General features: G+C 35.9%; 2 long non-coding RNA genes and 1 pseudogene across 2 annotated transcripts; 2 read left to right on the top strand and 1 right to left on the bottom strand.

Annotated features, from left to right (window-relative positions):
* Positions 1-7,646: 7,646 nt before the first annotated feature.
* LOC127831413 (uncharacterized) lies at positions 7,647-10,336 on the top strand. Its single transcript, XR_008026415.1, has 2 exons — positions 7,647-8,334; positions 9,607-10,336. It is a non-coding gene; the product is annotated as an uncharacterized LOC127831413 (long non-coding RNA).
* Positions 10,337-34,868: 24,532 nt separating this feature from the next.
* LOC127868047 (uncharacterized) lies at positions 34,869-38,384 on the bottom strand. Its single transcript, XR_008043860.1, has 3 exons — positions 38,217-38,384; positions 37,056-37,184; positions 34,869-35,113 (listed from the first exon to the last, which is right to left on the bottom strand). It is a non-coding gene; the product is annotated as an uncharacterized LOC127868047 (long non-coding RNA).
* A 4,119-nt stretch (positions 38,385-42,503) lies between these two features.
* LOC127877205 (sodium- and chloride-dependent betaine transporter-like) lies at positions 42,504-53,539 on the top strand (annotated as a pseudogene).
* The last annotated feature ends 18,550 nt before the right edge of the window (positions 53,540-72,089 follow it).

Here is a 72,089-nt window from a genome sequence, read left to right as displayed (position 1 = left end):
TCTGTTGAAAAACATTGCCGCCTGGGGTCGGGGAATTTATCCTAATAAGGCTTTAGCAAAACCTTGTTTTAGCACTATAAATGTTACATTTATAGTTTACTCTTCATGAAAAATGGTCACAACATTTTTTCTTATGATATCTTGGGGATGCACTGAGCAGGTCAGTTTATTTGTATCTCAGGTGAGAGACTGGACCTTTAAGAAATCGAATACCACGTTCAAGTAGGTGTGAAGGAAACTTTATAGGTCGGTTCACGAATCGCAGTCCACAAGTATTGAACAAACTTGCATGCGCTATAAACATCATTAAAGTAAAGTAAAAATAAAGAAAAAACTGTTATTTTATATAATTCAATAACGGTCGAAAATCACAAACATTTATTAATCTACATCAATGCGTTATAAGTAAATTAACCGTTGCTAGCATAAAACTCTCACACAAGTGCCGTAATAAACCACCCTAATTTCACTTATTCCCTAATTTCTGACGAGAAAACATGGCAAATGCGCAACTTCACGTTGATTTCGTTACTAATAAGCACGGAGGGATGAGCATTGTGCTGGACGGTTTCCGATTTGTAATTAAAACGCAGACTAGGTGATCGCGTATATTGGACGTGTGCTGTGCGTGACTGTCCCTCTAGGGCAACTACGAGAGAAGGAATCCTCGTCCGAAACAACGGAAACCATACGCACGAGGGACATCAATTTGAAGAACCGTAGCCTCCGACAGGGTGTTGCAAAAGATACGAAAACGATGCAGAGAAGAAACGACACCAGTTCAAACAATCTACAAGGAAGAGGAAGAAACTGCGCTTCGATCCCGTGAGTGGAATGGAGACACCGCTTCGCTCGTCGTGATTTTACCGACATACGAAGGGTGTAAGACACAGTTGCACCGACAAAGAAGTATTACCAGACCCACACTCCCCTAAAACAGACCTGATAATTATCATCCTTGAGGGAGAATGGACACAGACGTCGACGGGTCAGCGATTCCTTCTGTTAGATGAGGGAGACGACCAGAGATTTATTGTATTCGCCACAGACTCGAATTTATAGAAGCTGTGTGCGGCGAGAATTGTATATGGTGACGAAACATTCTACACCTGCCCTGACCAATTCTACCAGCTCTACACCTGGCATACTTTCGTCGACGGCCACATGTACCCTGTCATGTTTGCCTTACTGCCAGGGCAGTAAGAGGCAGTTTACAGCCGGTTGTTCGAAGCTCTGGTGAGAGATTGCATGCAGCTAGGCCTGATGCTTTGAAAACCAGGAGAATTATTTATAGACCACGAGGAAGCGCCCAGAAATGCCGCCGTTCTCATTTTTCCAACAACAGATGTAAAGGTCTGCTTCTTTCACTTCGCGCTGTGAATTTGGAGTAAAGTTCAGTCGTGTGGACTTACTGAGGCATACATAACGGACGAGGATGTACACCGCCTGGTACGAAGAGCAGCCGTTCTTCCGCGTGTGCTTCTCGAGGCTGTGTATGATGTGTGGTTCTATGCCCTCACAGACGTACGCGACCTGGACCTCCCCGCAGCTGTTGAGGGCTTCACCGACTATGTCACCGAACAGTGGGTCGACTGTGACTGTTGTTTAGTACGCCGATGCTTGTTCATACTTTGTACATGTGAATTTATTGATTTCGGCGAATGTTAATATGAAAATGATATTAGGCTGAGTATTTTTAATATATTCATATTACACTTTCTATGGGTATTAAATCTATTAGTTGTTCGATTTAAAATGTTAATAAAGAAAATAAAAATGCATTGAGAAGCATTTTCGGTGTAAGTTATGTTTATGTAAGGAAATAAATAACGTAATACATACGAAAAACTATTAGATAAAAACTCCGTATTTAACCCATTTCGACAGAGACCGACTGCGCGTAGTGAAGAAAAAGTGGACTACAATAATATAATTTGACATATAACGAAAAAGCTATGTTAAAAAGTCATCAAAGTCGCATGTATGCACGATTGTTCCACCACCCTCGTCATCATTCCATCTTCGATAGAATTTATGGTAAGTGTTTGGACCTGCGTAATACGGTGAACCTGTAGCTGGATATATGCTTCAACTCATGGACCACCTCTTTTTATGCACAAAATGTGTTTTCGGGTTTTAATGGCAGCAATTTGACAGAAAGGCCACCGATATGCATCTACACCGTGTAACCGAGAAAGTCGATTGGTGTATTTTCATTTACCGTAAGTCTGTAGCAGCTCAGTTTTCTTGATTATTTTATTTTATCTTTTACTTCATATTGTGTTTTTATTGTGAATTTTAAGTTTTGTTTATCAAATTTAAGACTCTCACTTCCTGAAGATATGACTTCCTGCATATTTATTGAAATCTTAGTATTTTTAAAGGGGCCTTTTCACAGATTTTGGCATTTTTCAACTTATTAATTAAATGCTTTATATCGATAAATGTAAACATTGGATCGTAAAAGCTACAGTAAAAAATCAAGAATAAAATTAAAGAAAGGAAAAAAAACACTGCCCGGACCAGGTTTCGAACTAGTGACCCCTGGAGTCCTGCCAGAGTCCTGAAGTAAAAACGCTCTAGACTACTGAGCTATTCCGCCGAGTACACATGCCGGACGTATTTGATACCTTATATAAGCAATCTTCGTAGTTTTACAAAATTTAACGACAAAAACAGAACTCTCCAAATTATTCAATCGTTTCGCGTTGCAACGCTTTATAATTTTTAGGTTTTAAAATCGTCAAAAGATGCATATAATGGCTATATTAGACCATGGTAAATGTTCAGTATTACTGCTTCCTCACAAATATCATAACTAAAACGAAAATTTGCGAATCTGAAACAACTTTTTTCAATTTTGTCAATTTACCAAAGCGTGAAAAGATCCCTTTAAATGTCAGTGTTATCATTTTTTGTTTCCACACGTAATGGACGTTTAATTTTGAAAGGTATTATTATTTAAATGATTACCCATTTTTTCGTTTTGGTGTGTCTGGTTAGATGTTGACATCAATTTAGTACAGCTATTGCAAAATTTTGTCATATGCATTTATATATACACTTCTCTTGTGTGCGTTGTCTTATAGTTATTCAACACATCACTTACACGTTCGGTCGATCATAAAAAATATCACACATCAACACATACCGTTGAGAAATATAGTTATATACATGTAATGCTATATGTATTGTATTTTAACGTTATACATTGATAAACATTATTGTATAACAAACTTCAAATGTAAGACAGTTTAGCATGATTAAATTAAACCCCATGGTCGGTATATACAAGATCATACATAACAGCAATTAGAGTGCAATATACATTAAAGAAAATCAAATAAAACTAAAAACCAAACAAAAGTCGACCCACTTCATAACAAAATGTTACGATATTGTAGGTCAGTTCTATTATCAACAAGTTTGGCAACCATTTAGTATAAAAAGAGTCAGATTTTGTTTTGTAGAGATTCGGCTAGCATTTACATCGGATAAATAATACCACATTTATATAGCGCCCTTTTCATAAAATTTTGTGCGTTCAAAGGCGCTTTACAAAAAAGTCATTTGTATTATCTTCATTAGTATTATTGTAATTAAGGGACGGTGCTCTCATTGTAATTGTGAATCGCGGGGCAGGCCCGTAAGGGTTTGGCCGTTCGCCGAACTTTTAATTATTGGACTTCAATATTTACGATCTTGAGAGTTACTGAATGTATCTTATTAATTGGATATTGTGTGGACTTGTTTATTAGCAGAATAAAACATAAATGAACACTTCATCGTAATTGTGTATAAATTATCATCCTAACGCTGAATTATGTTACAGTATAATACAGCTATCGTATATCTTTGTTTTGTTTAATTATCGATGCCGAGTCTTTAGACCACCTTTACTCTGATGGTCATGGGTAACTCGTATTTTTATACAGATGAAATAAAATTTATAAAGATACACTAATGTTATTAAAAATTATGTCGTTGAACTATCAGTTAGATGTTAGAATATTTACTAAACACATGCCTGTATGCATATGTTTGACGTTATTGTAACCAGTGTCAGTGCTCATGAATCTTCCGAAAGTTAACAATAATAATTAACTTAAATAATACCATCGGTATTCTCCACCAATAGTCCAATCACTCTACACTTTAACCTCAAACAAATTGCAACAGAATTTCTGTGTGCGCAAATATGTTGATTAAAGCATTATATAAATAATATAAAAAGTCTAGAAAAAATCCATGTTGGGGAAAGTTGTAAAATTTATGATTTTTTAGTCATTTTAAATTATATTTTGTGACTAGTCTCGACTACCGTAGATCTACGCACGAATAACATCGTCTGCAGATGAACGATAGTGGGCTTCGATTATTTCTTAAAAGCCGGACAGTTGAATATAAGGATCAAAATTCGAATGAGAAAGGTAAGTCTAGCAATATATATTTTATTAAATAATTTATTTTTTAGCGCATGAACAGGCTTAAACGGTGCAGAATGTCTTTAAATCAAAATGTAATATGTTTTCGTGTTTTCCCATTGATGACAATCCAAAAACGTTTATAAAAGCATGTTTCGTCTCAAAACAGGAGCTTCAATGATCTACTTTGTGTTATTTGTTATATTTCGTCTTTAAATGTATTATATTCTGCTTTTGATTGCTTCAGCTATTACCAAAAATCGATTTCTAGCGGTGGCGAGAATTTGTTGAAAAATAAAAAACTACGGAAGCCTGTATCTGCCATAAAATCTATAAACGGATTTAAAAACCGAACGTTTAAATGGCCTGTTTAATGTATACATAATAATCGTCATGATTGCTTGTAAAATTTGCATAGACTTATATTTCAATATACTGCTTTGATTATAACATTAATGTATACATCATATACAGTTAAGTCCGGTAATCTTGCGCGTCCGGTAATCTTGCGCACTTCGCAGTTTCGAATCTCGCAGACGGCGAATGGTTTTCTTTAGTGATGAAGATGGAATTTCACATTTTTAAGAATTAACGGATTTAAAAGGTATGCATTCCATGCAAAATAAAATTTGATCATTACATTTAAACACCGGTTGCGCCATCCCTATACATCGTAAACACTGGCCTACTTACGATAAATTCGAAATGAATCACAAATTCCCTGCAGTCTTTAGCGTTTTCATACTTTTAATTAAGAATTCATAAATCCAACGTGTAATTTAGCATTCCATTGCACAATATCCGATCAGTCATGGTATTTTTGGCCATTGAAACTATATCGCATCAAACGACATAGTCATAATTTCCCGCCTTTCTATCAAACCAATTTGGTATGATCTCCGCATGCGCAATGCGCTGGCCTAGTTTTGATATTTTCTGTAAACTATGTATTAAGCATGATCGCTGTAAAATTTAACCTGTTTTGCATAAACATTTTTTCACGCATACCGGCCCTTTTTTATTTATTGTACACTATTACTAGTGACTATATTATTTGTTGACTTGTAGTGAACAAAAACTGCACTAGAAATCCACATTAAATTTCAATGTTTTTTTTACAAACTGATTTGTTTAATAGTTTTCTGGAATGTTTTTTTGTCAATAATTGGACACCATATGTCTTCAATTTTGCCTAAACGAGGTCATTACACCAAGTGCGCAAGATAACCGGACGCTGTAATAGTTTGAAAATGAGGTGAGTCATGTTTGTTTTGAAATCAAATCGGACATTTCTTCACTGAATTAATCAGATATTATTGTGTTAATAAACAGATAAACTTCTTATTTTCATTATAAATTTAGATATTATGTTGCCAATTTATAAAAGAACATGTTTTTAAACCAATTGAATCTTAACTTCGCAAGATTTCCGGACAGCATCGTACTACGTTGGTACTTGTAATCTTGCTTTTTAGTTTTTATCGTAATTATGTGTATAATCAAAGGAATATTTAATGATTGTGGTGTTCCGATGGTATGTGGTGCACGCGTTGATTGTGTAAAATTGTATTCCAATATTCCAGCAGGCTCGTGAAAAAACAAAGGCACTGAATCAGTTCGTGCGATAAAATCCATCATAACACCGTAGTCATCTAATAATCCTATTTTTGTACCTAGTTTCTAATCTGAAACAAATGCTGTTAGAATGATAGAATTCCCGTAGTTCATACACTTATTTTGTTTAAATAAAAAGTTTTACTGAATAACAAGTGGGATAAATAGAATAATAGATAAGTATTTTTTTGTTTTCTAAGCCTAGCATGATAAACCAGATCTATAATCAACACTAACCTATTATTATCTATATTAAACAAGAAATGAGTGTCGATCATTGGTGCTACCTCTATTTGAATCACTAGTAAAATTCTGAAACCTAACAACTGATTTTCGTCTATTAACATTTCAGATGGATCACCAAGGGAGGTGTTTTGAACTGTTAGATATCCAGTAAATACGAATGGGTAGCAGGACAAAAACTTGAATTTTAAAAAGGTAAGATTGGTCTATTAATCGGTATCGTAACTGCCTGCTTGATAGAAGCTGACAAGATGTTAGTGTGCCAAGTCAACAATCACTAAGTGGTATATGCCATTAAAGTTTATCAGTATATTTCATATTTAGTTCTATTTACACGAAATGCAAAGTCCATCTCGTTCAAAATAGAATTTTATAAATACACCATATAATTGTATGTTTGGTCAGAAAAGTTAGTTCTTTTACTTATAAAATAAAAATATAATTTCATGATGGATTCCTGTCGGATCTGTAAGCGGCAGTTTGACAACAATGCAAAGACCGTAAAACTAAGTGAGAAGGGCTGCCATGGAATCAATGATGCAAGTGAAAAAAAAAGACAGTTTGAGGGTTGAATCCGGACAGTTTGTCCATGTGGAGTGCAGAAAAACATATTGTAACCCAAACTATATTAAAAGAGACAATAGGGATGTACAAGAAAAACTCAATACTAGTCTCCCTTTCACTCCTTTGAGATCAAAGACTGATAAGTTTTCATACAAAGAACATTGTTTATAGTGTTGCCAATCTGTTATTGATAAAGGGAGAAAAAGAAAGTGTGATGTTTGGTCAGTAAGGACACTAGAACCTACTATTTTAAATATATGTTTACAGAGGAATGATGTTTGGTCAGATACAGTTCGGGCAAGGATAGAACAGGTCAATGACTTGCCTGCAGCGGATGCACTTTACCATCAAACATGCTCGTCTTATTTCAGAACAGGGAAAGATATCACAGAAGAATTTCAGGTGCAGCCATCCAGTGAAGGATTGGTCGACCAGAAGATACCGAAGCAAGTGACGCATTCTTAAAGGTGATGACATTTTTCAAAGATAGTGATGATGAGCAAGTGACAATTAAGCAACTGCAAGATCAAATGGTAAGCATTTGTGGCGACAAAGCATACAGTATTACCTATCTAAAATCCAAAATAATCAGCCACTTTGTTGAAGATGTGATAATCACTGAAATAAATCGGAAAGTAAATGTTGTGACCCTGAGCATGACTGCAACATCAATTCTGCATGATTTCTACCGCCAATGCAAATCTGAAAATACAGAGAATTAAAAGGTGAAATTCGATCAGAACAGCTGCAAAATTAATAAAAAGTGATATCAAATCCAAATTAGTCGATTAAACTTTTTATCCCTTCATTAGATATAGCTTCAAGTGAAGCCAACAAGAACTTCTTACCAGACAGTATTTACCTGTTGTTGCGTGAAGTGTTCAGCGAACGAGACGCAGATACTAAAATAAGCGCTATAGGCCAAGCAATTATGCAAGCCACTCGTCCTCGAATTTTGATAGCCCCTCTACAAATTGCACTGGGAGTGCAATTACATCACTTGACATCTTCAAAATAAATTGTGGAACTCTTGAACAGTTTGGGGTTCTGTGTCTCATACACAGAAGTACAGACATTCTATTCAAGTGCTGCTGTATCGGAAAGTGGCGATTTAAACAATAACACTATTTCGACAAATGAAAACTTTATACAGTATGTTGCCGACAATGTGGACACTAGATGGATACGGAACATTCCATTGGATGGGTCTGATTGCCTGCGTCACTCCAGATACAACCAGTCGGCAATTGTAACTTTCGACCAGCCTCTATATTGGAAAGCTATGACTGTGGTTACCAACGAATGCAACAATAGTCCTCTAAAAAGAATTTTGCTTCGACTTGATGGTTTTCATTGCACCATGAGTTTTCTAGGTTGCATTGGCCAGTTATGTCAGGCTCCGGTTTGAATGAATTGTTAGAAACAATATATGCCGAAAATACTATCCCACACATGGTCAGTGGAAAGGCAGTGTCGAGAGCAGTAAGGGGTCATTATATCCATTATTGTTTCTGCGACTTTTAAACCAAGTTTTACACCATTTGCAGTTATTATAGAATCAAAGATTTACTTATCAGTGTACGTAACATTATTTTATTATTAATATGTACAAAATAATCAAGTTTACAGATTTTGTAATAGTTGCATCGTTCAACGGCATAATATGATATTTGACCTTTTAAAAGTCAAGGTCAACCATTGTGACCCAAGGTCAATGCAATATTTATATATCTTTAAACAGTTAGGAAACTGTAGGTAAACTTATTTAAGAAAAGCTATGTATCTAATACTGTCTATATAGAAAATTCATAGGAATTAAAATGAAATTACTTTGTATAAGACTACCCCACCCACTCTTTATATAGAGATACAACACAAAGTTTGAATAAATATTTGTATAATTATGAAAATTCTGACAGATATATTCTTATCTCAAATTTAAAACAAATGTATGTGTGTAAAAGTCTATAGATCTATACAAGACGATGATTACATTGTTACATTCAACACTACTCAATAAAAGCTATGTGTTATCATATAGATTTACCCCACCCACTTTTCAATTTTTTATATAAAAAGGAGACAAATAGTGTGTTATAAAAGATAATATAGTTATTGTTACGTTTATTGTCATTAGTAGATTTAGATATAGCTATGTTAACAAGGATTTTTATGTAAAAATGATGGGTATTGAAATACATATAATTTATAAGGAGTTTCAAAGTAAAAAAATGAATACATTCATTAGCCTATATTTGGTCTCGTTTTTTGTAACTTTCCCCAGCTTAGAGTTTTCTAGACTTAATCTGGTATACTATATGCATTTATGATTTAAAAACACCAAAAACATTTTTTGTTGCAATTTGTTTGAGGTTTTGGGTGTATCTGAGCTAGAATGACTGGACTATGTCGAATACCGAAATATCCCAGAAGTATTTAAAGTAAAATCTTACCAATCTATGCAGAAAGTCAATCGACCAACATCCGATACTAGTAAATTATGACGGCCACACTTTTAATGTTCCCGTCAGCTGACTGACTGAGCCAGATCACAGACTATCATCCTCTTTGTTTTGCCTCCCCACACATCGCACATCATGCAGCCTCTTGACTGGACTATAGTTTTACTATCGCGAGTGTGCCAAGTATATGATGGAGAAATGAATATTGGTGTAACGGTGACAAAGTACCTGATGGCAAACATTTCGTGTAAAGCATCATGATATCTAAAGACCATGGTACACGCAATTTTTTTTTGCAGGATTCCGAAAAATGACATTTTTCGTTGCTCACCTGAGCGTGTTCAAGAGATAAGCTGTATCGAAGCGATGCCTTCCGAGAGACATTTCCTCTACTCAAAATCATAGAACTGAAATCCGGAGAAGCAGCGGTAGAAATGTTCCTCTTGTTTAAGGTTGAAATTAAGTTTACATGTAACATGCGTCTGTAAGGCCCCGAACCAACATAAAGCCCGATGCACACAACCTAAACAAGGGCAAAAGCTATTACAGCGATTACCGTTGAGCTACACGCATGAGGATAACGCGCCTCCATGTACCTCTTCAAAATGAACACATGCTACAACGAAATCTGCGAAAACGGACAAAGCTTACCGAAAGTGCCAGTCGGATCAACTTCTGAATTCTGTGCCTCACAAAAAGTCCACTAGCATAGCAAGATACGCATCACCCAGTGATTCGGAGACTGAATTCCAACTAGAACAATAGATATGTGACGTGTCTGCAGGAATACACTTAAACGACTCGCCATATTTAAAACTTCTCGCGTGGGGCGAGTGCGTTATGTGCAGCAACTGAGTAAACATTAAATTCTAAACACAAGAAAGAAACGTCAATTTCCTATACTCTCATTGTAAAGTTAGTTTTGCGACTAAACGGATATTGTTCGATTGCGTTTCCTTCAATTTTATGTTTTCTTTAATATAGGTTAAATTATGGTAATTGTAAAAGAAGATTAAATTTAAAACGATATGAATTAGTTATTTTCGATTCTTCCATCCGTTCTATCAGATAGAATATTATATTTAAAAAGAAATCGCCACCATCGTCAATACACAGTAACACATGCCACTGTGTCTAAGAAAACGGATATTTCAATACGTGAGTTTGAAAATTCCCCAATGGGAGCCCCATTTTGAACGAGGTCAAGCCAAAGCACGAATCCAATGAGAAACTTCTTCTGGATGGCACAGATCATTAACTTTCATATAAAGAGCTAAATATTTAGTAACAATGTAAACAAATACAGGTTTCTTTGGATTTAATATTTAAATAGTATTGATGATACAAAAGTTATACAATTCTAAAAATACTAGCGACATAAATAGATAAGGGGCTGGAAAGAACGAGAACAAAGCATATAAATAGGTCTTCAACCTCTTTTTTTCATGTTATTTCTTTAACATTTAATATGCAGTCAAACTATGCAAATACATTCCAATGGAATAAATATATAGCATTAAACGTTAAATCCTATGTTTCCTATGACTACTATTTCTGTGCGTTTTACTGGCGTCGGCGATGATTCTCGTAAGTGCCGTCAATACAAATTATGGCACCGTTTTCGGAAAGGGAGGCTTTGGAGCTGATGGTGTGCGATTCGGTGGCGGCGTTGGAGCTGATGGTGTGCGATTCGGTGGCGGAAGCAGAAGTGCTGGCGATGCCTCAGACGTATTTAGAAGGGGAAGTGGCAATAAATAGTCTTGGTTCAGGTATTTACATGCAATACAATCTACATATTTACAGAAACCTTTCTGTCGCATATATGATTGTTCCATGAAAATCTGATGTAGGCCACAAAAAAGAAGTCTTGTTTCCGGTTACCCAACCGACCCTGTTTTTTAACCGCCGACTCAAAAGTTGTTTTTTTCTGTTACAAAATCTGCATCCGAATGTTTATATGTCCGAAATTTACGCAACATGGAGTCGTTACTGAATTAAATTGAATTAAATGCGAATCGCGTATTAGATGGACATAATTATACGATTTTAATACCTTGATATGCGCACCTGTCTCTTACATTATTTTAACAAGTTGGCGGACAATACAAAACATAAATTGTGACAGACTCTCGACAAAAATGGCAAATAACGATCCAATAAACGACGGAGATCATACATTTAGAAGGGATTACTAAAATGCAAATTAATGCATGTGATAACGAACGATGCATACAACTTTTTTTAGATTCCAACAACTTATTTATTCAGGGCCCTCAATCTATTAAATCTGCCGCCGAAATTTGGCGGCAGTCCCCCACCTGAAAAGTATACTTTTTCCACTTTTGGGGGAAAACATTCCCCCTAAAAAAAACAAAAAACAACAACATTTTTTATTTTTTTTATAGAAAGATGTGTCTCATGATTATTATATCTCAATTCTAGTTCAATTTAATCTTTGCAAACATACTAAATTATGAAAAATGCAATGAATATAGTGCAAACATGTACACATGTAATAATGAGAGAGTAAGTAAAAAAATCCCCCCAAAAAGGGAAACGCCGCGAAAATTCCCCCTCCTAAGGGCTGCGGACCCCTTCCCCCAAAGTAGTGTGAGGGCGCTGTTATTAATAATCTACTCAGTGGATACAGTATATGTAACGGAAACGAGTGTTTGCAAATTGTTAGCGTTCAGTTTACTCGCAAAGTTAAAACATTTGACAAGATAATCGTTAGAAAATGGGATAGACACAAATGTTCATTTATATAATAATAGTGGATCTGTTTATAATCAGATTCATATGCATATATTGCTTTATTATGTTTGTCATGACAGATAGGAATGAAGAATTTCAGCGCCATGTTTTTAAGTGCCATTAGGTGCGGTGAGATTGAGGCGGTGGTGCCGGTGGTGCTCTGGGGTGCTGAGGTGCTCTGAGGTGCGGGTCAAGTCGATAGTGTCGAGGCCATTTTGTTAGGAGCGGGTCAAGTTGAAGTCAAGTCGATAATCCAGGTGTAAGGTTGTTTTCACCTGGTGCCTGTTATGCATATATTCGCTTAGGGATATGGTAATAAATTGGTGTTTATTGTTGTTATTTGAAATTAAAACGTAAAAGGTTGTATGTACATTTGAAAAAGCATTCATCCATCATTCGCTCAGAATTGGATCAGTTTTTATTGTTATGTGATTTAAAAGAAAGTGTTTTGTCGCTAGCTTCATTTTCTTGAAAATCATCATTCATAATATTCTTTTTCAAACATGGAGATTGAAGGACTGACATTAGATGCATCAGATCTGAAATATTACAACATACTTGATACGTTTGACGTTTGGCCTTTACAATTACTACCTAACAAATATCAGTTAACTGCTGCTGGATTTTATTATATTGGTAGAGGTGATATTGTACAATGTTTTTCGTGTTCACTAAGACTTAGTCAGTGGAAAACAGATGATAACGTTATTGAACAACACAAAATCAATTCACCACATTGTTTATATATACGCATGATTGCTCATACAAGTCAAGACAAGTCTGTATCTGTATCGTTGTGGAGCCCATGGCGGTCACGTCTGCATCCTGAAATATTTAAAATTTGAGTATTTGAGCGGGAACATAACTAGGATATAAATTGATACACAATGGTTACATTACATTCTACTCAGAACGATAGACAAGGAATCATGTCATCCCACTTTGAAACTAGCGGACAGATTACGTTGAATCACATTACTAAACCCGAAACATGTGTGACACTTATGAACTCTTACTTTGATTATATACGCAAAAGCATTGATAGAAGTTAAATGTAGTGTGCTAAAGAACAAATGTTATGGATGTTATATAGACCATCCGTCTCAATTACATCATGATTGTTTGATGCGTGATTTATGGGAAGACGACGAGCTTGTATACGATTTATATTTCGATGATATGGTAGAGGCAGTGAACGAAATGAACATTCTTCTTGCATAGGGAGATACGGTTCGAGGACTCAACCTAAGTAATTCTTTGATCGAACTGCATAAGAAAGTCATTTCGAGCAAGGACTGTTTACAGATGATGAAAACGGATTCATGGAAAAGAAAAATGCACAAAACGATTCAAACAATATTACACGTGGAAAGCCGTCTTTTATGCAGAAATAAAAGACGCATTAGTTTGAAAAAGTTGTCAGTGTCAATTTGAATTTGTGTGAGTAAGAATGGAACCACCAACAAAAGTTGATGAATCTGATGGGAAATTAATTTATGAGCAAGCCAAATCGGATCTGTTTGATGTAGAACATGGACTATTTGTACGTTCAAGGACTAGTAAATGTCATTTAACGGTAGTCAAATGGATTGGAACACTTTAAAGCGATATGTATCTTTGATTGATAATGTCATTGCTAATGAATAAATGTTGTATATTTATGTGTAGAATGTGTTACATTTTATTACATTGATGTTGTAGTATGTTATATGTGTGTGTGTTTTGATATAATATGATGCGAATAAAACTTAAATGTCAGATATTGCATTCGTTCGCTTTATTTAAAGAATGGTTTGTTATTAGGTTTACCATGCTACGTTTACTTTTAGAAATGGATGTATCGCAAAAGGAGGATATTCTTTCAAAATATTATTTTAATGCGAAAAACCCTGGAAATTATTTAGGAGGTGTAAAATTACATACATTATTAAACAGAAAATATCCGGGAGATATTTAGCATTCATTTTATACAGAAATGGCTTAACAAACAGGACCCATACGCGTTGCAGAAACAAATTAAACATAGATATAAAACGCCAAAAGTTCAAGTTGTTGGTTTAAATGATCAAGCAGATATCGATTTGATGTGTGTTGAAAATCTATCCAAGGATAATGATGGTTACAAGTTTATACTTATAGTAATTGACAATTTTTCACGTTTTTTATTAGTGAAACCGCTTTTAAATTAGAAAGCAACTACTGTGTTGACAGCTATAAACGATATATTAAAGAAAAGACGATTTAAGAAAATAAGATCAGATAAAGGGTCAGAATTTGTAAAGTCAGACTTTAACAATTTTATGAAAAAGAATGGAGTTTATTTTTTACAACACAGAATATATCAAAATCCAATTACGCGGAGAGAGTTATTCGTACATTGCGTAGTATGCTGTTTCGGTTTATGCGACAAAAGCGTGATTATAGATACATCGATAATTTACAGGACTTTGCAAAAAGTTATAATCAATCGCCTCATAGAAGTTTGAAGGGTTTATCCCCTAGTGCTATTAATAAAAACAACGAGATTGAATTTCAAAAATGTTCTTAAACCCAATGACAATAAAAACAAAGTCTCCGCGATATAAATTTCGTTTGGGTGATTTAGTAAGAATGAGCTTTGTGAAACATCCATTTCGACGTTCACATCAAGATCAATATACAACTAAAGTATTTAAAATAACGGAAAGAATGTTTAATCAAGGAATACCGCAATATAAAGTTATAGATTTTAATGACGAACCTATTTTAGGATACATGAATGAACATGAACTTATTTTAGTGGATAAAAATGAAGAAAGCTTGTGGTTAATTGAGCAAATTCTAAAAACAAGAACAATACAAGAGAAAAAACAGTATTGTGTCAAGTGGGAAGGATTTCCAAAGTCATTTAATCAATGGATCGATGCTAGTCAAGTACGAGAAAAATAAACATGGAACGATATGTTTATATAAGAAGTGATGAATGTAAATACATGTTTAATGTCATTTCACCCTACAATTTTAAAGTGCAGTTAAAATTACCATTGAGGTTTATTGGTAATTGGAAAGCGGCAGTGTGTGATTTATCGTTTACTAATAGTTCTAACATGAAAAACGTTGATCATGTGTTTATTTACTCAGATATTTGTGGGGAAAGTATTGTTTTTTGGAGAAGAACATTCCGTTTTACGAAGAATATATAAACCGCTTAATAATAATAAATGGTTATATATATATGATTTTCCATTTTATGTACCTTTAAAAAAGATGGAAATATATCAATTAAGTTTCAGTATTAAAACAGAAGACGGACAGTAAGCATCTTTTATAACATCACCCGTGCATATTGCTCTTCATTTTAAAGCATCATGAATTATCTAATTTATATGTGCCTAACCCACAGTCATGGATCAAGTACTATATGGAAAAAGGATAAATCATACCATCTCAATCGAAGGATGAGGTTTGTTCCGTAAATTTAAAAGCCTGTGTCGCCCGCGCAACAAACAGTTGATCAATCGAAGAGTGAACTAAAACGAGAGGATACAAAATCGTTAAATACAACAGAAATAAACGTTATAAAATCGAGAAATTTAATAAAAAAGAGCACAAAAACGCTACAAAAGAGAGGAAAAACGTTTTACAAAATCGAATACATTTATCAAAAAAGAGAGGAAAAACGTTACAAAATCGAAAAAAAATCTAAGAAGAGCAAAAGCGTTACAAAATGAAACAAAAACGTTAGAAAATTACAAAATCGCGCGAGAAACAGACTTCAATCTATATCATCTACAGAAAACGTTAAGAAAAGGATTGCAATCATCTATTATCGGTGATATTTTTGATAGATAAATATGTCGTATTTATCATCAAACAGCTTTAGTGAGGGGATACCAGAGAGTTTGCAATTATTTGATTTACCGCCAACCCAAGTTGCTATGGATAATGTTTACTATCAAGAGGTACGACCATCCTCGCAAGTGTCGGAAAATACTCTGATTGAGTTTCGAATCAGTGGACAAAATTCTATGGACTATTTAGAATTAAATGGAACCCAACTACATGTAAAACTTTGAGTATGTAAACCGGATGGAACTAACATTACCAGCAAGAAAGTAGGTCCCGTGAACATGCTTTTACAATCATTATTTTCTGCAAGCGAAGTAACATTGAAAAACAAAACCATAATAACATGCAACTAAAATCCTTATATCGCGTTAATTCGAACTCTAATGAATTATGATGCTACTGCTACCAATTCACAGCTTTTATCTCAACTTTTTATCAAAGATGACTCAGATCATCCTGATGGTTTTGATGCTGAAGGACGTAATAATGGACTATACTTACGTCAAAAATACATTGGCGCTTCCAAAACGTTAGATCTACAAGGACCTCTTTATCACGGTTTTAGTACCATTAATCGGTTCATATTAAACCATGTGGATGTGAAACTGAAATTAATTCGGAATTCACCAATAATTTGTTTAAATTCAGCAGATGATGCTCCTGTTTATAAAATAGAGATTCTTGATATATTATTACTTGCTAGAAAAGTGCGTGTGAATCCATCGTTGATCATCGCTCATGCTGAAGTGTTGAAGAACAGCACCGCCAAATACCCATTTATCATACCACCGCATTAATATCTGCCTGATATAACGTTGCCTGATATATTTTTTTATATCATGGTCAACAGGAAGTTCTTATATCAGTCAATGTTTGGAGTTTCGTGGGATTTTCAATAAAGTCAACAATTTTTATCAACATGAATCAGGTTCAACAAAACAAACAATTTGATACCAAGAACGTATATATTTTATTCTAGTTTAGTCATAAATCACAAAAACGTTTATTTTTTAAAAATCGCAACAGCCCGCACTGCATAAGTTAAATGACGTCGACAGTGGGGCAATAAATCTTAAATATCGATATAGCCATTGCACTTGCAAATATTGCACAGAAAGTCAAGACAAATGATAACTGTATGCTAATCCTCAACTATTTACACAAACGATTTAACACGCTTATGTCGATATTGACACTATCATCAAAATGTCAATTTCAATACACATCTCCAAAATGGCGTCTCCAAACTATTCGGTGAAGTGTGTTCTTAGATTAAATTTGTCGCCGCAGTCCATTCCTGATCTCCAATTCAAGACGTTTATAATTAAAGCGGTTGTACTATTCCCATTCGTAGTGCAAACAACTTTTTTTTCTCTATACGATGTTTAAAATAAGCTTTTATTCGTGTTGTCTTTTCGAACGACGTTTCTACATGTATGTCAACGTGTAAAAGCCGGATCAGCAAAATCAGCGGGAATCCGTACATATTCAATATAAAGAAATGGATTGTTTTGCAGATTTTAAGGAAAATGTGGTATAATAAACAGAAAAACAGGTTACTGTCTCGTCGTTTTGTAATATATCAGGCTCGGCACGAATAAAATAACGGCTCGGCAAGCCTCGCCGTTATATTATTTTAAGCCTCGCCTGATATATTTCAAAACGAGGGGACAGTAACCTGTTATTCTCTATATAACAGACTTGAATGTCGATCGCAGAGCATCGCTACTGGAAGTACATTGTTTACATGGGATAATTTATTTCATGGTCAACAACCAAGTCAGGTTGTTGAAGCATTCGTTAAATCTAGAGCACTTTCTGGTGACTATAAATCGAATCCGTTTCATTTCTTAAATTGTAATATACAGAGCATTTGTTTGTATGTAGACGGTGTACCCGTAGGTAGTATCCCATTACAGCTTAATTTCGATTCTACTCAAGGAAAGACGTTTATGAGAGCATATACAAATGTATTTACAGCAAATGGTACGTGGAACAATTTTTAAGGTGTTGATATCAGTAGAGAATACTTTGCTGCAAATGCTTCTACCTTATTTGCATTTCAAATAGAACCAATATTTTTAGAAAATGCATTATTTTTATCGCTTATGAAAACAGGACATGTAAGACGCGATGTACAGTTTAAACAAGCTCTTACTGAAACAGTTGTATTGTATATAGCGAATCACCAAAATGATGTTTTTCAATGTATACAATCACTATTTATCAGTGTTTTTAATTCATATGTAAATATGTATATGTTGTTTGTTTCATAGACATTTTGTATCAAGTATGTAAATAACATAAGAAAATCGATTGAACTCGTGGATTGTTTACGATATTTGAAACAATGGATTATATTTATTGTTAAGATAACATCTTAAGAGTAGTAGTAGTAGTAGTAGTAGTAGTAGTAGTAGTAGTAGTAGTAGTAGTAGTAGTAGAAGTAGTAGTAGTAGTAGTAGTAGTAGTAGTAGTAGTAGTAGTAGTAGTAGTAGTAGTAGTAGTACCTGTTTAATATTTAAACTTTTTTTCTTCATAAAAATAATAATGCGTTTTACCAGGGACCTATACAAACAAAGGGATGCGCAACCTCGCGATATCCCGATACAGGTAACAATATACTAAATCATTTTTGTGTTAAATGCTATACCCTCTAAAGAATGGAACGTCATTTATTTGAAGACACAATTCTCTGTATTGGCACTTGCCATGACTTTATTTTTGAATATTTCTGTGTGCATGTGGTAGGGAAAACATTGTTGTATACTACAAATTTAGTGTTTTGCTTATAGGTTGGAGACTACATGAGATTTTGACAGATGGCGGGAAACCCTCATCAACTGGAGATCAGCTGGTAAAAAGGTGGCCTTAAAACAGTGACCGTTGATTCGCACATACTGCATGACCTATCTTTTTTATTGTTTAAATCCATTCGGTTTGGCATGCTCTTTAAAAAAAGGTATGGTTATGGGGGTGTCTACGCGCAAAAGTTTTACTTTATTTTTTGTTGAAGTTGTCGGTTTTACATTGAATTTGTTAAGGAAATCTTTTGGTATATTGTGACCTACAGCACGCAAAATAAACCGGTGCGCGAGATTTGATAATCTCGATTGATTGGTCCCTGTGTAGCGATAATGCGGCTACACGATATCGATTGAAAGGTATTTCGCTTATTGAGCGGGTTACGCTTTTTCGGATTCAAATTATATTATGTTAAATAAACAAGTACCTATTCGTTCAATTGTTGCGTTCTTGATCTCAAAAAGTTTGTATAGGTCCCTGCGTAACTCGGCTACTAAAGGTTACAATTGAGTGTTAATTGCACTGGGAATGATCGCTCTTCAAATACATACAGAAATATATCGGGTTTGCACACAAAAAAGCACAAATACGTAATGTGCTTACAGTTCTTTTGGTATATTTAAAGTGCTGAATATTTGCGTGTATTGTCTTTTTTTTCTTCAATACTACCTTTATGTGATTAGTTTAATACTATGTGCTTGTTTCTAGTTTCATATTGCTTGAATGCTCATGGATTCTTAACACGTACAATATGCCTATTTATCTAAGGCTCAACATAATCTGAATTTATCTTGTTTTTTCTATAACCATCCACTTTTGACAAACATAGTAAAAAACTATACCAAATAAGTTCTCGCTTTTCAAATACATTCAAACATATATCGAGTTCGTAAAATAAAAGCGCTAAATCACGTAAAACGTTCTGCGCGCCTGTGGTTCCATACTGCTCGCTTTCCAAATACCCTCAAAATTATAACGAGTTTGCATAAAAAAGCGCCAAATCGAATACGCTTCCATAATATGGAATCGCATCTAATAAGTCACGCAGATCTCGCAGGTGAATTCACGCTCATTACACCGACAACAATAAACACCAATGTATTACCATATCCCTAAGCGAATATATGCATAACAGGCACCAGGTGAAAACCACCTTACACCTGGACTATCGACTTGACCTTAACTTGACCCGCTCCTAACAAAATGGTCTCGACACTATCGACTTGACCCACACCTCAGAGCACCTCAGAGCACCACCGGCACCACCGCCTCAAAAGGCGCCTCAACCTCACCGCACCTAATGGCACCTAAAAACATGGCGCTGAAATTCTTCATTCCTATCTACTATCAAGGTTTAATATATTAATTCAAGTAAGTTAAATACATCAATTACCATTAAATTTGCTTATTTATATTTTATGTTTTTCCTAACAACTGCCTCTGATGCGCTTAAATGTTTCTCTCAAAACCAGGTATCCACAGAATGGTTTTGCCCTCTATTGCATAATCTGCCCATTGCCCCTTTGCCCTCCTGGGAAAAACACCAGACATGTTTATAAAAAAAGTATTATAATAACTTTGTAGTTACTCTGCTTTTGAACAGTTATTTTTGTTAATGTTTTGTTTAATTGACATTTATTCTAGTCAACAAATGCTTTATTCAAAATGCAGTCTTTAGTTTTCAACTAATATTTATTTGTACAGTAATTTACAGATAAAGACAATCTGGATCAAACATCTTCGTGTTAAGAACTATATCTGAAAGTTTATAAAGTACAATGTCTTCATGCATTTCACACTGCTGCTGATTCCTGAAAATAACGACATTATCAGTGAGTTTAATATTAAATCAAGTGTTGTGGTAAGAAAAAAAAGCCTACCTACCGACCCACATTTTTTGGGGCATGTAACCAGAAACAAACCTATTTATTTATGGCCGTATCTATTTTGACATACGAATATCAATTAATAACACGTATTTGTTTACAGATGGCGTGTGTACGTGTGTAAACTGACGGTGAAAAACCATTGATTTAAACTGGAGCTCACGTGCTAAATACATTTATATGGATATGTATAACATTAAATAAATATGTAACGTATGCTGGAGGATTTATTTTACCAACAGCGTGCGTGTTTTGGGAACATTATGTTGCAGTGATTAAAAGAGACCTTTGGATGAAATTTTATTATGTTAAAAACTCGACTTGACTAAACACATAACAAGTGGTTTAATATTTAAAAAGTTGTTTAATATTTTAACACACATTACACTATTAGAAGTAATCAAAGGAAGTTGCTATGACGCCGGGGGCGATACTGGGATCATTACTTTACATGTCACTGCAAACGAGTATATATGTGACTTGCCCTTCAAGCTTCAAATGAATACATTTACAATCCTTTTTTCAACTTTGCAGGAATTTCAATATCGTTACGTTCGTTATAATAGTGATGTGCTATTTAAACTTAACATTCCACGTTGTCCAAAACACAATGCAAATTGGGTATTGTTTAAAGACAATCCTCCATAGAATTACAATGAGACCAGGCCCGTAGCCAGAGTTTTGAAAAGGGGGGTGCATTTTGGTGGCTTTTCATCTGAATTCAGAGACTGAAGTTATAGAGCATGTTTATCTGAAAAATCACATTCATTGACTATACTTAGTGACTGATCGACTTGGATATGATATAACATACATATATTTCCCACTTCCGTTTTTCAGTAACCACCTTTTTATCAGTCACGGAAATACATTATTTTATACCCGAAGCTAGTATGCGTGCACACACTTTGTTTACATATGCAACAACACATTGATAGAATATAAAATCAACAATAAGAATGGTATACAATATCATTATTTATTGGAATATTGATAACATTGGTGTATTTTACCATTCCGAAATTCTACCATTCCTAAATCAAGCAAATTAAAAGGAAAATGTGACATTTTTTCAAAACAACTGTTTGCTACTAAGGATAGTACCCTAGGCCTTCCTAGCATTGCTCTAAACGTGCTAATAGTATTTTGTACAACAAACACTGATTCACAAAACTGGGTCTCTAATATGTATCAATAGTAAACAGAAATAAAAGTGTTTTTACTGGTTACTTGTTTTTTTGAAATTATTTTTAACAAATAAATTATCATTTTCCGAACGAATTTGAGAATACAACAATTAAAGCTTCATAAAGACCCTTTAACCACAAACTACTGGTCCTATCGTCTCAAAGCCCTTACATATGTTGAAGATTTTTTTTATTTGCCCGTATGTTCAAGATCCGTCATATTTAACGTTCACGTCCACCTGATCATATATGTTATAACGTTTTAAATTTATTATAACAAATGTTGCAGAGTATGGCATATTTCCTAGTGTCAAGTTTGACACAATTAAAACATTGTGGGCAGTTCTGAATGTGGAGCAGAACAGATGACATCAGGTGTTGGTAAACTACAAAAAAGCTAGATTGCTTTGTAGAAATGATTTGTTTTCTTGCATTACAACAACAAAAAATTATTCTATTTTGAGCATAGCTGATATTTTTTGTCTTAAAACCCTTAAGGTGATCCGAATATGGTTGTATGGGGATATAACAATAAGACAACGCAGTCTGTCGAAAATGCTGTGTACAATCGTTAATTGTTATAAATCGTGGTATAATGCAAAATTATTAACCACTGACTCATTAGTCTTCGGCAATAGTCAACGGGTGTCTTTTGATTTTCGGAAGATGGTATAGAATTCCTTTAATAATAATCTGAAATGTTCTCTCTTTCCTGTCGGTAGCATATTGAATTCAACATTATTGTAACGTTTAAATACGAAGACTAACTGGATTCCTGGAAAAGATAAATAATCGTTTTTGCGTCGAATAAAGTTGGGTGCATCTTATAGTTCAAATATTTTTTACTCGTCAAAAACATTGGGTGCGAACGCATGTTCGCACCCATAGCACCCCCTGGCTACGGGTATGCTGAGATAAATCTTTAATACGAGACCCTTATTGATAGCGAATGACCTATGTCAAAAACAATCGGACACAAAACAAAACCTCTATACACAGTCAGAATGCCCCCCCCCCCCGGCCCCCAAACTACAAAAAAGCAACACACATACAATTAAAACATGTATTTGACTGAAACATTGCAGGTAAAAACGTTATTTGTAGTTTAAAGTAATGTCGCCATGCCGCAGTGGATATGATGTCCCCCTATCGAATGGAATGTAGCGGGTTCGATCACCACTGGGGCCGGGGGGAGCAATCTTTGTATCTCCCCGAAAGACTACAATTTCTGGTTCTACCAAAGAAATGGACTTAAGAGCGTTTCAAAAAGATAAATCGTACGATGTCATCGGACTTTAACAAATAGATTCTAACTTTTTTTGAATCGCGTTCTGAGAAAACTGGGCATAATGGATGTGCGTAAAGTTTCGTCCCAGATTAGCCTGTGCAGTCCGCACAGGCTAATCAGGGACGACACTTTCCGGCTTAATTGGATTTTTGCTAAGAAGAGACTTCATTTAAACGAAAAATGTCATAAAAGCGGAAAGTGTCGTCCCTGATTAGCAAATCTGGAACGACACTTTACGCACATGCATTATGCCCAGTTTTCTCAGAACATGACTCATTTGGAGTTCGGAACCTTATAACACATGATCTATCTGAGGTGCGATGGAATTAAATAATAACAAGTAACTTACTATCGTCTTTGATTAATTTTAGAGACACTGCTAAATTCGCTCACATGTTTTATATGCTATTTTATGCCATTCCCATGACTTTAAAATACTTACACGATTTAAGTCTATCGTACACACGAGTAAGTAAGTCGTGGGAAGAGGGTACCTAAAAATTAGCAACCAGGAACGGGTATTCATTTAGTGCAGGTTATATTTTCAAAAATTGTTTTATGATTTTCAACAAAAAATGATTTTTTTTATCAGAATAATTGTGTGACTTTAACGAGTGCCATTTCTCGTCCATTTATAAATCATAAAATAATGGATTATTTCAAATTATATTTCGAGTAGATATTAAGGAGTGTTATTCTCATTCAAACTTTGAACGAAATTCAATATTGATTCATTATTGATAATTTTGAGCTTGTAATTATGACACAAACGTTGCATCAGAAGAGCGATTGCGTGGTATTGATAAAACAGACGATTTAACCGTTAATTACGGTGGCATAGGGGAGACATTCACTCCTCTTTTTATCCCCGCCGATTTTTTTTCGGAGGGGATATGGTAATTGGTCCGTCCGTCTGTGCGTCCGTCCGAAACTTTGTCCAGAGCATAACTCTAAATCTACTGAAGGGATTTACTTGAAACTTAAAATATAAACAGATGGCAAGTAGGGAAAGTGCAGTGACTAAGAACTAACTCTATCTACCTTAGTTTTTGAATTATCTCCCTTTATTTAATTTCAAAGTAAATTTTTGTCCGGAGCATAACTCTTAATCTACTGAAGGGATTTACTTGAAACTATTATTATAACCAGATGACAAGTAAGAGAATTGCAATTGGCTAAGAACCATAACTCTATCTACTTTAGTTTTTGAATTTCCTCCCTTTTTTTAATTTGAAAGTAATTTTTGTCCGGAGCATAACTCTAAATCTACTGAATGGATTTACTTGAAACTTCAAATATAAACAGATGGCAAGTAGGAGAAGTGCAGTGACTAAGAACCATAAATATATATACCTTAGTTTTTGAATTATCTCCCTTTATTCAATTTCAAAGTAAATTTTTGTCCGTAGCTTAACTCTAAATCTACTGAACGGATTTACTTGAAACTAGAAATATAAACAGATGGCAACTAGGAGAAGTGCAGGTGAACGTGAACTATAACTCTATTTTTTATATTTTATTTATTTATAATTATAAATTATACTTAATTTAATTTCATAGTTAATATTTTAGCTTTTCAATTTTTTATATCTCCCTTTATCTAATTTTACAATAATATTTTAACTTGAACACTGAAGTATTCACTGTAAAATGAATAGATGAGTTAAAGGAAACATGCAGTGGTCAAGAACAGTAACTGTTTATAGTCTTCTTTTTTAATTACATTTTCCTCCCTTTCTTTCATTTCCATATATTTTATTCTCTACAGCATAACTCCAACACTATATAACTAATTGATCATTGAAATATAAATAGATGACACAGGTGCCATGTTTTACAAATATTATTCTACTCTCTAAAGCAAATGTTGTCTTACAAGCAAACACATTTCGGCGGGGATTTGGCACTACTGTGACAAGCTCTTGTTTTAGATTGCAATCCTCTTTTTTCTATCTCGTGGCCACGACTTACTATCTCTTGGCCAGTGGCCCACGAATTAGCTATGTCGTGGCCTCGAGTTACTCAGTCGAGGCCACGAGATACTAAATAAAAGAGGAGTGCGATGAAAAAAAGAGCGGTGCCTTAAACAAAAGAGAGAGAATTTTAGCTATTTAAGCTTCCCTTGAACACACATGAAATAACATTTTGCGGCGTCCAACGGATTGGCAAAACATACAGAAATAAAATAAGCAATGTAAGCATAAAATAAAAATTTTTTTTTTTGATTTGATAGAATATCGATTTTAATTCACGCCTGATCATAGTATCAATATATTTTCACGAGTGTCGCATTTTCTATGATCACTCGTGAATTAAAATCGATATTCCACCAAATCCAACAAATATCCTCTATGTATATGATGGAATTTTCCACGGTACAGGTATTTGAATTGACTGATATATTCAGTAATTAAGTATGAGTCATCGAGTCAAACCTCGAGTGCACGAGCAGTATTGTTAGAGGGAGAAGTCATAGTGTGCACGTAGACACGTTTAACAATTCTCAATGTCCTGCTGTTGTATACATTATTAGGGACAAACATGACAGCAATATTAATGTCAAACCTGAACTTCCTACAACCTTATTGTTAAAGCAGCGAATGCCAAAATTTACATTTAATTCTTGAACATTCTTGATTTTATCTTGCATTGAACTACATTTTGTTTTATTAATTAGAGGAAAAACTTATAAATACATGGGTAACAGAGCATTTTCATCTACAAAACAGTAATAAGCATATCAACAATACATTGCAATGATTAAGACTTTCACCATAATTATAAAAAAATATAATTTGTTTCGTCTGTTATATATGCAAGCGAACACGTAAACGTGCGATGTAGGAAGACATTAGTATATTAGTATGCCCTCCACCGGAAAGTATTATAGTGAAACACTCTTCCCTCAGTGTGTCAATCTCGCCGCATGTCCGCCTTTTCTCTACTTAAAAAAAGTTTCAGTCAAAATCGATTGAAACTTTTTTGAGTAATGACCAGCACAGTTAATACTATGCCATTGAGCTCGGCACAATTAAATACCAAGGTCAGTTACTTCAAAGTCACTGAAGAGAAAGTAAGAAAGAGTTCTTGCGCTCAGCGCTTAAAATGTTATCTTAAGTCCAGTTACATTTCATCTTTCTGTCTTCATTGGTAATGACATGATCGAGGGCACAATAAATTTAGGAAAGAGCCATAGCTCTGCAAATCTTGAAGAATTGTTGCAAGAAATGCATAAACATTAAGAGCGATTGCATGGTATTAAATAGCACCTTCATAATAACAGACGATTCAACCAACAATTGTTAATAATTAATCATGTATTCACTATTTGAGTTGTGTTCTTAAAAAACTGGGCATAATGCATGTGCGTACAGTGTCGTCCCAGATTAGCCTGTGCAGTCCGCACAGGCTTATCAGGGACGACACTTTCCGCTTTTATGACATTTTTCGTTTAAATGAAGTCTCGTCTTAGCAAAAATCCAATTTAGGCGGAAAGTACAGTCCCTGATTTACCTGTGCGGACTGGCTAATCTGGGACGACACTCTACGCACATGCATTAACAATATGCACATTTCTTAATATAGGAACAGAATGAGCAAATACAAATTTTATATGACATAACATATTTTACAGGAAACAACGGTCAATTACAGCATTCCAGAGAAGAGTGAAACCAAATATACAAGCAGAAACATATAATTTATGTTGTGTTAAATAAACTACATACACTATTCCGAGAATGTTAGCCCCCAACGAAGGCTAGTATTTGCGAAACCAATCATGGAGACAAAGAGACGGTGTGTCCCCCTATCAATCGGCTTGTCCAACACACGACATGAGCGCTGCAATGACGGCGGAGGCCGATCATCAACAGACAACAGTACATCTGAATGTGCGAATTAACATTATATATTCGATACGTTTCTAAGATGATCTGAATACATGATTTTTACGAGCAGGCAAGTAAGGCTTTGGTAATTTGGCCATTAAAATTACGACGAACACACAAGCATATACATGTTCATGATGATTACTATGCACTTAAATACAATCAATACATACATAAATCCAAATACAATACCACATTGATATGGGTTTAACATTTCTTAAACTACGCTTTTAATCCATTGTTACAACAATCAAGTAACAATAATATTACATGCAGTTTGTTATAAATCCCGTGGATACCAGTAATCGGCTTGGCGTGATGTTTAAAGTTGAATTGGAATTGATTTATTGGCAGTATGTCGCTCAACGGACATGAAAGTCATAAGGTTCATCCCTTGAGAAATGCATTTAAAAATTAAGTTTTAGATCAAAATTTACAAGAAAATGCTTTACTAATCGTTGTATAATTTAATCGTTTGACCGCACAGGTGGTTAGCGTGTGACTATGGTATTAATTAGTGAAAACATCATTTTAAATGATAAATAATCATATCATAACGGAAAATTAACTTTTATGAAAAAAATCACTATCAAATATATATATTACAAGGTATGCAACTCAAAATTACCCCAAAACAGGGTGCAACGCTTTGAACAGCCATATCTTCATCAATTGTGCAGCGGTTTTCACGATCTCGGTCATGCGAGTTGTGTATCGTTTTATTTCTTAAAAGTTGACCCAGCATTTGTAAAATATATAAATCCGACGTTATGCCCCGTGTAAAGCCAGTGTGTGTGCCATGCCGCATTGCATCTAAAATTCGAATATCAGCGTTTCTGCATCTGGACACCATTTTGACAATATATTTTAAGGGTCGCCGTGGCGTAGTGGATATGGTGTCCGCCCAGCTACCGGGAAGTCATGGGTTCGATCCTCTCTGTTGGAGCGTTCTTAAGATATGCCCCATAGAGACCAAGTACTGGTTCTAGTCCTAGGAAACCGACTCGAGAGCGCTTAAGGTGATGAACAGTTAACACTAAGGGTTGATATTACATGTTGAACAGTTAACACTAAGGGTTGATATTACGTGTTGAACATAAAATTAAAGTATGGTCATAATTAATTTGTCTTTATTTTGTTAAGCCATAGCAATGTCGAAATTGTGTTTGCTTTGTCACAACATCATCGTAATGCGCTAGTCGGCTCGAATTCAGAATCTGTTTGTCCGAGGCCTAGGCGCGAGAAACCGTAGATTGCCCGCTAAATTGAAAAAAAAAACATATGTAAAATGTAATTTGTAATACGCGGGTTATATTGATAAAGTTAAAACTGAAAACTGAATTAAGTGGAATTAGCAAATTGTTAAGGTGTAATCATTTTGACACTGAGCAGTCGAATTGGGGTGGTGCATTTTTTTCTCCTTTTAATTTTTTTTTTTCTTTTTTGTTGTTGAACAGGTCTCTTAAAATTGTTCCAATAAATGGACAGTGAGCATTGCTAAGTTATAATCGTTGAATAATATTAATCTATGTTTAATGGTTTTCGTCTTAATTTGCCAGTTTCTATGTCAAAATATTCAGGGCGTCTTATCTCTCCTTTGGTTAGTTTCAAGTAAAAACAGCTAGTCGCAGATTAAAGTTTCGTTTTAGATAAAGCAGTGCTTTATCATAAATTACATAAAGCACATTGATTAAAGCTTAAAAAATGTCCGCTGTTTCTTAATGCGCTTATTTAGTCAATTCTTTTATTTATTAAATCGGAATAAATCCGGATAACTTATGCATTCACTTATTTAATCCTTTGTTTGCAGTTTCCAATGACGCAAAACAACACAAAACAAATTTGTTTTTCAAAATCAACAACAGCATGACGTTGCGAAGTTCTTTCGTTGTCCGTGGTAACATGCCATGATGGGCTCCTATAAAAGAAAGCCTTTGTACAGGGTCCGCATAGTGCTCTAGCCGAACTCGTTTGTGGAGGACTTAAAACTTGCGAATCGGAAATCATCATGGCAAAGCTTGTTATGATTTTCGCTGTCTTGGTGGTGTGCATTGGTGAGTGATTTACCATCATTTACAGTTTTTAAGGGACTTGTTTACAAATGTCCGTATTAAACAAGAATCATTTAATGTATTTGCTGACAATATTCTATTAATTGCAGAATTTAGAAGTACTTGTTTTTCTATGGGAAAGTGTTTCACAAGGAATGCTTTAACCGTGATTTAAAACCATGACCGATGTGGGCAAAGTCGAACTCGCGACTGTACGGCAAGTTTAACATAAAAAGTTATAAATATAAATATATCATTTAGTCACATCAATATTATTATACACTTTTCCACCAACTTATCGATGAAAAGCGTTGCGGTAGCTTTGTTATGTTATCGACTTTAATTGATGATGTCACATGCATGATTTAATATATGTAATTCTTTCTTTATCATAAGTTTTATTTGGCTTGTTTTAATGTAATGTATGTTCTAGTTTTCTTATAAATAACTTTTTCGTGTGTTTAATGCACTTAGTTTTGTATTGTGTAATGTTATTATTGTGGTGAATGAAAGGCATTTTCTACAGTAACACCTTTACAGTAATTAGCAATATTATTATTTTAACCTTCTTATGCAAGTGGCTTACAACCGCTTTGAATGTTCTTGTAAACTTTACAAGGAAACAATGGCTATTTTCACAGTAATTAATACAATGAGTAACCTCTCTGAATCTATTCTATATACGCCCTACTCTGGGAACACGGGACTAAATGCATGCGCGTTAAGTGTCGTCCCAGATTATTGCGTTAAGTGTCGTCCCAGATTATTGCGTAAAGTGTCGTCTCAGATTATTAAAGGGTATTTTTGTTAAAGTGAAGTTCCTGTTTGGGCGGAAGTGTCGTCCCAGCTTAGCCTGTGAGAGACACTTCAGTACATGCAGTTAACTCCTATAAGCTAGGCTCATATAATATCTTTATAGCAAGTATGGATCTCTTTAATAGCACTTATGACTTGTTGACAGCAAGAACAACGATCTAATCAATTGACGACATTTGATATAAAACAACACATTCGAGGGCCAATCTCTTAAAACAGACATGCCATTATTCTACACAGTCCTTGTAGGTCTTTTACAATGAAGTTCACGTTTTCAGAATTGCTGAAATGGACTTGTTCACAGATTTTCGTATTTCAAAAAATGCAAAGAAATACAAGCACTGACCTCTTTACTTTAATTATATTAATGTGTTTTCAACATAATTAATTATAAAAGCAAGAGGAAAATACCTTTCCGGAGATGCGAACTCATTATCTTTGGCAAAATATCTTTCGCGCACACACTTTTCATCATCAGACTTTTTTTTTAAACACTTAAGATAGCAAAATATATATTTTCTAAATAATCGGGAAAGTCCTCTACATGCGTTTTATAAATTAAACTATGGTGATTGATAATTATCTTTCAACGAAGAATTTTTTTAGTCCGTTGTTTTATTTCGCGAATTTGAATATACTGTTATTTACAACATTAGTGTTGGAATCGATGGAGTTTTTTGTGTGAAAATTTTCATTTGGCTGATTTTCGAAAACGTCGCTTTACTGGTCAATTAAGGCCTGCCGCTTTGACAACGGCACAATCAAATCTTACGTCGCCTTTCTTTTTTTCAAAGGCTGGGTCCAATGGCTCAAAGTTAAATGAATGGACTCGTCAACCACCTGATATTGACATATTATCCGCGTCGTGCAGAAATTGGTTCTTCGCCATATACCGTCGCGCGTTCTGGTCAGCAGTAACCTAGTCCGCTATAAAGTAACGCAAGGCGTCGTGGTCTCATTAGCGAACAGGGTTGCTTCTGACCAGATTGCGGAAGTGCACAGGCTGGTCTTGAGATACTCCGGCGACATATAAGATAGAAACAATTTGGCACGACGCGGCTCATATAAACACAGGCTAGATCGTCACAATTCTTCCCATTAACAATTGGCAACATGCTATTATAAGTTTCTATCCAGCCGATGCAGCTGAGGTTTCACTTTGTTTACACATGCAGTTGAGCCTCGCTCTAGGAAAAAGGGGCCTAATTAATGTGCGTTAAGTGTTGTCCCAGAGTAGCCTATGCAGTCCACACAAGCTAATCAGGGACGACACTTCCCGCCTAGACTAGATTTTCGCTAAGAAGAGTTTCAATTGAAGCGAAAAATACGAGTACAACGAGAAGCATCGTCTCTGATTGGCCTGTGCGGACGACAGAGGCTTATCTCGGGCGACACTTTGCTCACATCAATTTATATTTCATTTGTATTTACAGCAGTCGGAACGGATGCCCTTAACTGCTACGCTTGCACGAGCGCAGCAAGCGGGAACTGCGCAGACCCCTTCAAATCTGACGGCATTGCCACAAGCTCTGTTGGCTGCACCGCTTGTTCCAAAGTCAAAGTTGAATGATGGTAAGTGGCGGTAGTGTCCAAATCTGTAGTAATCTGTTATCGATCAAACATATTCGCGTTAACCACATTTTTTCGCTGTCCGGATGCTTGCTATTTCAGCTGGTTATTTCTCATTTACGAAACTGTTGTGTTTGGTATATGTTTTAACAATTTTTTCATTTGAAGAAAATTAATAAAACTTTAAAGCGCATGTTACGCTTCGAATCGTGTGTTAGTATTTTTTTCTTCCGTTTATGCTTTTCTTTCTTTAGCGCTTCTGCTAATTAGCACAGACCACACACTAATAATTTAATTAGAATCAAATTTATATATTTTTTGTCCAACTGCTTTTATATTTTTACTCCGCTTCAGTGGTAACAAGAGCATGCGGACTCGGCTCAGACGGTTGCACTGAGCTCGAAGTTCTTGGCATCAAGACTACAACGTGCATCTGCTCATCGGACCTCTGCAACGCTGCCTACCACGTGACCGTTTCCCTGGCGATGATCTTGATGGGAATTTTTGCTACGCTACTTTAAATCGTCTTATAAAAACTGATCGGTCAAATAATTAAAATAACCGTAATTTGTGAAATTCAACATAAACTATAAATCGATCAAATGTAATTGTCCGATCACTAACACACTTTTATTTTCTGAATCTTAAAAATTCTTATGAGCTGTGACAATATTTTATTGTATTATCAAATGTTGAAAAACATATGTGTTTTAAACTTTTTAACCTGAAATAAAAAACCCGGTAGTATGTGCTTGTCGTAATGTTGTTGTATTGACTTAAGTTAAGCTTAAACCTATGAATTTAAAGTATATTGCATCGAAAGCCCATGCGTATTTTACTGCTCTCGAGTCTGTTTCCTGGGTAGAACCAGTACTTGGTATCGAGGGGAGATCTTAAGAACGATCCCACCGCGGGGATCGTACCTTTGACCAACCGGTCGCTAGGCAGTCAACATACCTATTACGCTATTGCGACTTTATTCACTATGATATTGAACTTGAAGAAACTTGTCCACAAGAACGTCTTTTAACATCAAGGCAACGAAATATAAATTGTTTGAAGCATAAGGCGAACATTTTTTTTTCACGAACATCGCCAAAATTAAGGTTCAGTCGAGTCACCAATTGCGAAAATTCCCTAAAGCGGAACAAAAAAGTATTAATAATGTTTCTGCTACTTTGTTCTAATTATTATTTTTTTTAACTGTGTCATAATATTATTCGATGATTAAAAAAAGAATTCACGGGTCATACAATAATTCGTTAACAGTTCCCTGTATCACTTCACGCTTGAATGAGATATTCAAACATACAATCATAAACCTAGATTTACACAGGTGTCACTATCGTTCCGGACGACTATGCGACAGTTAAACAAAAGCTAAGAACGTTTAACAGAATATTACACGTATTAATAAACAATTAATCGTGAGTTAATAACTTATATTTATATTAGTTTACGCATTGCTTTAAAACAACCCCATTTATCAATTACCATAACCTCTTTCTATAAATGCTAATTGTGTCAATTTTATCGAATGAATCGAAATAAGCGAAAACTTAAGCTGAAATTCTAAAACAAAGAACAGGGTCCTCACAAACAAATTATGCTCGCGCGCTTATTTACGCCTTAATTGATCCTTGTGTGCTTGTCGGCTTGATCATACGCATTTGACTGTAATCCATTTCTAATGTTGTAAAGGAGAGAAGAAAAGCTCCTTCCTTTCTAATCGTAACGGAATTTACTGACTGGATAACCGTGACCGACTTGAACGCCTGCGCCGAGTATACTTCCGGAACCATGTATTAAGGGGATATTTGGAGTTAATGTAAAGTTAAAATTATGCATCCAGGTCTAAACCATATGAATGCAGCTAGGTCAATTTGGTAGCAAATTATAAACCTGTCAGCGACACAGGTGGTAAGCGTGTGGCTATAATATTAATTAGTGAAAACATCATTTTGAATGATAAATAATCATATTATAACGAAAAATTAACTTTTCTAAAAAAAAAATATTTTCACTATCAAATATATATATAACAAGGTATGCAACTCAAAATCACCTGAAAACGGTGTGCATCGCTTTAAACAGCCATAACTTCATCAATTTTGCAGCGATTTTCATGAACCCGGTCTTATTCAACGCAGAAATAAATTTCCTTTCTGAAAATGTATATATCTTGTTATATTTCTACACAAAAAGTTATTTTTTCGTTATAATATGATTATTTATCATTCAAAATGATGTTTTATGCTGATTTTCTCGATTAACGACTTTACCAAAGGTCAAGAAGTTTGCCTACTTCAATATGATAACAACATAGATCCATTTGTGTTTTTCTGTACTGTATTTAATCACCTCAACGTTTAGCGACTCCTACTACAAATGGAATTTACTCGGATCAACTAAGAAAAAAAGGAAATAGAAAATATTAACACAATCATGGATTGTGATACATTCCCGCATACTTTGATAGGCGAACATTGTTATTAATAAATCCAAAACCTACATGACAAATAATCGAATACTCGATCGCCTTTCAATCTTTTCTTGGTCATCAATTACTTCTTAGTATTGTACTTCAGACTACTATTATAATTCAATTAAAAGAAAACATCATACTATTACTACTTAATTATCAACGGGGAGATTTACATAAAAAGTCTATAAATAAAGGAAAAGTCTTCAAGTATCTTGTTTGTATTTAATCCCATAAAAAATGGAACAGACTACCTATTCTAGTATAAGCACAGTCTATAAAAAAAACACCGGTGAATCCATAAGTAGTTTGTGATTATAAGTGGAATGTTTGAAATCCCCTTCGGTAACTCCGTGCAAGTCAGAATCCATCGCCCACTCTTTAGTGGATATTTATACGTAATTCAATTAGATGTATGTTTGAAGATGGACATTGTACAGCGTGCAAACCAATATTACGTAGATTCAGTGCCTCGCCTAAACTTGATTTGCGTTAAGAGGTTAATAAATTTTAACGAATAAAATCCACTAAAGGGGAAAATGTTGTCGCTGATTAGCCTGTGCATCATGCTTATCTAGGACGAAACAAAAGCATGAATCCCAGTTTACCCAGTGACAGACTCATATCATTGTTATCCTCTGATAAGCAATCAACGGAAAAATTTCAACTATTTCGTCGCTCATTAGTTCGAAAGACGATAATCAGAACTGCAAACAAATATTTGAACGAATGGGCGTTAGTGTTCTTTTGATTTTTTAAAACGAGAAAAAGAAAGATAAGCGAACCAGCGGACTATTATAACAGCCAATTCGATATAATTTGGTGTAATGCGTTGATAGTCCCGAAACAGTTTCTCGACATTGTATTAACAATAACTAGTGGCCTTTCTTAAAGATTGCAAAAATAGTGATATTACTGACCAACACAACTCATTTAACACTTTAATACTTCCCAAGTTTATTTGTTCACGTCATATATTCATGATAACTCAATGAACACACGTATTATAGGTTTACACTACAATTGAAAACAACTATATTTAATGTAAGTCATATCACAGTTAGAACATAAACCACATAAAATCATTTTGCTCACGAGAAAAAACGTTGAGAGGATTATCATTGTCCCCATGGTAACGGTGACGTGACTGGAAACGTTGCAGAGGTCTTTTGAACAAATACATGTGCCTGCACCTAATAGAGTAAAACAGCGATCGCCCGATCTGCTGACGGAGCAACCTCTGGTTACAACTGAAAAACGAGAGCGCCGATGGCGTTAAAAGCATAGGTGCAAGATACAGGGAAGTTGCTGCTTAAGTAAATGTTAAGGAAACAGTTGACTGAATGAACAACTAAAAGGCTATCAAGAAGAAAAGTTATTTTTAAGATTAAGTACAAATAATGAAACAGGAAGTGAAGAAATATTGCAAATCTTCCTATAACAATCGGAACATCAGGAGCTACTCAGTTACAAAATGACGTCACGTGGTATAATGTAGTTCGATATCGCCATCCGCGAATTTCTCAAATCAATAATTTCAAACAATTACCGACTATTTAAATAGATAATCTTTTCATTTACATAAGTGTTTGAAACGCTTATGAAAAATAATTACCCATGCCTTTCAAAATTTAAGCACGGACAGATCTGTATCGAACTATTCTTTTCACAAATGAAAATAGACGCTACCCTATTCGTCTGCGTCAAGAATTTGTCGTAAAAATTGTGGTAAGCGTTTGATGCAGGCGTGCACAACAGATTTAGTTCTGAATACAGATTTTTGATTGCAGATTTTTATAGAAACTCCTCACAGCAGTTACTTTCCTTGCTTCGCCCGGTCAGTAACTTCTAGTATAAGGGAGACCACTGCGTAGGAGATTGAGATTTATAGTGCAGATAGAATTGTCTTACGAACGAAATTTGTTTTAGGTTATAAGAAGATTTTTTGACATAAAACGGTCTTAGAAAAATTCACTAAAACGGTGTCAGCAATATTCTTGGAAAAAAACGTTAGAAAATGTTTCCAAATAAAAACTTGTAGAATTACCATATACTATATTGAATAGAAATTTCGTCTGATTTTTTATCAGGTAAGGCTTCATAATGGTCAACCGTATAATGTGCATTTTCGAAATGTAGTATATACCTTAAGCATAGGTGCGTTGCACCTATGCTAATAAGACAAGAGCGTGGTTCTTATTAAAAATTAATGCCATTGCAGTATTCAAACGAGTAAAGAACTTCGTATATATTTTCCTCTGTTGCAGTATAATCTTTTATGGTTCAATGTGGACTTTTCAAACACAACAATTTATGCTTAACGCCGCCTATTGATACAATTGCGCGTTCTACCACTATTTAGGTGTTTTTTGTTCTCAGCCAGAAAAACATCATATGGCAAATTTTAAAGTCTTTATTTAAACATCGTGCTTTGATAACTCGATAAAGTATTCATTTAACACATATCTATACTTTTGATTGACTATACGGTAAAAAAGAACATCAGAATAACTTGATATAGTTATTTGAAACAATCACAAGTTGCATCTTTTTGGAAAAAACAACAACACAAGAATGCACATTTCAGAACATTGTTTCACACTAGCTATTACAAGTATTTATATATATGCTTCTATCGTATTTCACTGTAAGAATTACGTGTTCAATATCGCATATAGAAGGTACAACTTTCAATTAATATCGAAAATAATGGTTCGGCTACTTAATTAGATTTAAATAACCGATTTCGGTCTGTAATTAGACAAATAATAATTATCTGTATGGGTTTAGTTGAGGCAAAATGACAGGGGGCGCAACATAACATGTTCATGCAATATTTTGCTTTCCGTCCTCTTTCATCTGTCGTTAATACTGACACTCCCAAAGTGTTTTACATGGAGTAACCTGGTATTAAGATATAATTTTTAATACAGGACATACCTCATTGAAAATATTCTGAATGGGTGCTTGAAAATAAAAAGTGCAATCAATTAAGTCACTTAAAATGAGGATATTTATAAAAGAGTTCACCATGCCTTTTTCGTGTCATTTTTGCTTTTTTGTTTTATATAACAGTAAATCTCTAAGTCTCTTTTACGCCAAAATGTGCAGTGTAACCGCTTACCTAGACCGTCAAAGGATTAATTGACAATTGAAACAATATCCCTAGTAAGGGAGCCTGTAAGTTCTTACCGCTTCCGAGTTTGGCTTTCACGCATGCGTCGGAACATGTTGTGGTATTAGTTGCGGTGAAGGGGTCCTTACAACTAGGGTCGGTTGAGCTGTTACAATTGTAGCAGGTAACATTAGCTGTTCTCGCAACTGGCAAGATATATTAACATTATATTTTAGCGATTATGAAAGATTTCACGGTTTTCAACAAAAAAGAGTATTTTGGTTAAGTATATATGACAATGCAATCGAACAATAAAATTATGTGTGAATATATTAATATTCAGTTTGCATTGTTCGGCATACTGTTTTATTGTGCATGACGATTAGAAGACTTTAAAGGGACCGTCAACCACGAATGACGAAAAATAAAAGTTCCAAAATACCGTATTTTTTTTTACAATTATTAGTTTATATTGATTAAATATTACGACTGGTATATTACATTACTTGAAAAAAGCTAAAATTTCGCGATGTGAAATCGATAATACATCGCGGAAAATAGGTGACATAACGATAAACACACTATAAATAACGCAACTAGATTGATCATTTATATATATAAAATATATACAATTCACAACGCATGCACAATTTGCATTCCTGGGTTTACCACGTGACGATGATGATCAATCTACTTGAGTTATTTATAGATATCTGGTACACATACCCAGTAAAGTTTTCTTACCGAATATATGAATATATAAAAACTTTACAACGTTTTTTTTTCAAGTAATGTAATATACCAGTCGCGATATTAAATCAATATAAACTACTAATAATAAAAAATACGGTATTTCAGAACTTTTCTTTTTTCGTCATTCGTGGTTGACGGTCCCTTTAAAAATTAAAATATAGTTTACTTCATAAGTTTACGAATAAATTAACTAAGCAGTACTATTATTTTGGCAATTCATAATAAATCAATAGAACATCAGCTAATCAAAATATTATTAGACTTTTTCTGTGTAACTGGGCCGATTGGATGCACCTAAAGTGTTGCCCAGATAAGCCTGTGCAGTCAGGCTTTGTTTAGAAAAAATCTCTATCAACGAACCATTTTTTAAAAAGCGGAAATTGTCGTCCATGAAAAGCTTGTCCGGACAGCATTTGAGGCTGCACGTTACGCACCTACATCAAATCGAGTATTACCGGAACGCTACTCATATAATAACAACTCACCTTGGATGACCGCCAGCATTGCACACATAGCAAAACTAATCATTGCCATGGTTGGATTCATAAATTGTATGTTCCACCCGTTGTTATTAAACTTGAGCCTGTGAGTTGTAAGAGATACTGCGTCGTTCCTCCTTCTTAAATCCCATTTCTGTGCTATGACAACGGAGAATAAACTTCAAAACACTTAAATACATATTTCAAAATTCAGTCCTGAGTGGTATCACGCCATTTAGATGATGTCATTCTGAGCAATGGGCGGAAACAAGCTATGCATTGGTATATTAATCCAGCGAGGTGATACTGACTATACAAGGGATTTATATCTTTAATGATGAGCTGTCGATCGACTGTTTGTTGGAATGGCCGAAAGATTGCGTAAATCCAAGTAGTCATATATAGTCATAGATAAGCAAATATTCGGTTTTATTCCGTTTTGCGAATTTGTCTGACATTTTATAAAAATCACGTTGTTTGGAATTTGAATGCATTGAAGGTGTCCGAAAGGACAGATTGGCATGAAAACATTGAGAATACAGATGGCCTGATCGACTTTAATTTACTTATCTTATACATGCATATACTTTAGCATAACTCGGTGCAAGGCTAACTTACAAATATGCATTTGCATTGATACAGTGCGTTATCCTGTCCTATCCTATCTATTGTTAATGTAGCATAAGGCAACACCCTACAATAAGTGTAGTGTTTAAAGTAGGGTAAAATAGGGCAACACAGAAAAAATGCTGTGAAATGTTGCCGACAGCAGTCCTGCATAAATCATTCCTAACATTACATATATATATATACTTGTTATATATATATAGTTGTTATATATAACAACTATTATTTAGTATTTTGAATGCGTTATGTTCATGGAGAGTCTATCCATATGTAACGATGGAAATGAAACCTTTCGAAAACTATTTTACTTTAGTAGGACCGCCTATTTCAGTGATAATTACAATAGGAAAGAACATATCACAGACAAAGTCTTTTTCAAACCTAAATATACAATGAAAACGATATCTAGGTATCTATGCAATAATTATAGTCGGAGCTGAAACATTGAAATAACGCGCTATTCAAACAATTGACATTTCCAATGGACAATGACCGTACCGCCCACATAATCACGTGGATAGAAAGTGGTTAGAAAACCTAGACAGGCTACACCAAAGTGGCTTCTTTGCCTATAAATTACGCGATATTCCAGGTGATTGTTATTTACCGATGATGCGCTTTGTCAATCTATGTGTTATAACCACCTTAAAAAAATCTATTATTAGCCTCGATGACCTTTACCCCAGTGACCTCAAACCTCATTAAAAGGTAGAGGTCCATGCAAGGTACCCACATGCCAAATATGTAAGAGATCGGTAAAATATTGAAGGCGCTATGAGAAACTGTAACAAAATTGTGATGGATAAATCTGTTTTTAGCCTCGTTGACATTGACCCCAGTGACCTCATACCTCATCAAAAGGTAGAGGTCCATGCAAGGTATCTATATGCCAAACTATGAAAAAATCCATTTTTTAGCATCGGTGACCTTGAACTTGACCCCAGTGACCTCAAACCTCATCAAAAGGTAGAGTTCCATGCAAGGTACCTACATGCCAAATATGTAAGTGAACGGTAAAATATTGAAGGCGCTATGAAAAACTCTTACACAATTGTGATGGAAAAATCTATTATTAGCCTCAGTGACCTTGACCTTGACCCCAATGACCTCAAACATCATCAATAGGTAGAGGTCCATGCAAGGTACCTACATGCCAATTATGTAAGAGATTGGAAAAATATTGAAGGTGCTATGTGACGGAAAAATATATTATCAGCCTCGGTGACCTTGACCTTAACCCCATTGACCTCAAACCTCATCAAAAGGTAGAGGTCCATGCAAGGTACCTACATGCCAAATTTGTAAGAGATCGGAAAAATATTGAAGGTGCTATAAGAAACTGTAAATAAATTGTGATGGAAAAATCTATTATTAGCCTATGTGACCTTGACCTTAACCCCAGTGAAATCAAACCTCATCAAAAGGTAGAGGTCTATGAAAGATACCTACATGCCAAATATGTAAGAGATTGGAAAAATATTGAATGTGCTATGAGAAACTGTAAAACAATTGTGACCGAAAAATCTATTATTAGCATCGGAGACGTTGACCTTGACCCCAGAGTGACCTCAAATCTCATCAAAAGGTAGAGGTCCATGCAAGGTACCTACATGCCAAATATGTAAGAGATCGGTTAAATATTAAAGGCGCTATGAGAAACTGTAACAAAAGTGTGACGGAAGGAAGGAAGGAAGTAAGGAAGGAAGTAAGGAAGGAACTTCAAACTGGCAAATATATGATCCCCGAAAATTTTCGGGGAGCATAAAAACAAATCTGTTATAATATGGCCACAATAGAACAATGTTTAGAGGTAGCTCAATGGTTGTGAAGATTCTAGAAATCTAAACTTGCAGTGTTGCACAACCTTTTTTGTACGCTAAGTGCCTTAATACTTATGCTTGCAATAAAATAAAAGCCCATTCTTAAAACGCCAATCAAATTGGCATTTTCATATTCACATCACAACTATCCGTCATTAAATATTAATACCAAGTACCCGTAATCTAGATGTTTAGTTTTTCTAGGCTTGTATGCTGACTAACAGTGTTTCAGTGGTTACTGCAGCATAGTTGCTTCAATCATTAATGTGACATGTTGTTATTTAATTCATCTGTATGAAATGTTTTAATCTTGATTTCTGTTATGTTGGTGCTTGTCAATTGATGTGAAACCTGGTGTCCAGCCTAACCTCAATTATGACATTTTCGTAAGTAAATAATTAAATTAATTTTTTGTTTGAAATGCTTTAAATCAGAAATATTACTATGAAAGAAACAATACTCTACACCCCAAATTTAATCAGTAACTAAAATAATTTATAAGATATAGATGGTCAGATTTGCCATTTGAAGAGAGGCACGTTCCTGTCTAGTGTGTATAAATGGGAGGTATCCGAATAGTTAAATACAATTTTGCATTTTTTGTCCAAATGGTCTTAACAATGCCATTAATATTAAAATTCAGATTCAAGGTATCTTTGAAAATGTCATCCGTGGCAAAAGCAACAATGTCTTAGACTGAATTGTATCTCCTTATTGACTCTGTATCTGAGTTAGCAGGAAGCAAATTGCCGTCCTTGCATATGGCTCTTGGTTACTTTCTTCATCACCATATTGATCTTAAGGAGACAATAAGACCATCGTCAGATTTCAACATAAAGAAAATAGCTCAGTTCTGGAATCAAGCAAGAATCCCTATGAGGGATCATCAACACTGCCAAGCCAAACTTGAGCAGACTTTTAAAGAACGGCCACTTCTAAAAAAGAACAAAGCTAGAAAGTCACCAACACAACTTGCAAGAGAGATGGCTTTTGTATCCAGGCTCGAAGATCTTTTTGATGTTGCTCATGCTGATCCTCTGACCACAACATTGGTATCACAAGAAGAGAAGGATTTCTTGTAAGCCCAACTAGTAACAAGTCATACACTGAAAAGGAAAAGGGGGCGAACACCTGTCATAACTCCAGAACTTGCAGCTGCTCTAGACAGCACAAACGTGTCTAATCGCAAGGCTGTATATGTCGTAGCAGAAACAGAAAAAGCTTGGGGCAAAACAATTGATACAAAATAACTACATGTACCACCCAACTCTTATCGAATCATCTTTACAGCCATATGACGGACTATGAACACATTTCTTTCGAAATTTACTCACTTTTTTATGCACCATGGAACACATATCTTTAGTTCGTTAGCTTATAAGATAGTGCTTCACAAACATCATCATCATCATCATCATCATCATCATCATCATCATCATCATCATCATCATCATCATCATCATCATCATCATTATCATCATCATCATCATCATCATAATCATCATCATCATATCATCATCATCACCACCACCACCATCATCAGCATCATCATCATAATCATCATTATCATCGTCGTCTCCGTCGTCATCATCATCATCATCATCATCATCATCATCATCATCATCATCATCATCACATCATCATCATCATCATCATCATCATAATCATCATCATCATCATCATCACCACCACCACCACCACAACCAACATCATCATTAGCACAAGAACAACAACAATATTTTATTAATCGAGTGTCCACATATTACTATTTATTTTTTACAGGTGCGTTCCTCAACCCAATCTTATATTCAATGTTCTGTGTGCAATGCCTATCGTATATCTGGAGATGTTGATGGGGCAGTACTCGCAGAGTGGAGCAGTCTCCGTGTGGAGAGTCTGTCCGATCTTCAAAGGTATGCAAACAAGTTGATTGATTAAGGCGTATTACAGTGTAATATTAAAGTTATACATATTCCTGACTTGTTTTACATGAACCCCTGTAACGATTAAGGAACGCATGCCATGCAAATAGTTGGAAATAGTTTAAGATCCTTTTAAAAGACGCAAACTTCATGTCTGCCATTCAGTCTCCACTGATTATCGCGTCTTTAATTTGGACGTGTCTTGTTGCTTCAGTATGTGATTTTAAATCGTCCACGAGTGTTATAAACAACTTAATTTTGATCCCGCTCTGTATAGGCGTAGGGTACAGCACCGTCATATCCACGTTCCTGTTGGGCATCTACTACGCCGTCATTATTAGCTGGATGCTGTTGTATCTCGTCCATTCCCTCTTCCCGAGGCTCCCCTGGTCGTCCTGCGAAAACCAGTAGAACGTCCCTGAGAACTGTATCGTCGACAAGGTTGCGACAGCCACGAGTTACGTCACAGAAACCACGTTTCCCGCGAACGTTACGTCAGTGTTCCAGACGATAGCGCCAACGTTTTCGACCGTGTTGAACAATACAACGGTTAGTGCGATTGTGTCATTGGGAAAGAAAGAAACAGCGGCTGAACAGTTTTTCAAGTAAGTTGTTAAAACATATTGCAATTAGGATCTGTCAGAATGTGGTTGAATAAAACAAAAAGCAATAAAATATAACGTGTTAAATTGTAGCGCTGTATACATCATTTGATTGATTGCTTCCTTATCTCACAAAGAAAGTTATTAAATATACCATCGCTTACCGCACAGAATAAGATTGAGTGTAAACATGTACATGTATAACATAATATAATTGGATGTAAACATATGACGGTTTTTTTATTGTACAGTACATCAAAGAAAAAGTGATTAACCCATTTATGCCTAGCGTCTAGAAAAAAGGCATCGGCAAACAGCGTAGTCCCAAATGAGACGCCGCATGATGATATCACTGAGAAAGTGAATGAACCTCACCAAAGATCATGTTTTATGGTTTCGTGTAAACGTATATAACCGAAAAGGTATCGAATATAAAAGTTTCTCACCGTACGTGACTCAATGTTGCCTGTGAAATGCATCTAACTTTTTTTTTTTGGGGGGGGGGGTGGCTTGATACACAACACATGATCGAACCTACAACAGTAAGTTAAATAACCGTAGTTAAAAGCGTTCGATTAAAAGAACTGTCGCTTCCTGTACTTTCTACACAATGCCATGCATTTTATCATGACAAGCAATCGTGAAATTTTATTAGCAAGCATGCGTTGTCTGTATCGTTATACTACTAGTTAATAATTTCTCCGTTGTGATGTGTTTTAAAAACATTCGTAATCATTGGTAGGGAGCATATCGGCGATCTTCACTTTGTAATCATTGGTAGGGAGCATATCGGCGATCTTCACTTTGTAATCATTGGTAGGGAGCATATCGGCGATCTTCACTTTGTAATCATTGGTAGGGAGCATATCGGCGATCTTCACTTTGTAATCATTGGTAGGGAGCATATCGGCGATCTTCACTTTGTAATCATTGGTAGGGAGCATATCGGCGATCTTCACTTTGTAATCATTGGTAGGGAGCATATCGGCGATCTTCACTTTGTAATCATTGGTAGGGAGCATATCGGCGATCTTCACTTTGTACAAAATATACGCACAAGATAGATTCGTGTTTTCTAATTGATAACTTAACTAAGCGTAAGCATTATAAAATGTATTTACATACACTCGACTTGTCTTATACATAAACCGATCCTTAAACAAGTTATATACGTTTCTGATTGATGTTGTGTTTTGTATACTAAGTGTCAATTCAATAAAGGATGTGCCATGACGAATATCTTAACATCTACATTGTATAAGAAAAAGTTATGTATGGGCATGCAAAGTTAATTTCGGAAAAATGATTAAAACTCAAAATGAAATTCACACAAAAAAGTTATGTTAAGGACCGGAACCAGAAATTGGGTTCGGTAGAGTTTGAGCAACCAATCACATTTTTTAAGCCTGATTGTTCAATCATAACGTCTCGAAAGATCTGATTTGCATCTGATACATAGGGAATGGGCAGGTTTCTCATTATACCTTAGTCACAAATAGAGACCGATCACCGTCTGATCAGCGGACAACGTATTTTAACGCTATCGGGCTGGCGCCCGGCCGATAATTGCACGGACACCAGGTCATTTTGTAGCATCGGACGGCGTCCGGATTAATTTTAATTCTCACATAAATTTTACCCGACGTTGGCCCGGAATAGAATCAAATTGAGATCGAAAAAAAGATCGGACAATCAACGCCCGGTAAACACCCGGCGATCGCCCCACATCGGAATCATTGTACGTATATCGGCAAAAATCAGGGAATATCACAGGGTCTACGCACGTTGACTGACGGACGCCGGGAGATCGGTAACATCGGCCGGCGACCGGATTATTTTTGACTGAGGCATTAGACAGTGTGTTGTTAGCAATATATATATATATATATATATATATATATATATATATATATATATATATATATATATATATATAATGACATTGGCTAGGAATTGATTCACGGTTAACTATATGAATACGGTTAAAGAAAAATATTCAATTATTGAACTTACCCCTAAATAATGAAAATAAAACAGTGCATCAACAATGACAGTGTTTTCTCATGTTATTTTTGTATTTAAAGATACAAGGCATTGATGCTATCGGAGGGCCTTGAAGTGATGGGTAATGTCAACTGGCCACTCTTTGGATGTCTTTCTGCCATATAAGTACTTTGCTTCTTTTGTATTTTCAAGGGCGTCAAATTGTCCGGCAAGGTGTGTTCGTGTGTTTTGTGGTATGTGTGTACCAGTGTTTCCCCGAAATCAGGGCAGGATCGTGAAGCATGTTCAGCAAATATAATTTGCTTAAAACTATATAGGAGCCAATCATTGTTTGTTGTCATCTCCACTATAGGAGAAACGTTAGCTTAAACAAATGTATAGAATAATGCCTTTCAGTCACCTTCAAAATCAATGAAGACGTTACTGAGCATACTGTCTACCAAATCATATTGTCAATATGTAAGGACAATTTTTTATTTTTTTTGTTCAAATTTGGGTCCGGTAGGGTGATCCATTCGCAATGGAATTTTTTTTTTTTTTCCAAATGGAATATAAAAATTACCAATTGAAGGTTTCCAAAAAAAGATTTTTTTAATACGTCTACACGTGTAAATTATCTCCAAGTCCAGCTCTATAAGTTGAAACTTAGAAAATATCATATTGATATAACTTGTAGTATCAAGTTCATGTTAGCATAAAATCAATAACATTTATTTCCCATTTTTTTTTCAAAAGAACGCAATATTTCCTAATTCAAAGGGACCCGGTCCATTCCCAAAATGATGAAAAAAAAACACTGGACAAGAATTGGGGCTCCAATTTTGATGGTTTATCAACAGAACTTTCCGTAAAGACTACGTCATGACCTCGCCCCACTGATAAATAAAAAAATTCTTGTTTAATTTTATCTAAGGAAATTTCAAAATGTATCATGAACAAGTTCGTTAAGATCCTGAACGCGCCTGACAGTACATTGTTTACAAGTAGATTATTTTCCAATATGATTAAAATAGTTCTGAAATATGGTGTTTTAGGTGGTGTTCTTTACGGTACTCGGACCTTTCGTGGTGTTGTTTATATTCCTGGTACGGGGCTCGATTTTACCAGGAGCGGTGGACGTCATAAAATACTACGTAACGCCCGACCTCAGCAAACTTAAAGACACAAAGGTATGGCAACTTCAAATGAAACATGTTAAATCCGAGAACAGTCTGATTAAAAGACGAAACAGAAAAATGAAAATAATCGTGGTGAGAAGGTGGCGGATGAATATATATGGAAGAAGTGCGTCGAAGACGACTACGTGTAAATGGAAATGTAATTTCTTTAAGGGATACGCTGTTTGTTTTAGCGGTAAATACACAACATTCTAAATTACATCACCGAAATATATCATATCTGTGAGTTCCTTGCCAATCGCTCAAAAACGTTCTTCTGACGACTTACCATCGTCGGTTCCGTGTGATATCCTTTTTTAAATTTACTGATTTCCGAACGTATAAATTCAATGTTTTTAGTTTTTCAGACATGTAGGTGACTGGTAAAATGTTTCTATTTAATTAGAAAAAGGAAAACAAATATTTCATATGTGTTAAAAAGATATGGAACACAACGGCAGATGTACAAAATCTTGAGGTTTACTAATGAAATAAATGTGTAAAACAATTTCAGATCTGGGCGGAGGCATGCATGCATGTTTTCATCTCGATAGGACCTGGTAGCGGAGCCATGATTACATTCGCAAGCTATAACAAGTTGAGCAACAACTGTGTCAGGTAGTATTATCACGTTCATAAGCTATAACAAGTGGAACAACAACTGTATCAGGTATAATGATCACGTTCGCAACCTATAACAAGTTGAGCAACAACTGTGTCAGGTAGTATTATCACGCTCGCAAGTTAAAATAAGTTGAGGAACAACTGTGTAAGGTATTATGATCACGTTCGCAAGCTATAACAAGCTGAGCAACAACTGTGTCAGATATTATTATCACGTTCGCAAGCTATAACAAGTTGAGCAACAACTGTGTCAGGTATTAATCGCGTGTGCAAGCTATAACAAGTGAAGCAACAATTGTGTCAGGTATAATGGCCACGTGTGCAATCTATAACACGTCGAGCAACAACTGTGCCACGAATGATAATCACGTGTGCAATCTATAACATTTACAGCAGAAACTGTTTCAGGTATGATTTCATAAACTGATTTGATATAAATTGTGAACACTATATATGATTATTTTAATTGAATTGGTTAAAACACCAAACCACTCAAGTTAACATTGGTTACGATGGCACATTAAACATTTCGGTTGATTTCAAGAAGGTCGAAACAAAAATAATTGTAAACGTATCTTAAACGTTCGTTTGTCATGTCAAACAATAATAAATCTGAGGTAAATGTTTGCGAATAAAGATTTACCAAAAATTTATCGACGAAAAAAATGGCTCCAATAAAATGGTTCGTATCTTATGTTTTAATTCGGACCGATAATATTTCGGGTACGGAAAGAACGGTCTTCTGCAAATCGATTTTGAATCAAAGATTTAACACAAACAAGTTTAGGAATCATTAACTGTAAACCACTACCACAACTAAATTATTTCAATCGAAACTTTAAATGACACAAAACAATCATTAATTTGATCAGATCATATCAATTTTATCATTCGTTTGCTGCTTTCTTTTTGTTTTTGTTGTCCCGAATATCTTGACAGTCTAGCTTGATTTTGACACAGAATTTACGTAACACGAGAAACGTTATTAATCCCTTTTAAGTTTAATGAAAAAAGTATGGGAAGCTTCTTCTGTAATACATGTTAGTGAATGAAAAAAGAGAGAGATGATAACATACGGTCGTTATATCGTAAGCGATCCAAATATAGACGTCCAGCACAGCTCTGCCATAGCTTAATTAGGTCCAATTAGCGACTACATCGCAAGAACGAATAGCATCTTAGTAATTGTAACATTGTAGTTGCTGACTTTCTAAAGTAGATGACTCCTCCGCGTTGGCCGCCGTCTGATATGCTCTTCACGAAGACACCACAGTATCATTTGCGAATTTTACGAAATTGTTGAATTTTTAATAAGGACGCGGTGCGTGTACTCTACAACAGTCCGGTGCTAATGTGTGCAAGAATTGTCTTTGTTCCAAAGGGAAGCTTTGCTTGTACTAATGAGACTGTTAACCATTTCCCAGGGACGCGTGGCTTATGCCCATGAGACTTGTTTCTGTTACAATGTAACGCGGTACTTATGTTCACGGTACTGGTTTCAACGCATTGGAAATTTTGTTAACGTTTTGTTTTATTTTACAGGAATACAAAGCTCATGCTCAAAAGATATGTTTCTCATCCACAGGGACGCTGTGCTTGTGTGTCTGCTGGACCTTATCATCGGCTTTTCGGGAGGATTTGTTATCTTCATTTTCCTTGGTCACGTTGCTTATAAGTCGGGACTGAAAATATCGGACTTCCAACAATCGGATATAGAAGCGCCATTGGGCCATATACAGAATTGTGCCATAAGTGAACGTCATAACGTTTTGAGTAATTGCTGCATTGGTAAGGGCAGTAAATATACAACGTTCAAATGAAATAAAAATGTAAGGGTTATATCCCTTCCTATAATCAATTATTTTTCTATGCTTCGTGACATCATCAAGACGTATTTATATCTAGAATATGACGTAATCTGCAACCGAAATCGTGTTATAAACAGTCACAGTAATAGTGCTCTTAATATCAAAGTTTCGGTAAAAAGTTTGGCGCTAGTTCAACGCGCATCGTATACAGCCTCATAACAATAGACTGACAACCTTTTGGGTAGTAAAGTAGTAATACAAGGCAATATGGCAACCGTTAGCCACGAGGCCTATCTTACGGAGGAATCCGAGATAGCCGATGTATCACGATTGATATTTCGGGTACGGAAAGAACGGTCTTCTGCAAATCGATTTTGAATCAAAGATTTAACACAAAAAAGTTTAGGAATCATTAACTGTAAACCACTACCACAACTAAATTATTTCAATCGAAACTTTAAATGACACAAAACAATCATTAATTTGATCAGATCATATCAATTTTATCATTCGTTTGCTGCTTTCTTTTTGTTTTTGTTGTCCCGAATATCTTGACAGTCTAGCTTGATTTTGACACAGAATTTACGTAACACGAGAAACGTTATTAATCCCTTTTAAGTTTAATGAAAAAAGTATGGGAAGCTTCTTCTGTAATACATGTTAGTGAATGTAAAAAGAGAGAGATGATAACATACGGTCGTTATATCGTAAGCGATCCAAATATAGACGTCCAGCACAGCTCTGCCATAGCTTAATTAGGTCCAATTAGCGACTACATCGCAAGAACGAATAGCATCTTAGTAATTGTAACATTGTAGTTGCTGACTTTCTAAAGTAGATGACTCCTCCGCGTTGGCCGCCGTCTGATATGCTCTTCACGAAGACACCACAGTATCATTTGCGAATTTTACGAAATTGTTGAATTTTTAATAAGGACGCGGTGCGTGTACTCTACAACAGTCCGGTGCTAATGTGTGCAAGAATTGTCTTTGTTCCAAAGGGAAGCTTTGCTTGTACTAATGAGACTGTTAACCATTTCCCAGGGACGCGTGGCCTATGCCCATGAGACTTGTTTCTGTTACAATGTAACGCGGTACTTATGTTCACGGTACTGGTTTCAACGCATTGGAAATTTTGTTAACGTTTTGTTTTATTTTACAGGAATACAAAGCTCATGCTCAAAAGATATGTTTCTCATCCACAGGGACGCTGTGCTTGTGTGTCTGCTGGACCTTATCATCGGCTTTTCGGGAGGATTTGTTATCTTCTCTTTCCTTGGTCACGTTGCTTATAAGTCGGGACTGAAAATATCGGACTTCCAACAATCGGATATAGAAGCGCCATTGGGCCATATACAGACTTGTGCCATAAGTGAACGTCATAACGTTTTGAGTAATGCTGCATTGGTAAGGGCAGTAAATATACAACGTTCAAATGAAATAAAAATGTAAGGGTTATATCCCTTCCTATAATCAATTATTTTTCTATGCTTCGTGACATCATCAAGACGTATTTATATCTAGAATATGACGTAATCTGCAACCGAAATCGTGTTATAAACAGTCATGGTATGTGAAAGGAAAGAACTCACCCCTGACACAAAAACGGCTGTTGTTGCATAATATGCATGCAGACAAAAAAAAAACTTCAATTAAAAAACCCAACATATATCACTATGGTGACTTGCCTTTATACCGTGCGACCTATCCGCTTTCAGTTGAAAGACCGCTGTGGTATTGACCATTGAACAGTTGTTCACATCGTTAAACTGTAATGAATTACCCTTGTGATGGACAGATGTTCAAAAGGTTTGAGCGGCCCTTTGTAATCATTACGGTATAATTACTAAAAAAGGACTTTACCTTGATGTATCAAAAAAGCGGTTACGCGTTGTTTACTCCAGATTGCATGTCTCTCCAGGGTTTGGTCTCGGATTCTTTATCTTCGCGTGAGCGAAATTTAGTTGCGACAAAAACAACTGTGTTACATAAATTTCTGTAATGTGCATGCATAAACATCAATTAATTACTTAGCTTTTGCAGTGTTTAGTAGTTTTATATCAACTCGATGTCTTTAAACTTTAAAATTAAATGTAATTCGTAATGTATCTATATGGTGTGTCTCGGATTCATCGTTTTCCCTTGTTATGCCAATTTTCTGCCTGTACATCATATTTGTTGCACTCTGTTTTTTTTTTTCAAATGTACATTTATAACATTTTTATTCGTGAATTCTCTTCAAAATTCGGTCAGGGGCTCACCGCCTAGACCTAGACTTATTATTTATGCACCCTTCTCATCTTTAAGGCGCCTTGTATGATTACGGTATCAATATATAAACAATCATTTACTTTGATCCTTTCATTTTATTGTCTTGTGTTGACTCCATCGCCAATTCCGATACTAAGCTCTCTCAACTTTGATCCGCCCATTATTTTATTTTCATGTCATATAATATTGGTACATATTTATGTTCTGTCTTCTCTGCAGGGTACGGTCTAGGATTCATCGCTATTTATGTTCTGTTTTCTCTGCAGGGTACGGTCTAGGATTCATTGCTGTCTATGTTCTGTCTTCTCTGCAGAGTACGTTCTAGGATTCATTGCTGTCTGTGTTCTGTCTTCTCTGCAGGGTACGGTCTAGGATTCATTGCTGTCTAGGTTCTGTCTTCTCTGCAGGGTACGGTCTTGGATGCATCGCCTATCCCGAAGCTGCCAATTATTTGCCGCCTCCTCAACTTTGGTGCGCGCTGTTCTTCTGCATGTCCATCTTCCTCGGAATTGATTCGCAGGTGAGACTGTGCGAAAAAATAAATATCACACGGAAATTTAGCTTAGATTACTATAAGTTGAACCTTTACTCAATCATTGTATTTAAATACATGTATCTACTATTATTTTGTGATAATTTAAACAAACATAACTTCATTTATTGTTTTATTTTCTAGATACCAATTGGTCACTTGATAAACGTCATACATTGTCCTTATACTCGTATTATGAAACATATATTCTTTTTTAAGAATAAAGTCAAAAGCCAAACGTCCAAATCATTGAGAGCATATTTATTTAAAACTGAAATGATTGCGATAACCGTGCACATATGTATCAAATATTTTTTAGCAACACCATAACAGCAATGAGATGCAACTAATCATAAATTGTTTTAGTTTCCCAACTACGAGATTGAAGTGACGGCCTTACACGACGAGTTCCCTAGTATATTTAAAGGCAAGAAAACCATCATGACAATCGGCGTGATCACGACCTCATTCCTCCTCGCTATACCTATAGGTTACTGAGGTAGACTAAGTCTGTCACTAGTGTTACTAGTAACTCTGTATATCTGCATTACATTGGTACTCACCGTACTTCAATAGTTTGAGATTTACATGTTGGTTTGGTACCACTTCTTCTGTCAATACAACCCGCGAAAGACTGGAGCTATATCATACTGTCTTGCCATTAGTCTACTCGCACCATTTCAACCAAACTTTCGGTAACAGAAGAAACCTATGTTTTGGTATCATGCTTATAATATTTCTATGAGCTGATTATTAAGTAACATTATTTGGCTATGATTTGAGTATCATTTCTGCCTTCTGTACGTTTATTAAACGAGCGTGCAACGTGTTTGGTATCATTACTTGTTTGTAGCCTGCGCTCACTGAGTTGGCTATGATTTTTCCTTTTTGGTAACATTTCTGATTTATTAACATTCTCTAACCGATTTGGATATGATTTGGTATTGGTCTGCTTTCTCAACCTTCGATTACCAAATTGACACGATTTTGCTATCATTTTTTCATTCGTAATCTTTGCCCAGCAAGAAGGGAATATATGGCATCATTTCTTCTTTAACAAACAATCGCTCAACGAGTCGGCTTCGCTTTTGGTTTCTTTCATCTTTCTTATTTTCTTAACGGTATCTTTTTCATTTGGCTAGTTTGCTTAACCTTTTCTTACAATGTGTGCTACGGTTTGGTATCATGTTGTTTTTAGAAACCATGCTTTTTGGATTTATCCAAATTCTGTCACAATGTTTTCCTCTTCTCTATGTGTCGGTACATCTTATATTTCTATATTTTACGCCAGCTCATTCGTTGTAATGGTAGGTCTCGTTTGATAATTTTCCCTTTGCGTGTTGAACTGTAAGCTCTGATAAGCCGTTGTTTCAATGCCGATAATTTTGCTTTATACTCTCTTTATTTTCTATTTTCTCTTGCTGGGTGGTTTGTACCTATTTACACTAGTAGACTGGTAAGCATCAACTTTCTCCGTGGTGATATTTGCGCTAATTGAGCTCATTGTCATGGCCTTTATATACGGTAAACTATTGTACAAACAATATTATATATGGAAATATTCTAGTAATGCTTCACAAATTATGTGATTTACTTGTCAACACGTGCGATTTCGTTTTAGAGAAAACACAAACGGTTAAAGGATCTTTGTCCCCAAAGAACTGTTATTTTTTATGGAAGAATACTCGTCAATATCATACTTAATTTCATTTTATTGGTTGGTAACTGTATGGTATGTTTCTAATTGATCGCACATAGTGTTATATATGTTTTGGATTTCAACGCAGGCGTTCGCAGAGTTGATGATAATGTGTTTGAGGTGTCTGGGCAGCGCGTCCCGATGATCGTCAAAGTCTGCTGGTACTTCGTGACACCGCCCCTTCTTCTGGTCAGTACCCCTTCTTCTGGTCAGTACTCCTTCTTCTGGTCATTACTCATTCTTCTGGTCAATACTCCTTACTGACACAATCCCTTCTTATGGTCAGTACGCCTTCTTCTGGTCAGTACTCTTACCTGACACCACTCCTTTATTCTGGTCAGTACTCCTTCCTTCCTAACACCACTCTCTCTTCTGGTCAGTACTCCTTCTTTTGGTCAGTAATCTTTCTTCTGGTCATTACTCTTTCTTTTGATCAGTTCTCCTTCTTCTGGTCAGTACTCCTTCTCAATTCCTGACACCACCTTTCTACTGGTCAGTAATTCTTTGGTAAGTTCTCCTTCTTCCGGTCAGTACTCTTTCTGGTCAGTACTCCTTCCTCTGGTCAGTATTCCTTCTGACTTCCTGACAACACCCCTTCTAATGGTCAGTAGTCTTTCTCTGACACCACCCCTTTTTCTGATCAGTATTCCTTCTTCTGGTCAGTACTCATTCTCACTTTCTGACACCACCCTTCTTCTACTCAGTACTCATTCTTCTGTTCAATATTCCTTTTTTTACACCACCCCTTCTTCTGGTCAATATTCCTACTCTTACACTCCTTATTCTGGTCGTTAATCCTTTATCGCGCCGTTACGCCATCTTCTGGTAATAACTACTTCTTTTGGTCAGACCTCCTTCTTCTAGTCAGTACTCCTTCTTTTGGTCGGTATTCCTTCTCTTACACAACTCCTTCTGGTCATTTCTCCTTTTGGTACTTCCTGACACCACCCCATCTTCTGGTCAGTACTCCCTCTTCTGGTCAGTACTCCTTCTTCTGGTCAGTATTCCTTCTTCTTGTCAGTATTCCTTCTTCTGGTCAATATTCCTTCTTCTGGTCAGTATTCCTTCTGGTAATTCCTGACACCACCACTTTGACTGGTCAGAACTCCTTTTTTTCTGGCTATTACTCCTTCTCACATTTATTTAAACACTCATGTTTAGGTAAAAGTTATGTTTCGGATATTGATAGACATGTTCGATCGTGCTTTTACCTGCAAACCCAAGCGCTCCCGAATACGGTACATAGGTCCGTAACCACTTCTAACAGATTGAAACCACGACTTGTTGACTTATATTTCTAACCAATTTACTTCCCACAAGGCAAACGTGAGAAAATCCTATTTGTCTTAAAGGATTGGAAACCCTGGACGACATCAAATCAACGTGTCCATGGCAACCAATTTACTGTTAAGAATAATACTTTAAGTTAAATGCCATGCTGTTTTTTTAAAATCCTTAAAATCCCTTTATTTATCGAATTGAGTGCAAACAGACACGTTTTCGCACCTCGCTCGATTTAATGACGGTGTTATTTGCGAGAACGAATGTGACAAAGTCGCGAATTTTCACTCATTCCGATCTACTCGCCATTGACATTCAAACTGGTAGCGAAGTAGTTTAGACCCTTGTTCTTTCGCAATATCCGGCATAATTGGGCTTTGGGTGTGATATTTCTCGCAACGTTTGTAAGAAAAAAAAATGAAAATGGAATATGACAGTTATTATGGAGAATTTTCTGCTGAACCGAAATGTTAATATTGTGTGAGAATTTAATGATTGTCAGTCAGATAAGTCTGACAGCGTGAAATCTTTTTCAACGCTTAAGATGCCCATCGTGTAGAGAATAGGGATTGGTAAATATAATTTTCTTTTTTAATGCACATGCCGGAAACGAAACACAATTTATTGTTGATGTCGTTGATTACAATTCTACAGTACGATCGCGTTGAATATGAATATGACTAACGGTACGTTATACGGTTTATCGGCGCAGAACGGATACTTGATATAAATGTAAATGTATTTATGAAAACTTAAAATACAACTTACGTTATAATAATGTGATGAAATCAATTTAATGGCATGTGTAGATAAAAGCGGGGCCTAGTCTGATAGCGATCAATGTTTATAATACTAATTTGATTTGATTGGGGGGAGTTGTAATATCTTATCTGATACCACACTGTGACTGCATAGTCCACTTGAGATATATCCGCTGATAAGACACATTTCAACACCGAAATAACAAATACATTACATGAAACCATCTGGAATAATACACAACGCTGATAACTTGTGCCAATTTGATCGCTGTTAACTTGTGCCAATTTGAGATTGGCTTATGCTGGATATACATGTATGCGAAAGTTTAGAAACAAGACAGCAATCATCCTCTGTGTTACCTTAAATATAATCCAGATAATGATCAATAATGAAGAATGCAAAGCTGTGTTTTAAAATAAAAAGCAATAAGTATGATCCATGCACAAAACCATTACCATATTATATTTTATTGTAAATGTTTTACAATGACATACCAAATTGTGCTAGCAGGTGTGGAAATATAATTGATAAACACACATAATATTTTTAACACTTAAAATGTTTATGGTGACACAGACTTTAATTTGATGTATTTATAAGTTGAAAGGTATTTGTCCTTATTATAGCTGTTGTGCTGAATAATCTATTATTTCTTTAAAATTAGCGAAGGGTTCAAATAACGTGTTATTGTTATCAAACCATTGATGCGTACATGTTAATGAAAAATATTGGCAATTTAAATAATCCTTAAATGTGATCTACATAAAGGCATAACAATAATGCGTTTTCTGTATTTCTAGTAATATTAACACATAATGAATATTGTCTCGCATTTTCAGAAAAGTTATGAAATCCGGTGCGTGCAGTGCGAAGTTTTGTTCGGACGTTCCATGCAACCGAAAGCAACACACTGAACCGTGTCGAATAACGTTTGTCATGCAACAAACTAATTTCAACAAACGCTTGAAATAAAACTTAACGAAACATTTGCAAAATAACACGATATTAAAAACCAAATTTGACGTTAAGCACTTAGTAATAAAGCCCCAGTTCGTAAAACCAATGGACGAGTTTCCGTGTCATGCGCCTTGTGTAAAAATGACGTCACCACCAAAATAGATGGCGGAAATACCCGAGCGGTTTACGGAAATCAAGAGCATCGTTTTTAGTATCAGAATATTTTTTTTCCGAGTGCTCTTGAGGATTCCAATCGTTTTAGAATATACATATTCATAAAAACATTTTTTCGTAATAAAAGCGGCATTTGACCTATAAAAATATAACTTGTCTGAAAAATAAGTTTATTTGTCCGTTCTGACCGATTAACCTAAAGTAAAGAAAAACAACCACTTTAAACACGTATTGATAGCCTTTAAAATGCCTTATTACATAGCCATTATTGCAAAGTCTAGTGAATTTGTTCATCAAAATATTAAAGGTGAATGTTTTACTGTGGTTCGCTTAGAATTAGCTCTAAAAAAAAAGCAACGGTATACAATGCAGTATTTGCCAAAAGGACATACGGCTTACGCAATATATCTGAATTTTAACTGTGAGTCATTTGGTCAGGATCACGTAATAACCAGCAAATGGTAACACTGCAACATGTCCGACTTGTAAAGAGGACTTATATGTCTATTATCAGTAATATTTTATACTCTTACCTCAGTTCAGGTGACCTTGGGATTTAGAGTGTACACATACGCCCCTCCCGCCTATAGGGGTTACGTCTACAAGCCATGGGCGATCGGGCTAGCCTAGGTCATAGCGGCCACGTCGCTGGTCCCCATTTCACTGTACGCAATATACGTGTTTAAAAGAACGCCCGGACACTGCTGGAGGTAGGCTATGTTAAATACGGTATATATTTTCCAAAATAAAATCATTTGTTAAACATAAGTGTTGCTTGATATATAACAAATTGAGACATTATGGATGAAATATATGCGACAAGGCTATACGCAGGCGCAATCATGATAACGGGAGTTCAGTGTGGCAAATAAGGTGAGGTGTAAGTTCGAATGCCACTGAAGGCGTCTATGGAAGCCATATTTTGCATTTAACATATTTATTTATATTGTTCTAAAATAATTACGAGTGAGAATTTAGTGTAACAAGGGCTGTTTTAAAACATGCATGCCCCCCATATGGACTGTCCGTTGTACTGGCAGCCATTGTGTGAATACGACTTTTGTCACTGTGACCTTGACCTTTGACCTAGTGACCTGAAAATCAATAGGGGTCATCTGCAAGTCACGATCAATGTACCTATGAATTGTCATGATCCTAGGCAAAAGCGTTCTTGAGTTATCATCCGAAAATCATTTTACTATTTCGGGTCACCGTGACCTTGACCTTTGACCTTGTGACCTCAAAATCAATAGGGGTCATCTGCAAGTCATGATCAATCTACCTATGAAGTTTCATGATCCTAGGCATATGCGTTCTTGAGTTATCATCCGAAAATCATTTTACTATTTCGGGTCACCGTGACCTTGACCTTTGACCTAGTGACCTCAAAATCAATAGGGGTCATCTGCGAGTCATTATCAATATACCTATAAAGTTTCATGATCCTAGGCATATGCGTTCTTGAATAATCATCCGAAAATCATTTTACTATTTCGGGTCACCGTGACCTTGACCTTTGACCTAGTGACCTCAAAATCAATAGGGGTCATCTGCGAGTCATGATCAATCTACCCATGAAATTCATGATCCTAGGCGTATGCGTTCTTGAGTTATCATCCGGAAACCATTTTACTATTTCGGGTCACCGTGACATTGACCTTTGACCTAGTGACCTCAAAATCAATAGGGGTCATCTGCGAGTCATGATCAATCTACCCATGAAGTTTCATGATCCTAGGCGTATGCGTTCTTGAGTTATCATTCGGAAACTATTTTACTATTTCGGGTCACCGTGACCTTGACCTTTGACCTAGTGACCTCAAAATCAATAGGGGTCATCTGCAAGTCATGATCAATGTACCTATGAAGTTTCATGATCCTAGGCCCAAGCGTTCTTGAGTTATCGTCTGACAACCACCTGGTGGACGGACGGACGGACCGACCGACCGACATGAGCAAAGCATTATACCCCCTCTTCTTCGAAGGGGGGCATAAAAATGTGAGAGTACCGTTGATTTGTCCCAGTAACGGCCATACTTGAACATTGAGATAAGTAACCAAAATGAGACTTTAATCGTTTCGTTTTCAAATTACATGTTTAGGATAAACAGATTGCTATAAACATCTGCATTGGTGTGATTTTTTAAAACCGAGCGGTCAAATCTTGTTTACCTTCTACACACGGACTTACGAAAATAACAACCGCTAAATTTCTCCCAAACCTAGGGATGCAGGGAACATAAAACACATTTTAGTTATTGTTTTGATATGCAATCTGGGTAAATGCAACACTGTGTAAATGTATCTTCAAAACACGACATGAACCTTGTTTCGTACGTTTTTAGAGACTAGAAGTAAATCTACGACCAAACGAATTGTGGGGACCCCCAGGCGAGGTACGCGAGAAGGAGTCCAAGCTTGAGCAAAGCAGACTTCCAGTGAAGGAAATATCAGCCACTACAACAAATGAGACGCAATATATAGAAACAACAAACGGAGTGAACACATCGAAATCTGTTGATGAAGAGCACTGTCATGATAACCGTGCGTTCAATTCTCGTTTGTAGTTCCCATAGGCCACTCTTACCTTATATACGTAGGGTATTGCAGAAGGTTATGGTGAGCGTCCAGCAACACCAATTGTACACAATCATAATTTGAAAGATTTGCTGTCATTCATTACAAATGAATACTCAATCAGAAAATGAATCGCTCGAAAAAGAAAATCAAGAAATGAAGAAGCAAATGCATAGCCTTTGTTCGAAAATTGACAGTTTAGAGGGTCATTCACGACGGAATAATCTGCGTTTTCTCGGGATATCGGGTACAAGCGGGAAGAAGTGGGAGGATAAGGAACAGAAGGTACGACATTTCATCAAAGACACACTTGGGTTGCCCGATTTTGAGCACGTCGAAATAGAAAGAACGCAAAGAGTGAGTAATACAAATTCTGAAAAACCCCAGATTGTCGCAAAGTTTTCTCGCTTCAAAGACCGTGAGACCATTCTCACAAAATCAAGGCAAGTTTTGGACAGGCATTCACAATTTTCCGTGCGCGAGGATTTTACTGAGCGTGTTCAACTACACAGGCGTGAACTGGGAAAGCGATAAGTTCAAGCGCGAAAACAAGGACAATACGCTTCACTGCGTTTTGACAAGCTATTTATTGATAGCGAGGTGTTCCAGTACGACGACTTGACCGGGGAGATTATGAGAATTGGAAATACCCGCGGAAGACAACATACACACATGAACAATAGCCAGCGGAATGTGGTGAGAGGGGATTACCGCGATGGCAGTGAGGCGGATCGGTCCGATGGCGAAAGCGAAGCTGGGGCAGCAGGCGGGATGGAATAGGATCGAGGTCAAGGCCCAACAGAAAACATTACCATTAAAACATGGAATGTGTGTGGTCTTAGAAAACTTGTACATAACTGTGACTTTGTAAATTATTTATTTTCATTTGACATCATAGGTCTATTAGAGACATGGGGTGAGAAAAACAATGAATTTTGTGATTTATTAGCAAATTATACTCTGTGACTCTGTGAGAATTAAAGTAACTAATGCATATTGTAATAGTGGTGGAATAGCCGTGTATGTAAAAAACGAGCTGTTTAAAGATGGCTTTATTTCACAAATATGTCATAACTATCAGGATTGCATTGTTCTTTATATCAAAAGTTATATTTATAGCTCTTTAAAAGATATCATATTATATATAGCCTATGTATCAACAGAAGGTTCTACACTTTATGAAAGAATGAATGAGATTAATGGTATCACTATAAATGACTCCAATATTTCATCTTTAAGAGTACTTTATGCAGATGCATGTATATACCTAGCAGGATATTTAAACACACGCACAAAAAAATTATTAGATTAAATACCTGATGATAATGTGGATAACATTTTTAACATAGAGGTTGATTATAACACGGATCCTTTTGCTCGCACACGTGATAATAAAGACTCTGAACGATATAACAATTTTGGGAAAACACTCGTTGAACTTTGTTGTACGCAAGGTATGCATATTTTAAATGGGCGTAGCAACGATGGTTTTTTAGGAAATTTTAAAGGTCTTACATATAATGTCGCTAGTGTTGTTGATTACCATGGTGTATCCACTGAGCTATTTTCTAATATTACTTTTTTTTGCGTGGAGATGAGGGATGAGTCTGATCATATGCCTATTAGCTCTAAAATAGTTTTAGGCAAAAAGAAAATAATTCGTGCTAATTTCGTCAGTCAATATTACTTAAATAACAGTATCGAGCACTATCCAAAAATAGAAAAGTATACATGGAAAGACGCGCACAAGCAAGATTTCCTGAGAGTATTTGAAAACAGTTTTAACATTCAACATTCGCAAATATTGGAAGCAATCGCGTGCACGGATATTGACGAAACGATCGATAAATATTAAATTTATTCAAATACGCTGCATCCGATATGAAGGTCAATTATAAAACAAACTATCTTAATGAAAAGGCCACTTCAGTAAATCAACCGTGGTGGGATAGTGATTGCAACGCGGCTAAACAAACGAAGTACGCAGTATTAAGAAGATTCCGGTTAAGTAATGATATATCGGACTATCAATACTATATATCACTCCGTAGAGGGTTTAAAACTATGTGCTCTGCCAAAAAACAAGCGTATCAAACGACGGAACAGAACGAATTGGTTTTATCGCGTACTAAACCAGAGTTGTTCTGGAAAATAATAAAAGGTAGTAATAAGAAGAACAACAAAGTTTCTCGTAATATAGCTCCATTAGCATGGTACGATTATTTTAAAAGCCTTCTTTGTAAAGACAATCAACCAAGTCTAAATGATATAAACCTAGAGATTAACGAAACTGAAGAGGATCAAAATCAATTTTTAAACACAGAAATCACTAAGGAAGAAATAATAACAAGTATTTCAAAACTCAAAGATGGAAAATCGCAAGGGACCGATGGCCTTGGGGCGGAATTTTATAAAAGTATGATGAATCTGATAACACCTTTATTTCGCGATTTATTTAATAAGATTCTTAAGGATTTTTTCCCAAATACTTGGCGGGATAGTATAATTGTGCCGGTATATAAGTCAGGCGCTACAGATGACCCCTCTAATTATAGAGGTATATCTTTAATTAATGTAATGTTTAAACTATTCTCCAATATCGTATACAACAGACTATGCAAATGGGCAGAGTTAAACAATCAAATAGCAGAAACACAAGCCGGTTTTCGCAAGGGATATTCAACCATTGATAATTGATTTACTCTTTAAAGCATGGTTAAAAAATATACGTGCAAACCTGGTGGTAGGTTTTATGTGCTTTACGTCGATTTTCAAAAAGCATTTGATAGTTTGATTATTCATAAACTATTTGCAACTATGTGTAAAAATGGTGTTAGAGGAGAGCTTTTTTAAGTATTAAAATCCATGTATTCAAATCTACGCGGATGTGTACGGATAAATGATAAAAATGTCACGCAAAACTTCAATTGTAACATCGGTACTAGGCAAGGGGACGTAGCCAGTACAATAATTTTTAATTTATACATGAACGAGTTGTCTACCTTTCTAAAATCTAAAGGCCATTGGGGTATTTTTATCACCGAAAACATTTTCGATATAATTTGCATTCTTTTTGCCGATGACATTGCGAGGTGCGCTGATACTGCGATCGAGCTACACTCACAATTAAACTCTATATCGGAATTTTGTGAAAATACTGGTATGACAATTAACCAACAAAAGACGGAAATCATTGTTTTTAGAAACGGAGGTCCGCTAAGATCATACAAACATTTGGTCTTTAAAAATAATCCCGTAAATGTCACATCTGTATATAAATACATGGGTCTTTTTTTACACCTTAATTATCATGGAGAAAAGCGAAAGAAAAACTTGCAGCCCAAGCCCGAAAATCTATTTTTTCTATTAAATCATACCAAAGAAACATTGGATATTTTTCATACGCTGAATATTTAAATTGTTTGAATCAATAGTAAAACCTATACTTACATATGGCTCTGAGATTTATGGAATAGAATTCTCAAACATTCTCGAAAAAGTACAAATCGAGTATTGTAAATATTTTCTTGGTGTAAATAAATCTGTAAATGATAGCATTGTACTAGGAGAATGTGGTAGATTACCTCTGTGTATAGAGCATCATGTAAAATGCGTTAAATATTGGTGTAAATTGATTAGTATGACAGATGATCGACATCCTAGAAATTGTTATATTATGTTAAAGCGACATGACGAAATCGGAAGAACTAATTGGGTGACATCTGTAAAAAATATTTTGTACCGATATGGATTTGGTTGTGTTTGGATTAGTCAAGAAATAGGAAACGTGGAATTATTCTTAATGTCATTTAAACAAAGATTGATTGATTGTAATTCACAGAACTGGATTGAAACTATAGGAAATTCATCAAGATGTGATACTAACAAACAATTCGAATCTATGCTAAACCCAGAAAAATATTTGTTTATCGACATACCATTTTATGTTCGAAAGTCAGTTGCTAGATTCCGTTGTTCAAGCCATAAATTAGCAATTGAAACTGGTCGGCATTTAGGAATTTCAAGAGAACACCGAATATGTACATATTGTTCCGTCTATTTTAATAATGTATGTATTGAAGATGAGTTTCATGTATTTTTTAAATGTCCCAAGGAAGAAAATTCAACCAAGAAAGGCAAATGTTTATCTTTTCATGGTACAATGGTGAACACAATTTCCTAAATTTTTGCAATCTTATGCAAATTTCTGATGAAAGTAAATTAAAAAGCATAGCCTTTTTTGTAACTGAAATAATGAAAAAGAAAGATGTAGAACAAAATTGATGTTCAAACTTGATGTAATCACAACTCAAAAATAATAATATGTTGTTACTAATATATGCTGTATTTTGGGCCGGTGGCCTTTATTTACGAAATAAACTTTTTGTCTTTGTCTTTGCTAAGGTATATTACTTTTAAGTAATGGATGATAACCAATGGCCAGTAATCTATTGTTGAAAAAAGTTTTATTTAGTTGTGATTTTGATTTACGTTATTAATTTGACTTAATATAGTTAGTGTTGAGTATGACCGTTACGCTTTTTATCGAAGGCGCATTTTTATATGTTCTAGGTAATGCAAGTGATAGTCAGTGAAGGTAGCGTAGTGAGATTGATAGTTACAAAGTCAGTAATAGTTATGTAGTAATTGATAGTTGTGGAATCATACATAGTAATGCAGTCAGTGATAGTAGTGTAGTCCGTAAAAATAGTGTAGTCAGTAATAGAAGTGTTGTCCGTGTAAGTAGTGTTGTCAGCGATTGTAGTGTAGTCCGTAATAATAGTGTAGTCAGTTATATAAGTGTAGTCCGTGATAGGTTTGTATTCAGTGATAGGAGTGTAGTGAGATAGAAAGCTTTTCTTTGATGAAGTAATGCTCAGTCTATTCGCAGCTTATCAGGCTCGTCTCTGACATACTCTGTGCTCATTTATTGCGAACCAACGTTTCTAGTTGGCTAACATTTTAAGAAGTTGGTTCTTTGGAACTAGTACTTACACTCGTAAATCATAATCTTTCAATCACTACTTATAGATATGTACCGAACTCAGATAATAATTTAAGGACATAAGAATTAAGCCAGTTAAAAAACCTTACTGCACTGAAATAAGTCATTCTGACCGTACTTGCGGGCTTGACTTTCGGACCAAACAGAACGCAAGGAAATTCAATATCCTAATGTTTAAATTGAATATAGTGATCAATAGTACTTAAACGTCTGGAATCGAATGAGATTATAAGAAAATATATAGACAGAATGTTCAATATCTTAACAAAACAGAGTTAAGTCATTGGATCCATACGTAGAGACCTTATTTCTCATTAACAGAACATGAACGAATAATATACTGTTTTGAATATTACTTGCATGTACAAACATTTTTATCACTTTTACGCTCCATTTCTACGAAACGTAAATTATTACCGACTAGAATAGAAGTTTTTTTGCGAACACAACTAGGTATGTTTACAACCATTACTTCAGGGTTTAATATTACACCCTCCCCCCCCCCAAAAAAAAAAAACACAACAACAACACAACAACAACAACAACAAAAAAACAGAAAAAAAGCAACAAAAACAACACAAAAACAGCAACAACAAAGCACCCAAACACAAAGTCAATTATTACAGCTACCCGGTTGTTTAATCTGATATCGTGATTTCACTTTGGAAATTAACTCCACGTTTATTTTTTACCCCGTATCTTAATATAAATAAATAAACAGTGTCCTATCCTAAACGACCGTTTATGAAATGAAAAGACCGTTCAAACCATTGAATGTATTGTGAAGGAGTATTACATATAATTTTAGGCAATTTACTGTAGTTTTGATATGTAAGTCGTATACATAGACACATAAAGTAATCTGCAATATCCAAGAGAATGAATATTTGCAAATTATTTGTTTGAATTATTGCAGAAACTACTAGGATTTACTAGTAGATCTATCGGGAAACGGCATTGTAAGAAAGAAGACAATATAACACGAATTTCATAAAAGGTTTAAACCCTTAAATACGTTGGAACGTTATATAGTTTATTGGTCGTATAAATTGTTGTAAAGTTATAAACCATTATGTAGTCCACAGAATTTTAACGAAATTGCAGATTTGTTTTTCAAAATTCATAGATGTTAAAGAAGTTAACGAATGCTTTATTACGAAAGTTGAATATGATAAATACATGTATACAGATTTTGACGAAGGCTGTGCAATTATTGATCTTACCGTTAAGAGGTGTTCACAGGCTATGATAGTGGGATTGTTTATATGTAATGACGTCTGGAATTGTTACTTATTTTTCTGAAAATTGTGTTTTAGCTTGCTGTGAAGTCCTATAATGACATGACATCAGAGCGTCCCGCATCTTTTGACAGTTATTTTGAGTTTTTGATCATTCCGTCTATTTTAAAATGCATTTTGAGCTGAAGCTTTGGAAGGATTATAAGTTTCGGTTGTGTGCAACAAAATAAATTGACACCAGAAGATGTTGTTATTGATCTGTAAATGTCTCTACCAACAGTTGTATTTCTGTCATCATCCATACCTTGGACACAAATACACTGTCACCAAGCGTAAGATTTGTTTTTGTTATTAATTTTTATTTTATATCTGAATGTGTTTACCAATCATTTATTAATAAAATCTGTACATGTACAATGCAAGTTACATATGGATTTTCGTCTGTATCTGCCGAAATGTGTTGTGTCCGTATAATTAGTGTTCTGCTTTGCCGTGTCGCCATATGCGGAGCGTGTTGGCTATATGATCATTTGCCAGTCCGAAATTCCATGAATTGTTTCGTCCCATGGTTATTATTTATAGTCTTTAATATTCATAAAAGGTCCAAAAAGGTTTTGCCATTTGCGTCGTCATGCTGCTAAATGACGATATAACGTTACAGTGCGGCTTATGACTATGACGTAAATAACGACTTTTCTAAACCTTATGTGTGCTAAACATCCTGAATATAAACGCATTCACATGTTATAAGACAACAACATACCATTGACGTTCTATATCAAATAAGCATACCAGATAACATCAACGTGATACACGTACTGTTTCCAAAACATTGTCAAATTTTAGACCGACGTCAGTAGCATGCTAATTATGTAACCACCAACCTCACCCTTTGGACATCGCGAAGATCTCTAGCTTAGTTAGCGCGTAGTAAACATGTAGACATATTACATCTAGTATCGGGTTTGGTCGAGACGACCACATTGTCATTCAATTCGTTAATTATAATATCGCAAAAACACTTAACTTCAGTGGACATTCTATAGAACAAACAATACTATGTATGTTTTCCTGAAAGTCCTCTTATGAAACAAAGCGCCAAATCGACTCCGTTTTCGGAAAATTGATCGATATTTAAAAAATGAATGTATAAATGAAAAACAAAAATGTTTTGATTTGCGTTAAAATGTATTTATTCTTGGCTAGTGGTCTTTGTTTACTAAATAAATTGAGTTCCGTCCAGTTATTAACGAAAAAAAAATGTCATTCAACCCGTTAAGTATGATATCGAAAAAAGCACTTAAATAAAGTGACATTCCATAGTACAAACAAAAATACACTGTAGGTTTTCCTAAAAATCATTTTAGGAAAAAATGCGCCCACTCAACTTCTTTGTCGGAAAATTGATCGACATTTAGACAATCGGAAAATCTTAATTAAAAATTATTTTGAAAACCATAAAATTTGTTTCAACAATGTCGTGCGCGTAGGAAGCTCTAGAACATTTCAGCCGTTATATAATAGGGATGCGGAGGGGATAACCACCAATAACAGCGGGGTTTTATTCCTAGGAGTTAAGTGTCGTCCCAAATTAGCCTATGGTGTCTTCACAGGCTAATCATAGACGAAACTTTACGCGTAGACTGGATGTTTGCTGAAAACAGACAATCTTTTGACGAAAAATACAATAAAGGCGGAGAGTTTCGTCCCGGATAAGCATTATCATAGTGCAGAGGCTAATTTGAGAAATCACTTAGTGCCACCGATTAAAAGCCGTTTTTCCGAGCGGGGTTCAATTGTGTTTCAGTTTGCGCTAAAACGCAGATGATTACATGTTTAGTCGTGTTACTGATATTTTCTTAGCAGTTATGATTGCGGCTTCATATATTTTAAAGGCGCGCTCACAATCTAATTGCAGCTGTGATTTTTTTCTTAACAGTCGAAGCAAATATAATAAATAACATAAAATAATAGTAAATAATAATTTCCTAAAATATTATTCAGCTCCACAAAATAATGGCGCCCAGTTCCTGTATTACTTGCTCCTACGCACCTGTATGCCCCATATACCATTTATTTCATTCAAACGAAAGGTAAGCAGTTTCAGCTTTGGTTACGTACTTAAACGAGTACAAGACATCAAAACAGCTGCAATTTATGGCAAGCGGTTCGACGCATAATACCAAGAAACTAGGTTTCTCATGAGAACCTAGGTTCTCAAAATGAGAACCTAGGTTCTCAGAATGAGAACTATGGTTCCCAAATGAAATCCTGGGTTCTCATGAGAACCTAGGTTATCATAGAGAACGACGCGAAAAGCTGTCGAGAACCTAGGTTCTTGTGAAAATCTTGGATATCAAACGAGAACTTAAGTTCTCAGAATGACAACCTAGTTTCTCATGAGAACCTAGGTTCTCTAGCGTAAACCAAGGTTTTCAAATGAAAACCTAGGTTCTCATGAGAGCCTAGGTTCTCATGAGAAACCTGTTTTTTTAGATCTCACAAATCTAGTTTCTCATGAGAACCTAGGTTCTCATGAAAAACCTGGTTTCTTGGGATTTCATAAACCTAGTTTTATCATGAGAACCTGGTTTCTTCGGGATTTCATAAACTTAGTTTCTCATGAGAAATTAGGTTCTCATGAAAACCTAGGTTCTCATGAGAACCTATGTTTTATGAAAAACCTGGTTTCTTGGGATTTCATAAACCTAGTTTCTCATGAGAACCTAGGTTCTTGAAGCCATGTATGGCAAGCGGTTCGACGCATAATCCCAAGGAACTAGGTTTCTCATGAGAACCTAGGTTCTCAGAATGAGATCCTAGGTTCTCATGAAAACCTAGTTTCTGTGGATTTTGTGTCGAACTGCTTGCCAAATCCGTGGTTTTCATTTGGGAACCATAGGTTCTCATGAGTACCTAGGTTCCCAGAATTACGCGTCGGACGTCGTTAACTTGCTCGTTTGGAATACAAAACACATATTATTCAGGGCGCAGAATCAATGGGGTTAACATATGATTACATACGGGCTGGACAGAATGAAAACACGCCGTTAAGGACTTTATTTTTGCAAGTTATTGCAATATGTTTGCGAAGTCTGTAGTGCATAAGTTTTTCTTGCAGTGTGGGCCGATATCTTACGTTTGAATAAGACATTATTACACATTATCAATAGAGATTAAACTTCTATTTATACCAAAATTATTGCTTACTATATCACAGACATACTTTAAATAAAAAACTGTGGCGTACAGTCGTTTGAGGACCGAACAAGGGAACTGAATATCTGAAACTCATTTAATGCTGTAACAATGAATTATAAAACGATTGATCTGAATGTGTTTCAATTGTTAGTCTCAAAATAATATTTACAATAAAAGAGGTATTTCATAAACAGTTTAATTTTGTTTTGTATTAACCTGTTCAGACCAATGTCGACCGATTACTTTACTAATTTCATTCCTCAAGAAGTTTCCTACAAGTTTCGTTGAATATTACTTAGCATTGTCTGTACATTGTTCAAAAATGATCTTGGGGAGTAAAATTCACTGTTTCACGTCTATTTCTTATCATACTACACATATGCCGCCAGCGTGTACCAAGCAATGGGAGACAACTGGAGGTTAATTATAGCAAGCGGTTCGACGCATAATCCCAAGAAACTAGGTTTATGAAATCCCAAAAAAACAGGTTTCTCATGAGAACCTAGGTTCTTATGAGAACCTAGGTTTTCATGAGAACCTAGGTTCTCATGAGAAACTAGGTTAATGAAATCCCAATAAACCAGGTTTCTCATGAAAACCTAGGTTCTCATGAGAAGATAGATTTATGAAATCCCAAGAAACCAGGTTTCTCATGAGAACCTAGGTTTTCATGAAAGCCTAGGTTCTCATGAAAAACTAGGTTTATGAAATCCCAAGAAACCAGGTTTCTCATGAGAACCTAGGTTTTCATGTGAACCTAGGTTCTCATGGAAAACTAGGTTTATGAAATCCAAAGAAACCAGGTTTTTCATTAGAACGTATGTTCTCATGAGAACCTAGGTTCTCATGAGAACCTAGGTTTTCACGCGAACCTAGGTTCTCATTTGAAAACCTTAGTTTACGCTCGAGAACCTAGGTTCTCATGAGAAACTAGGTTTTTCATGAGAACCTAGGTTCTCATAGACACATAGAACTTAGGTTCTTATGAGAAACTATGTTTTGATGAGAACCTAGGTTCTCATTCTGAGAACTTAAGTTCTCGTTTGATATCCTAGGTTTTCACAAGAACCTAGGTTCTCGACAGCTTTTCGCGTCGTTCTCTCTCATAACCTAGGTTTTATGAGACCCCAAGATTTCATTTGGGAACCATGTTCTCATTCTGAGAACCTAGGTTCTCATGAGAAACCTAGTTTCTTGGGATTATGCGTCGAACCGCTTCGCCATAGCCATGTGCAATCTTCAAGCGAGAACCTAGTTTCTCATTCTGAGAACCTAGGTCCTCATGAGAAACCTAGTTTCTTGGGATTGTGCGTCGAACCGCTTGCCATAGCAATTCATGATAACCACATATTAGAGCACTTCATGACACGTTTGCTAGCTTGGGGACTACACTTATTTAACTATGGACATTATTCTCTTCGTAACAATTGCTTCTCTTGTAACTGGAACATTTAGTCAGGAAACGAAAGTTTAAATCTTCAAGAATGAAAAAAGCCTCTCAGACAGGAAGTGTAACGCCCAAGATGAAATTGAGGGATCTATGTTGACGAGTTTCAAGATAACGTGTGTGTCCGCATGCATGGCTACTGCCGACTGTCAATCAGTATTTTATGAGAACGGCAATTGCTCCCGATGCAGATCGACAAACACGGAGAGTCAAGCAACAAGCCTTCCGTCGAGACCAGGAAGTATCTACATGTACTTCAAGCAAGATATATCTCGTTTAAATGCAAACCTTGTTAAAATCATCGCTATTTGTCAAATACATGTTAAATACATGATCCGAATTTGATGACACGTCATATGCGGTATTCTTATAGGCCTGATTCACCACCTATCCGTTATGAGTATGTTTAAGAACGACTATCATCTTGGTCTTATACGCAGCTGTTTTCTTTAAATAGCACTGGACTTGTAAACAGTAAGTGGACTGGTTAATAGTAAGTGGACTGTCATCGAAGATTTGCGGACCCCGAATGTCTTGATGGTATTTTAAATAGTAAGGAATAGCATTGCGTCAATACCGGTCAGTTGGATCAATTTCAATGCAAACGAACGAACCTTAACGATGCCGATCCGTTGTCAAAGCCTTGGTGCGTAATGCTTTGACATTATTCCCCAATATGATATCGTCGGTCGCAAAAGTGTGTCTCTTTGATGTTGCGTTTGGCACAGCAAGCTTACTTACGCGAAGTATTGCTATGTAGGCCTACGAAAACATATCGCTTAAAAGTCCAACTTAGTATTGTGACCGACATATGATATTTAGAGCCTACTGATTAGAATCGAAGAGCTGTAGGCGCTGAAGGCTTGGTGCTAGATTAAATGTGACATAGAATGCATTAAGGATGTATTGTTCGAATTTCTCCCTTGGTCCGAATGTATACGGATTGACCCTAGCGGTTGAGTGAAGAAGCTCAGAGACTGTTAGAAAATACAATATTTGTGTAAAAACCACAGTGCACATTGACGGTGGAGGACTACACGATACTGGTGGTGGGAATGATAACCTGTTCTCTACAGATCTGGTAGATGTTCGTCTAAATAGGCGTTGAAGATATACAACAACAACAACAACATGACTGCCAAAAGCTGTTATTGTTGGTGTCAAATAAATCACTTTCAAAAGCCTAAAATAGCTCTCTATGGTATAAAGCACAGTCTCACTAGGATGCCGCAGGAGCCCCGGTGAGTGATCAGGGATCTACCGTTGTAAAACGGGGCTCTACCGGGATGAACCGGGGCTCGACCGGGATGAACCGGGGACGACCGGAAATATTTAATACCTCCGGGATGAACCTGGAGTCACCGGTAAGGACCGGTAACGACCGGCGCGGCACCGGCATCAACTTGGACTGCACCGGGAACAACCGGGGCGGCACCGTAGTTCCACCGGGGCCCATACAGACCCCGGCAGAGCTACGACAACGCCCCGGTTGTCGCCGGTTTTGCCCTGGTGGAGCCCCGATGAATGCCGGCAGAGTCCCGGTATAGCTAAGGTACATCGGTTAACCGGCGCTCTGCCGGGACGCCATCGGCATTCACCGTGGCTCCGCCTTGGTATAACAGGCGATGACCGGGGTTAAATCGGGGCGTTGCCGTAGCTCTGCCGGGATCTGATGCCGGTATAGCCCCGGTGAGTGCCGGTGGAGTAACGGTATACCGGGGCTCTGCCGGTACGCTGCCGGCTTTCTAACGGGGCTTCCCCTGGGCATTACCGGCGACAACCGGGGCTCTACCGGGGCTTCACCGCGATAAACCGTTGCTAGTCCAGGGTTGACCGGGACTCTGCCGGGATGTTGACCGGCTTCAACCGGGGCGGCACCGAGAAATAGTGTGACCGCGTTAAAAAAACCCTCTAAGAATCATCCCGGTTCTCGCCGGTCGACCGGTGTTAGCAAACCGGGATGGACCGGCTCTACCGGCAATATTGAGACTTGGGCTATAAATAACAGATCTGGGGACCGTTTCAATAAGATATCGTATCGTTAATATTACGTTATCGTAACTCGGGTAGTTGCGATTGGATTTACGATTATTGTAAACCGTTTCAATAACCCCCATCGTAAATGTCATCATAAATCGCTATCGCAACCTACGATTTCTTTATTGTACATTC

Source organism: Dreissena polymorpha, chromosome 1 (assembly GCF_020536995.1).
Source record: "Dreissena polymorpha isolate Duluth1 chromosome 1, UMN_Dpol_1.0, whole genome shotgun sequence".
Taxonomy (NCBI): domain Eukaryota; kingdom Metazoa; phylum Mollusca; class Bivalvia; order Myida; family Dreissenidae; genus Dreissena; species Dreissena polymorpha.
This window is presented reverse-complemented; position numbering and strand designations above follow the sequence as displayed.